This window comes from Haemaphysalis longicornis, unplaced genomic scaffold, assembly GCF_048455015.1.
Source record: "Haemaphysalis longicornis isolate Haplotype H1 unplaced genomic scaffold, Haemaphysalis longicornis Haplotype H1 scaffold_10, whole genome shotgun sequence".
Taxonomy (NCBI): Eukaryota; Metazoa; Arthropoda; class Arachnida; order Ixodida; family Ixodidae; genus Haemaphysalis; species Haemaphysalis longicornis.
The window spans coordinates 116,834,051-116,906,139 of NW_027526204.1; the positions used below are offsets into that span (position 1 = coordinate 116,834,051).

The 72,089-nt window shown below is 44.4% G+C and overlaps 2 protein-coding genes across 2 annotated transcripts in view; both read right to left on the reverse strand.

Annotated features, from left to right (window-relative positions):
- Positions 1–12,261: 12,261 nt before the first annotated feature.
- Positions 12,262–55,687, reverse strand: LOC144157921 (uncharacterized). The gene is made up of 9 exons (XM_077688636.1): positions 55,444–55,687; positions 33,592–34,026; positions 22,748–22,858; positions 20,563–20,769; positions 19,152–19,601; positions 17,149–17,445; positions 15,345–15,668; positions 13,863–14,195; positions 12,262–13,458 (listed from the first exon to the last, which is right to left on the reverse strand). Exons 1-9 carry the CDS (start codon positions 55,544–55,546, stop codon positions 13,451–13,453), a joined length of 2,268 nt encoding a protein of 755 aa, XP_077544762.1. The 5' UTR covers positions 55,547–55,687; the 3' UTR covers positions 12,262–13,450.
- Positions 55,688–71,593: 15,906 nt separating this feature from the next.
- Positions 71,594–72,089, reverse strand: part of LOC144159174 (uncharacterized) — a 6,854-nt gene continuing 6,358 nt past the window's right edge. Inside the window, exon 2 of the mRNA XM_077690500.1 lies at positions 71,594–72,089. This exon is cut by the window's right edge and continues 2,493 nt beyond it. The gene's annotated coding sequence lies outside the window, so the exon portion shown is untranslated.

Consider the following 72,089-nt stretch of genomic DNA (forward strand, 5'->3'; position numbering starts at 1 on the left):
ATAAACGTGCGACGTTTTCGCTTACCCTTCGTCTTTACCTGATGCAGGTTCGTTATATTGGTTTAGACCAAGTGTCACTGTAATTTATTCTATACGCCGCTCTCTCCGCTGCCGCCGACATGTGGGATATTTGCCGTTTCTTCTTCTTATTCTTACTGTGTTCGCAACCAAGTGGCGAACAAAGTAAGAATAAAGAAGTGTTGCTGTAAATGTAAATTTGGCGATTCTGAAGATGCCTGCGGCGGCTTTTCTAAAGTGTTTCTTGCCGTTCCGTGCGATACTCGGAATGCGCGAAAATTTTTCATCTTGGCAAATGTTTCGCCATCACTAAACCAGGGAAGGGGGATGCCTTTTTTGAAGTTTGGAATTCCGCAGCTTCCTATTCCTCGCGACTGAGAGATGCGGAAGCACCGAAGGAAACGGATGATGGCGACCTATACCAAATGTTGCTTTCTATTCAACAGCAGTTGAATAAGCCCAAAAACCTGCCGGAAAAGGTCGACAAGTTTGAAGAATCGATCTCAATGATGTCTGCCAAATACGATGACGTGTGAAGTGACCTATCACGTTCATATCTTAGATATATGTTGCAAGCTGCGATTCTGGCTGCCGTAATTCAAGCGTTGTACATACGTCGATCTAAGTAATTCCCTCATTTCCTTGGCGTTGCACGGAAGCCATGCTTACCTCACTTTCGAAGATGACAGTGCTAACGACCATTCACGCAACGCTTAGCAGCTCCTTCATTAAAGAAAATGACCGTCTAGCTTATCGAATAGCAAGCGTTACTGGCTTCTTGGCTAAGACCCACCACAGAAATGTGTACTGGAGCCCATATTGGCGCCTTCTTCCGTAATTACGTGATTTGCTGACACTGCAAGAAAGCAGCAGGTTGCTTGATACTTGTGTTTATGACCAGCCGCAAGATCATGTTAATTAGCGAACATCCCATGCACAGAATCATAATTGTGAAGTAGATGAGAACTTGCAGGTTGTTGCGCAGGCGCCGTGTGACCCGGAGGATCCGGATCGTGCGGGACTGTGCGATGCATAGAACCCCCAGCCTGCAACATTTATTACAGCCTTAAACCTGCGCTTTCGTCTTTAAGCGGGGAACATTCATGAGAGGTGTATATTACTATAGTTATAATATTATTTTCTACCGTCAAGTTGTACAAGTAAAGAATTACGTGAACTCGATTTCGACGTGCACATGTAATCAATAAATTTGTGTTGTTGCAAACATTAGTATATAGTCGTATCAACATCTCCCTCGCATTTACTTTTCTAGCAACTCCTGTATCCACGTACGTTCACCCCGGGTTGGACTACGCCTCATCGATTTGTAACCAGGACATATCCACTCAAACACAACTTATATCTTTGCAAAGGAGTTTCGCTTGCTTCACTTCACCTACTGGCCATGCTAACGCCATCGTAACAGACACAGAAACCCTGCTAGGCCGGCATCCTGCGTAGTTACAGGCCAAAAACACTCTCGCATCACTTTTGCTACTCATATTTATTACGATAGTTCTGATCTCCGCCATCCTCCTATTTAGTCAACGGACTGTACACCCTGCCATCACATTAAACTGTTAACCTTTACTAAAAATTACAAAACGGACCAATTCACTAACAATGTAATTTTTAGAAAACGCCGAATCACTGCAACTGATCGCCTATAGTACCGAGCCTAATTAGATACATTTTAAAACTGCACTGTTAAATCTGAATTTAAATGAGGAGGAAAACTGTGTTCAGCTGAAGGATTACGTTTTGGCTGTCTTTTCAAGCACCTGCGCCGTGCCTGCAATGCTTTCCTATGTTCATTTACTTGTATTCATGCAGACCTCATTATGCGTAATGTTACATCGCAATGATATCAATAGCTGTTATTCTTGCGCAAACGTATTACTTCTTGTCTGCCTATTCTGCAATTTCCCATACCCTCTATAATACACTGCGTACGACCTGACGGAGCTCCAGAAAATCAAATGTGCAGGGGCATCGCCGTTACAATGCACGTGTACTGCAACCACTATTTCCTAATAAGCAAACTAGACGATTAATGACGCACAACCAATGATTAAACTGAAAGCCTTGTCTGCGCTGCAGTGCTGCTCAACTAGAATATTCAGAGCCCTCATCTTGCAACTCTAATTGTTTGCGGGTCTTGTTCCCGCTTTTTCACTTCGATCGCTATTATTCTTCACTCGGCTGAGTTGTAGGTAAGCAGTCCCATGGGTTCCCAAATTACGTGCTCTCTACAGAGGTTATCTGTATGCGATGAACTAATATAGCAGCTCATGAGGTCAGTGTCCGATCGCGTAAAAATGGCGGGTAGGACTGGGAACAAAATTGTGCAAGCCAGCTAGCAGTTGCAGTTGTGCCAAACTGTAGGTTGAAAATGCAGCGTGGCGAATGAAAATTATCTAGTTCAACCTCGCCCTCATTGAATTAAAAATGTGAACTGTTTAGAATGCGTTTTCTTTCTAAAATAGGAGTAGTACGCCCGGAGTGACGCGGATCTCACAAATATTTGCGAATTTACTGCTGTCCTGGCCTGTCCGTATTAAGTTTGTTCAATAATTATATTAAGTGCAATGCACTACTTAAGCGACCCTGAACCTGCGTCCACCGGCGATGTCCGCGCACGTGGAGATGGGCGCGCGCAGCCTGGCCGCTGACATAGCACATACCCACGTGGGGGATTGGCCAGGAATCTCCTCGTCTTCCTTGGCAACGGGGGGAGATGGGCGCGCGCTGCCTGGCCGCTGACATGGCACATACCCACGTGGGGGATTGGCCAAGAATCGGGCGTGAGAAGGGCTAATGCACCTGCTTAAAGGAGTACTGACACGAAATTTCAAAGCTGAGATCCGCTCTAGCAATCAAGTACAACGACAACACAAATAGGTGTCTGTGAATAAATGCATCTTTCTTTCTTTGTAGTTGTGTGTGTGTGTGAGATCTCTCTTTCGCGAACATTACCGAACCGCGCAAATTCAACTCGTGCATTCGCACTTTCACATTCTTCCCCTCGGGGAAATGCGGGGAATTTTGTTATTGAGAGCAAGCGAGAATCCACAGAAATGTGATTGCTTGTCTGCAGAACCCTTTCAGGCCAGGGCAGTCACCCTGGAAACTGAATTTGTAAGGCGCACAGCCATTGGCAGAGCAACAGAGAATCGATCGCTGGCTCGAAAGGGAAACGCACAGTCAACATGTATGCGAATTTGATCACGCGAGTCAATTTCTTATAGTACTGCCAGTGGTATCGACTGAGAGCGAGCGATGAAAAGGGCGATATTACACGCGCCGTTGAAATTAGGTGGGGTGAGACGGCCATTCGTTTCGTAGCTCACGAGTGATTGTCCTTGATCTGTGGCCGCTTGGCCACTTTGGGTCTTCATTTCATGGTTTTTCTCTGTGCAAGAACCCCTGAAGGCGTCTCGTGGCGTGAAACTCAAATATCTGCACTGTACGTGGAGCCAGGCTTACTAGTGGAAAAAAACGGTCGCTGTTTTCCAGCAAATAAAAAACGTTAATAGCACGCCTGTGACAGTGCTCACGGCTCATGCTTACACTTCAAGGTGAGTCAATAGCTGTGCATCAAAGAATGAAACAGCTAGGGGCAGGGAGGCAACAGCGACTGCGTCGACCCTAAAAGCCCACAAAAGCGGAGATGTGTAGCTGCTGAAGTAAGATGGCTATTTTGAGGACTATAATTTTTGTTGGGTTACATGCACGCGAAAATTTTGTTCCATGGTTATCTGTCATTCGATTCAGCCACACAGCCGAAATTCAGTTGAACAATCACTTTGACAGGGAGTATAAATAGGCAAACACATCCCTAACTACTCCAAGTGCTGGCATCGGTCATACATTTCCACATTATTCAGCGGAAATGGAACCTCGGGCCTATTTGGGGCAGAAACATGATCACAAAATTGAGAGTACCAGCGTTATATTAAGTACAGGTTGGCATAGAGTTGAGACAAGATTTAAAAAAAAGCACAGCGCGTTGGACACGGTGTCAAGGAGAGGTGATTGAAAAGTAAACACTAAAACGAAGGAGCTCGAAATCTGGCATGTGCTGCGCCAAGCAAAAAATAAAGTCCCAAAAGGCGTCGCGAGAGCAGAGAAAACGTGCGCAGATTGAATTTGGTTGACAAAATCTTCATAGCATTCATGCGGCTAACAAGAGGGGGTGGGAAAAAATTTGAGGGGGCTGAGGAAAGGGTGATACGTGACGAAGAAAAGCCTCCCAATACGAGAAAAGCCTGCGGATTTCTACGAAAAAAATATTGTTCTAAATCTTTATATACGTGTATGTCGCTACACACGCCGAAGCATTAGATCCGAACAGCTAAAGAGGAGGAGGAATGAACATTTATTTTTTGAAATTTAGAGCAGCTGGGTGGTCGCGTTAGTCTGGAAAGACATTCTTGCCCAACCACAAAAGCAGTACTTTCTATCTGTCAAGAGAAACTGGCGGCTTTTGAAGAAACCTTCTTTTAATGTGGTTGCAGCCAACTTCTTTTGCTCTAGATCGCCAGAATCGATACGGTTTTAATACAAGTTTTCCTGGGTTGAGTTACAACTCCATCAGTTTGACGACTTGGTTTACTTTGTTGGCGCACGGAGTTTCTCTATGGTAGACCCTTAGCACATTTTTTTTAAAGTTTACAGTGAATTAAAATAAATTCAACCTATATTTTGTCTTCGAAGGCACTTTCATCTTCTTGTCGACAGATTGTTTTTTCCGGGCACCATATCGCGGGGTTGGCGCCCAGTATATATTGTGCCAAATCCTGCGTGTATTTTTGTTTTAATCTCCACGAATATCCACTTGATCAGCACAAACACATAAGACGCTGAAACGAAGTGAATTGTGGTTCTAAACTTTACTCTTTCTTTTGCGTGACCTCATTTGTCCCTCTAGCCGTTGCTTCAAATCCCCCTTCGCATTTGGAAAAAAAGTAGAGAAATGTGGACACATAAACAGAAACTTTCAGGGAGACAAGTTTGTCCCTTCACCTAACATTAATTTAAAAAACGTGAACGCAAAACTGACTAACATACGAAACAAATGTTGGTTCTGAGTATACTAACTGGAGCTTTACACTTGTGCATCAAAAGGCAGGAGGGCGAAATGCAAGCGCAGCTTTGCTCCCTTTTGAATTATGTCTATATTCATGCCAGCAGAAAGATGTCTTTGCAAATGTATCCCCTTCGGTGCCACTTAAAATGCCTCTATTTTTCTCACCCGTCTATTTTTGTACCCGTACGGTAGGGCTTTTAAGGGCTAAGTGCTTTGCCCCTAGGTGTTCACTTAGGTGTATGCGCGGCATTCTGTAGGAGACGGTTTATTCCATCGTTTCGGGGATGGCCCTTAGCACTGGAGGAGTAGTGGAACATGCGCCGAAATGGCGGGAAATAGTAGCGGGGGAGGGGGGTGCAAGAAAGGGGGGGGGGAGTAATGGGCGAGCTTGGGGGATGGCGGGGAGGAGTACCTGGAGGGGACAGCAAGGGGGAGGGTAAGTAACGGGCGAGCTGGGGGGGAGCGCGAAAAAGAGGTGGTGCCATCGGCTCCTCCGTGAAGTAGTCGGTGAAGGACGTTATAAGTTGTGATTTGTCTGTATACGTTTTTCGTATTCTGTATTTAGAAAAAGATCACTTTAAGATAACCTCCTTTTGGAGAGCGGAGCAGGCGTAAAAAGGACTACACGCTCTGATGCCGCGTAGGGTCTTGTCATGAACTACACGCGGCAAGCAGCAGAAAAATTTTGAACTCCTTGATCGCCTCAGCACGTGGTTGAACTATATTTCAAAATTCGGCGGTTTCTTAGGTGACGTTGTTTATCACGTTTTTTTAACTAATTTTCTGTTATCAAAAGTATATAGCATTCTTCCGAGCACGACTAAGGGTGTCCTTGTTGCCAGGGCATATTTTTTGGTTCGAGCTATTGCGATTGTTCCAGCGCGCGATAATTTGGCGCCGCATGCTGGGGAGTAAATTGCAGAATGTTTTCGTGCTGTAAGTTTCAGAAACGTCAGCCTTGTCTGTGAGAGCTCTGCGTTGCTACTCGACCCAGATTCGACGACATATTGGAAGAGTGTATGAAAGGGACTATAGGAGAGAAGGAGGAGCGAGTGGTTGATAATATGCAGCTTTGGTTTTCTTGGACATGAGTGATGTTGTTTGGAGAATAACGGACAGTCGGCGTGTTGGCGGTGTAATATGGTGGCAAATGCGACAGCTTAACAAAGCCGCAACAAGAAGGAATGAAACAGGACGACCGCTGCTCCGTAGAAAAGGGAAGAACGGAGTGCCGACCCCCTGCCTCACATTTCGGTCGACGCCATTGCCGTCATGGTCGTCATCGTTGTCGTCATCCTCATCAGCATAACCATCCTCGGCATGCTTGATCGTAGAAGTTAGCTTGTCAAACCATTAAATTTGAAATCGCGATGTAACTTTTTTTTTGCTACGCGGCTGATCACAGCGCGGTAACTGTAAAAATGTCTATTTCTGGCAAAAACACGCTCCGGCTAGCTTCAGATAATCGGAACAACCATTGCCTCAGGTTTAGTGACAGACAAATCCTTAATTTACCTTGAAGTTCTAGTGTACGATGTTGACAAAAATGATGCAGTAAACACCACTTAAATTTGAAGCTTTCTGGAGCTAGTTTACTTATATGCCCTCCAAAGCGCTGTCAGGGGACCGTGTCGACTGTGGCGTGACAGATTGCTGATCGAAACTGAGACGCGCACACCCTGTCGCGCACTGATCGCGCAGACATGCTTTGGCAGTGTGCTCCGTTAAACGGTCATCTTCAGAAAATAGAAAAAAAATGCAACGATTATTTACAAAAGCCACGTTCAGGTCGTCCCTCTTTGAGATGAAGGTCTAAGTTTGTCCTGTCTTACAGTGAGCAGACTCTGAGGAAGGGTTGTCCAAGGAGATGTGATACCTGCCAAAGTCCGCTACCCAAGCCTGCCAGGTGTAAGTGTCCCGGGAGGACTTAGTGGCGTTGCGATGGGGAGGACTTGGGACAGGTCTAGTACTGTGGGATGGCGCTGGTATGAACCTGCAGGCCTTGCAGAGTTGTCTATTTTGCACGTTCTTCATTTGGCGCTATAAGGCGGTCGTAAGGTGATGGAGGGGAGGGGGGGACGAGACTGTTCTTGCTGTAGAATCGTGCTGTGCTTCCTCATGAAAGAGTCAGAAGATCCTGGCACTTCTCTACTGGCCACCGAGACTGTCTGCAGATGTTCTGTTCCTTCGTCGTTGGGTTTACTCCTGTCACATGCTAGTAAATAGAGCAGGGGGTCTCGCGAATCTTAGGACAGCAGGCCATTGAGGTTTTATTGTAGGCGAGAACACTGTCCAAGGAACAATAGTTTTCTGGAGTTTATTGTAAGTTGTGAATTGGCTAAAAAAGAGTATTCGCTTTGTGAATACTCGGCCTGCACAGTTCGTGTATTAGGGGAATTTTCGTGCGCACAGAAGCCCATAGAGCGGTCCCCGAGTCAGGGTAAAGGGAGTATTCTGTGACTGTTGCTCGTATTGAGTGGTGGCTTGTTGAAGGCCATTTGAGCTCCTATTCTTTGGATGTTTACCAGATAAACGTTGGACACGTGAGGATAAATAGAAAGGCTTACCAGGATAAGCCGGTCTTTGTTTATTTATATCTACTGGTTGCGTTCGCGTCAGCCATTCCGCTTGCTGACACAACAAAGCAGATGTGGCATTTTCAACTCGTGCTAAACGTATAGCGAACATCGTCTGCAGTATTCCCTGCGAATCGGCCGCCGTGCATTCTAAAATACGCTAGCAGGACCAGCAGAACGGGAAAAGACGAGTTCTGCAATGATTGAAGCCGACAACCACAATCCTTAAAATACACAAGCAAGCTCCTCAGAATCTTGTGCCAAGGATTTCCGGTTTGGTCGTTGGGACATGGACGCTTTCACGGTGACAGCTTGGATTGCACAACGGCCCTTGAGAATCAACCTGACGCGTAAATGATGACGACATTTTGAGGTTTGCCCCGTCGCCTCTAGCTATGTTGCTGCTGCGTGGTTGTGCCATCGGTGGCGTATGCACTTTGACGGCATGGACGATGTCCAACTGAAAAAGTAAAGGTCAGTTAGAAACAAAACGTAGCACCTACGTGATGCATTTTTCGCAATTGTTAGAACTCCCATACATTGTCCATTACGGCGCATCGGATGTTGAGTTTAGTCGCGTTTAAATAATGCGAAGACGGCGGTCGTGCGCGCCTCTGAAAAGGTGCGCATTAGATATTTTGCAGCACCTTCTTTTTCATGACTCAATTACGCGGAAGATAAACTTTTTTCAGCTACTTTGTCCTCTTGTTGCCCCCTCGCACTCCAGCGAAATGAAGACTGTTTGGCGCGGTCGTTAATAATCAGAACCCTCCCATGCACGACGAGACTTTGACATTCTGCCGGACATGCGATCCGCCAAAGCTGTCGAAAGTTTGCTTAATCGTTCCTAATGACGAAGGCTGGAATTGCGCGACCACCCATGCCGTCATTATTCCACGCGCTCAAGAAGCTGGCAGCTCGTAATTTATCATGACAGCAGAGCATGCGTACTCTTTTTTGGGTGAGTGAAATTGATCTTACTGTTCTGTTGTTTATGCCGAAACAATGAGCCATGAAAATGCGGACGATAAACGCAACAATAAACTAGTATAAACTAGCTCTGCCGTAAAGACAGTACATCTTAACATTCACTCAAAAGTCAGATGGAATTTGAGTGCTTGATTTGTTTAGCAAATTTATAATAAAATAAGGTTTGCTTGCAATCAAGTTGTAATTTTATAAAACACAGCAATTTAATCGTGTAAAGAATCAAGTCAAGGGCCGCCGAAAAGCGATTTCGTAATTAGTTCAGTCCGACACACGTGAAAGAAGGGTTCACGATTAAGCTTATAATTTTGTGAAGCGCGTTTTGATAGAAATCATTGCTGTCGGTCACCGTAACATCATTGCATGTGTAACCATATTATTCTTGTTGTTTTACGGACATTGAGCAGCTGTGTATCCAGGTACTTCATATTTGATCCCAGTTAAACAGCAGAAAGTAACAAGGAAATAAAGCAATCAGTAAAAAAAGATGGTTGGCCTTGTTTTTCCTCTGTCGTTTTGTCTTTTTCTACCTTCCCTTGAGAAATTGTTTCACCGATAGTGTAATAAAAAGTTAAAAATATGCTAAATAGATTGAGAAGCCTTATCCTGCAAAATTCAAACATTCCAAAAAAAATGCTCAAAACGAAGTTTCTCGTCATTTCATAAATAAGAACCCAAGTTGCGTAGAAAAACAAATAATCTGCTCCTGAACCAAAGCAGTCATTGAGCAATAAGACGATCACTATCAGAATGAGCACAAACATTTGTAAGAGCCCAACCCCTCTTCATTTCCGCAGGCGGGCTGGTGGGGTAGTCTTGGTCCAGTGTAGTGCGTCCCTATGGCTGTTGCTGACCATCTAGGCCCGTATCACCAGGTTAAGATGGGAGCCGGCTTCAGTGCTGCCGCCCACTTTGAAGGGAAGGGCTGGAGATTTGGAGGGACGACAAGTGCGTTGCAGCGTTCCCATACAATGTTAGATTACTTCGTTCGGGCAAAATTTGATTTCTGGTGAATGAGAGGTTGGGGATATGAATATTCCAAGGGGTGTTGTGAGGGAAGATGCGTGTTTGAAGTTTGAGGAGAAAGATTTGGTCAGCCTTTGTTACTGAGGTTTACTCTGAGGCGGCGAGGTAGTCTCTAGTTTGTGAGAATATTGTTGCAGATGAAAAGGGGGTTAGATAACGATGACCCAGTGTATCACTTTTTTGGGTAGCGTAGTGCGACGCTTCAGTGCCGGCCAACTCACAGTCACCGACGGAGTTAGCACTGCTTCGGGGGGTGAGTGAAGTGTGCTATAATGCGCAGGACGGGCAGAGGAAGTACATCCTGTTACCCGCCTCGGTGGCTCAGTGGCTAAGGCGTTGTGCTGCTGAGCACGAAGTTGCGGGTTCCATTCCCGGGCGCTGCGGCTGCTTTTCTGATGGAGGCGAAAAGCAAAAACGCCCGTGTGGTCGAGATTTCGGGGCACGTTAAAGATCCCCAGGTGGTCAAAATTAATCCGGAGCCCCCCCACCCCGGTGCGCCTCAACTCCTGCGGGGCGTCGGCGCGTTAAACGCTACAATCAATCATTCAAGTACACACTGTTGTTAATGTCGACCGGCTTCCTCCGAATCCGTGATTATTGCAAAGTAGTCCTGACGAGTGCCGGCAACTGCGAATGCATGGCCATTTCTTCAGTTTCAGTTTGTGTGGCGGTCCGCGTGGAGGAAGTGGCTGTGAGGCTTTATTGACTTCCTACAGCGCGGCGGCATGGGTCGAGCTGGCGAGGTCGCACGGGCAAACAGAACCTCAGACACCCCATTGGGGGTGGGTTGTCATCGCCGCCAAAAAGACTGCCAGAAACTCGCTGCAGATTCACAAATTACCGTCCTCCTGCCACTTCGCAAGCCCACTTCCAACTCCCACATACCCACTCGGGGAATCGACACGTGGCAATGACCGGTGCGAATTCCTAATGTTGGCGAGATCAACTGTAATTACCAACCCACACATGCTTTTGAAGGTCATACTAACGAGTTTCAATTGTTCTCCGAACTGTTTCACTTTGGAGGCGGCACAGGTCACATTCCCTCTCTATTACCAGCGCAGAGAATTCCCCTCACGGTGCCGGAACTATATGTATCGCTCGGAACTGAACAAAGGGAGATATATCCTTATTTCATAGTCGCGATCTTTTTTCATTGGAGTAATCCGCGGTATAATAGCATGGGTGTTGTAAGTTCAGGAATAAAGCCCGATCTTTGCAGGATTCTGCACTACCGAAACCATGAATAAACACCCATATCCAACAACAATATGCGCCGTTCTACGCTGTGCGAATTGATGACGAAAGCGCTGTCACAAAATTTTGAACGAAGGAACGCAATAATTTACTGTGAAAAACATAATTACGAAACGTAACTGAAACCCCCTATAATGTATTAGTCGCTCTAGCGGCCAATCGCCAAGTTACCGTACAATTTGTGCGGAAGGAATTGATAAAGCAAGATTTAAAGCCGTTTTTAATCACTATACTTCTCCCGGAGGTGCCCTTGTATTGACCGCAGACGGGATTTCGTGAACCAGCTATTTATAAGAAGTAAATAAAGCTTGGCGTAATAGTAGGGACAGTTAAGATGCCAGTTGTCATGTAATTGTTGCTGAAATGCTCGGATAAAGCAAACCCGCCGCGGTGGCTCAGTGGCTAAGGCGTTGCGCTGCTGAGCACGAGGTCGCGGATTCGATTCCCGGCCGCGGCGGCCGCTTTTCTGATGGAGGCGAAAAGCAAAAACGCCCGTCTGTACGAGATTTCGGCGCACGTTAAAGATCCCCAGGTGGTCAAAATTAATCCGGAGTCCTCCACTACGGCGCGCCTCATCGCCTGCGTTGCGTCGGCGCGTTAAACCCCCACAATCAAATCAAAATCAAATCGGATAAAGCAAGAGTTACAGCCATTTTCTGCTTAACATTCGCAGTAAATATGACACGGGAGAAACGTATTTCTTTTCGTGCATATCAATAATGCACGAAACCCTTGCGATATAACGCTTCACGTTAAAAACAATTACCCCACCTTCCCGCGAGGGGAACCCTGTGGAGATGCGACGCATCTTGGGGGTTCACTTGGTGTTTCAGTTGGGTTGATTCTCTAATTGCGTGAAACGTGTGAGGAACGCGTATGATGTATTCTTTATTTCTTTGGCCGGTGCTGGAACGACCGCGGCTATGACGCAACGTGGTGCGGCTATGACGCGACACAATCCAACCAAACCCACTTTAATCCAATCCAATCCAAATTCAATCCAAGCCAAGCCAAGCCAAGCCAAGCCAAGCCAACCCAATCGAATCCAATCCAATGCCCCTCGCGAGAGAGTGTTCGCTATCGGAGAGGAGAGGGGGTGAGCGGCGGAGAGCGCAGCTCGCGTGGCGAGGAGAATGGGGGAAGGGTGTGGACGGACAACAACAACGCCGTATGGAGAGACAAGGCGAGTGAATGAGATGCAGTCGCATCTAAAACCTTCCACGTATAACCAGCTGCAGATGTAGCTCCTGTCTATGGCACCAGACATCAAAACTGCTTATCAAATTACATTATTTATTGCGTATAAAATACAACACACACTACCTTCTTGCCTGAATATTAACTGTTATTGTGCTCAGGCTTCAACTGTCGTCCTTCAGGTAGGTCAGAGGAATAGGAAGGCACATTCAGCTCGAAAAAAGCTGTGGCTAAGATGAGTGGTACAATTAGCGTCAAATGCAGGAACTAGGCCTTACTAATGTCGAACATTTGGCGCGAGTCAGGGAAAGAGTTTGCGCGTATTATGCCGGTAAACTAGTTAAATATAACTTTTTTTATTCCAGGAATTGTGTCCTAAATAGCTCGATTTACTCTACCTTCAGGATGAAACATTAAAAACAAAGGAGGTCATTTTCTGTCAGCTTTAACTACCGTTTATGCTGCCCTATGCGGTTGGTCTGGCGATATAATCATTCCCAAGTAAACATAAAAACGCGGATGTATGACCGCATGGTTAATGTTGGAAATATAAACATAATACTGGGCTCTCACGCTGAGCCCGAACATAAATCAATAGAAAATCTCAAGTAACTGCAACGTACGCGTAACCTTAGAAACCAATATGCGTTAACTATGATGGATGAGTGTACATGAGGCGACCAATCATTGAATCCTGTTCTCGAATCCGCATTCTAAATCTCCCTGTCACTTTCTCTGGTAAGTTCTTCTGGGGTTGATTCGGTTTTCTATCAGAAATTCAAACAGTTAAAACCACATAAATATGTATAAATCACATCTAGTTACAATAAGCGGTTTTGGCTTCTTGCTGGGCTTCACTCAAACAAAGCAAAACAAAAATACCCAACCGCAAAAAGAGATGCAGTTTTTCGATTTCAGTAAACCATCTAAGATAAAAACGACTCCTCAAAAGTTTAAGATATATCAAACCGCTTTCCCTGAGACGCATAGGGACCTCCTTTCCCTTTTTTACAAAGTGTTTGAAGGTCAGGTTATGTTGTGCGTATGTCTTTCCACGGGGGGTTGTTTCCAGAGTTCGTCAGCTCTCATTGTGTGGGCATCTCGACGCATCCGTGGCGAGGTACGTTTTGTGTTCCGCTCGCTTGTCGCCGTCTGAAACTCTTTGCTGATGAGATTCCTGCCTGCTGCACTTGAACCACAGTACAACGCATGTCGACACCAGGCACAGGGAAGCCAACACCACGACGCCTGCGAGGATCGCCGCCGTGGATGTCCAGGACATCCCGACGCCGTATGCTGGTCATAAATCTGCGCATAAGATAAGGAGAAAACAGAACAAAAGTAAAAATTATATGTCGCGAAGCGACAACCGTAGCTGTAAATATTTCGTCGCCTAGACCCTTCCTTTGTTTCTTTTCGTACTGTTCCTTTCCTCACCCTTTCTTTCGTAGTGCCGGTGGTGATATATGTAGGCTGTATAACCTGGACATATGTAACCGAGACATATATGTACTATCATATTTTAAACTGTCACAACATTCCCTTCAACGTTTTTGCGCGGATTGTGCAATTTGTATTTGGGATTGTAAGAAATAATAAACCATTTTTTAATCGCCTTCTAGTTTGATATGCCCGGTATCAACTGTATTCCTCACAGCAATTTATGACATTTGGAAGGCTTGTTACTCCGCTATGCACGATGTCCTTCTCACCGTTGCTTCCTCTCAGCGTTTGTGCTGGAGCCAATGTCCTGACGTAGGTGGTGAACAGGGCCGTTTCCGGTTCCATCCGGGCAACAACAAGGTATTCGGTGGCCGGCTTGAGGCCCGTAAGGAAGTGCGGCTCGCTGGATTCGGCTGTGGTCCAGAATCCTCGCTCAGACCGGTTTCCGGCTCCCACTTCGAACAGCTCAACACGGAGGCGTGATTCCGGAGCCACTCTAGCGTCGCCCCTGGAATGTGCACTCCGTGTGGAGGTGCACCTGAGGGAAAATGAGCTGTCCGTGTAGTTGCCCACTCTGCAGTTCAGCCTGAGGGCGGAGTGACCTGTACTCAAGGTAACAAAAAAAAAGTAGGGATGGGGGGCGGGGCAAGTCGAGTTATTTGTGAAAAATGCTATACGGATGAGAGAATATGTCGAAAGCATTAGGTACAACTAATTCTTATTACCCTCGCTGCCACAGTAATCCAGAACGCTTAGGCTGCACTATTTATCCTACAATCAGTGACAAAACGTGCGTCCATAAAGATAGGTGCGCTGTAGTGAGTGCTATAGGATAAAGCTTGAAGCTTTATTTTCCGCTTCACAATTCGGTAAGCGTTACTGTGGTCACAAAATATATGCTTGAAAGATGTAAATCTTTAATGACGTAATACGTATTCAAATTTTCCGTACCATTGCCACGCATGCGTGCACACAGACAAATGCACTAAAAACAGACATACAGGCGCCATCATAAGTAATCGGAACAAGGAGTAGTGAATATCGCAAAGTATTTGTCTTACTGGATTTACGAGCACCATTACCGGTTTACAGGAAGATTTTCTATTAGGGAGGACTTCCTTGAGCGCAGACTATTGAAGCTAGGCAGTTTCTGAAAGAATAAATTCCTGTAAGTTTGCGATAGCATCTTCTAATTAATTTTGACGGCCCCTGTACACAGGCATACATGCTCACCCGCACGTCATGTGCGGAGGCGGACACGTACATGCCTGCACACGCATGCGCACACCCAGAGGAGGAGAAAGTAATTGCAATAAAACGAACATTAGCGTCGAGAATGTCCCGGGCCAGGTTCACCAACACCAACTACACACTCACACTCACACATCCACATACACACCAGTGCACGCACGCAGACACTACCTTCCGCGAGCGCTCACAGGCATCGAGTCCGCGTGGCTACTCTCAAAGACAGTAAATAAAAAAATTAAACAAAGTAAGGTAAAGCCAAACGGTAAATAACGTATCGTATGTAAATAAGTATTGTAAATAAAGGAATATTACATTATTTTCTAGCACGCAGGCTCAGCATCGTAGGTTATTATGGCTTATTTAGCACTAATTCGTGACCAGTGCTAAACCCTTCAGGAAGTACTCTGAGTGGATCATTTATTAAGCCGACCATAAAAAGCGACTGCAGCTCACAATGTGACTGCTATTCGCTGGTCCAAAGACTTGAAACGAGCCCTTACGCCTAAGCGTGAATCTGTATCGGCACGGCTCCCGCTGCGTGCCGACGTCGTTCTTGGCCCAGCAGTACAGCGTGGCGTGGAAGAGGAAGGTGTCGACCAGAACCTCCAGCCGGCTCGAGCTGACCTCTTGCGCGTGGTCGTCCTCCGCACTCTCGCCACTGCCCGCCCTCCACGAGCGTCGCCTGTGGCCGGCATCGTCCTCGGCAACCCACAAGTAGCGCAGCCCGTCATCCGGATCCGCTTTCACGTCACAGCTCACATTCACGGTCTCGTTGGTACGTGCCTCTAACATCCGCACCTGAGTTGCCCGGCACCTTGGCCTGTCTGCAAGGAAATGCGGCGTGTCATCAGGTAAAAGCACTTGCAGTGGATATGGCCTTATCCCTGCTTGGAACCGTAGCAACGCGACAGCTTTACAGTGGGGATGAAATTCCTAAGGGTGGAGCCACGAACTACAGTTAAATTTCTTTTTTTTTTACATGTCCTCGCTACCCCTACTGTGCCAGTAACAGCAAACTCTGCCGTGCTTGAAACCGTATCAACGAGAAAAACTTATAGTGAGGAAGAAATCGCTTAGCATTGAGCAACGAGTTACTGAAAAATTATTTTTTACGCGTCATCGGTACCCCTAGTGTGTCATTACAACAACCCCAAACATTTATATCGTATCTGGGCATGTTGAACTTACTCAACTGGTCACAACCATCTCCTTACAAAGCTAGTGCACCAAACACTTCTGACGAAAGCGGCCAGTGTGCCAGGAACAGTCTTCAAGTATTACAGAAAATTATAGCATTCGGCCTAAAATAAGGTCTCCATAAAGTAGTAAAATGGCGGGTCATTCACCCCCCCCCCCCACCCCTTCTGAGCGCACCCTTTGTGGCTCCCGAACGACTCCTTAAGGATCGCCGAAGGCAGGCAAGTCCCAGTATGAGAGTTAAATATTTTTTTGTGTTTCTACTTCGTGTTCTCTATTATACTTGTCACACAAATTTACTTGCAACACCGAAATATCATGTGTGCTTGAGATACGTAAGGCGTGTACGGAGTGGATTGCATGCATTTTTCTGTATTAGATTTCTTAGTCATGCCAATCTTTTCCATTGTCACATCGTGGCTCAGTTGTTGGGAAAACCGGGGGAAAGGGGGCACTTCGTTTGCTGTTATCGACATTCTCCATGAACAACTGCTTGTATGATGTTTGACACGGGGGCTTAATATGATGTTTACTTTCGTAACATCTCCCTTGTAATATTTTTTTGGTTGTCGAAATCAGCGAACAAACAAATATTTTTATCTCAGGGTGTCTTCCAAGCTTCTATCACGGTGCTTGTGCTATTCCTATCGGCGTAATCAGACGTCACGTGCTCAAGTGAACGCTTATGTTCTGTGAACAATCTTTGTTTGAACAAATCTTCACCTACCATTGCTCCCATTCGCCATACCCTCATGTCATGCCCGTTGACCGCCTGATAGAAAAATAAATTATTCCATAATTCTACTGCATTATTTCACTCCAATATTCGTACTAGTCGTTGCCATGTTCTACTTCGATTACTTCAGTTAACCTCCAGAAAACCAAGTGGGGTTAGGCTGTCCATGTTGTGTGGACAACTGGAATACGGTCAAGTAGAGGGAAGGCGGTTACACTACAAAAGGATGAGGTAACAAATTGCATAGCAAACAATGCGCCAGCAGAGGACAGGATGAGAGAGGCTAGATGTCCGTAGGGGAGGCCTTCGACCTAAGTCAAGATAAATGTGGTTTCGATGATGACGACATTGACCAGGACGACCAAACTCACGCCTGATCCTGAGTTCAAAGGGTGCGCTCTCTGCCACCTCGCCATCGGCGCTTGTTGACCTGCACGTGTAGCGGCCCGCGTTGCTGAGCGCCACGTTCTGTATCACCAGGAACCGGGAGGAGAAGAGCAGCCCTGGTGTTTTGTCCCCCGTCTTCAGTTCTCGCCCGTCTTGGCGCCAGCTGATCTCAGTGACCGGGGAGGCAGCCAGGACGGAGCACTCCATGTACACGTCGTCGCCTTCGTTGATGTTACTCCCGTTGAGACGGCTGCCTAGGAGAACGTTCACTTCCATCCTCTCTGCGTGACAGTACGTGAAAACAGTGAAAAGGCCAGCTAGCTAAAATGCCTTTCCAAAAAAGCCAATTTCTTCATAGAAAGATGGTTAAAAGGCGAAGCTTTCACCCAGGCAACCAGAGTTAAAATCAAGGTAGAGTCCATTATCCCGGCAACCATGAAATATACCACGAGGAATTTCTCACGCCAGTCGCCTCTAATTCGCTAAGCACGCCGCCAGGAGATTTTATGGGACAAAAACTTCCTAAAAAACTCGTTATGAATGCTCCTGTGGCGCTGCGTTACCGCACTTGATGTTAAAAGAGAAGGCTTAGGTTCTACTCTGGCATGGCCGAAGATTTTTTTTTTTTTTTCGAAGTTACCTTGCATGGTGATTTTGTGAATGATTTCTAATCCGGGTTAATTGCATGTCAGAACATCGACGCAAAATACTTCAAGCATAGGTTGGATTGGGATAAATATAGATTGTATTCTGTGCCGTTGGGCTGGGTTAGGCTAGGATTGTTGCTGTTGGGCTGTATTTGGGTAGGTTATGATAGGTTAGCTTGGGTTACGTACGGTTAGATTTTGTTAGGTGACGTTGTGAAATAATATTCAGCGAATTTAGGCCCGCCAGCTTTTATAAAAAATGCCGTGAGAATTTCTGGGAGGTAATTCTCACGGTTGCCGTGATATTGGACGCAGCCTAAAATCAAAGTACGAAATCCATGCTACTTTGACCGTGTCAGAACATCGCAATCGAATAGGCGTCGGCTTCATAACGTGATGGACCGGCGTTTGATTCCAACCACGGGAAGCGTTTTTATCTTAGGTTCTTGATGAACTTTCGCTTATCATCATCACAGTTTTGTGAAACCTATTGGGTAAAGTTGGCTTTCCTGCAGTGCGCTTTGGCGCGACATGGAACGCCATCAGTGAGGTATAGAGAGCTTCGCTTTAAAACGTCGGACACAAACGATAAACCATAATCACAACGCTTACTTACTGCAGCTTCGAAAAAAAAAAAACGTACCGTGCAGACTCAACTCATACTGTTGTATAAGAGCGATATAGTCTGTATCAAGCGCGTACTGTATTTATAGCAGCCCTAAAATACCTTGCAAAGGCTATGCAGAATATTTTAGTGAAATCAATACGAAGATTCTGCGACACATATATCTTTAAGACATTTCGGCTTCTTTCCGAACGAAACAGTGTACGTTTTGAACTCAATGAAGCTTTATATCTCATCAGAGCGGTACTCACCTACGGGGCAGAAAATTGGAGGCTCACTAATAGGGTTCAATTTAAATTGAGGGCGACTCAGTGCGCAATGGAACTGAAGATTATAGGTGTAACATTAAGGGACAAGAAGAGAGCAGCGTGGATCAGGGAGCGAAGGCGTGTTAAGGACATATTAGTAGAAATTAAGAAAAGAAATGGGCGTGGGCATGGCATGTAATGCGAAGGCAAGATAACCGTTGGTCATTGAGGGTAACAGAGTGGATCCCCAGAGAAGGCAAGCGTTGCAGTAGGCGGCAGAAAGTTAGATGGGCAGATGATATCAAGAAGTTTGCGGGGATAAATTGATCGCAGTTAGCACAGGACCGGGGGAATTGGAGAATAATGGGAGAGGCCTTTTCCCTGCAGTGGGCGTAGATAAACTGATGATGATAATGACGATGATGATGATGCCAGATTTACAGCTTTAAACGCAGTAGGAAACTTACGCGACAAGTCCATCTTCAGGAACTGACTGACAACTCCCCGGCTCTCGGGCAGCTTGCCGTTGGTTGCGCGGCATTCCAGCACCTTTCCCTCACGGATTGTGACCGGCAGAGAAAGCATGCTTGCGGTGACGTTTTCCTGAAAGGCAGTCTGGCTCAACGTCGGGTCCAGTGGTTGCCCGTCGAGAAACCACGTGATGTTGGCGGGTGGTCGACTTCCGCTCGCCTCGCACTCATAGTTTCGAGGCGCGTTGGAAGATGTTGATGTGTCCGCAGTTGCAGACGCCGCGTCTCTTTCAGCATCCCCGTCAATGGAGGATCCGCTTGATGCGAGTTGGTTGTTATCTGTGCGCTTGGAGCTACGTTCGATGTATGCGCCGGCAACTGGGGAGAATTTCGAAACCTCTGGCAGCTCTTGGTTCCAGCTCCAAATTGTGACAGATGCTGGTGGGACTGCAGAAAAGAACGGGAGGGATAGAGAAGGAGCTTAATTTTGGCGAAAAATATCACGTGCGCTTTCGTTCGAATCGCATACCTGAGCATCGGAAGCGAAAGACTGTCACTTGAAGATGCCGCTTACGCCATTCACAAGTAAATCTATAACTGGTAAGAAGATAAAGCTACAGAATAAAACCGGCGTTCGAGGCAGCTGTACGACTAAGTGTTTTAGGCAGTTTGGCTTTGATTTTCATAAAAGAGAACCCGCAAACTTGCAAACTTAAGCATTAAATAATACATGATGAAGAAGTTAGTCTCAAGAGTCTACCGGAGGCTGTTTCGGCAGCCAATATGTTTTTGGTAATGGATGGATGTTAAGCGCCAATTACGCGTTAAGACGTTGTGCAGGACGATGTGGTGTTTCATCGCTTCCAAAAGAGAGCAACAGCGGCAATAATTCATTTAGCTTCACTCATCTCTGGGTGAGTTTTCTCCCCGCTTTTATACCCACGAGTGTTGTGTAGGGATATGTATTCTGCATCAGAGGGCTTGGGGTAGTGTTCTTACTTCCGTAAAAAATTGTTTTTCTGCACTATAATCAGGTGACCATGCAAGGTGCAGGCAGTGTGTGAGGGTGTGCATTCGCACAATTGTAAAAGTACAATGAAGGCTTTGCGCGTCGCGTCGAGGTTTAAGGCAAGCAGATCATTTGAGTTGGAGCTTCCTTCTCCGGAGCACCATTGGTGACTCATTGAGTAAGGCAGACCAAATAAAACAGATAAAACTACTTAACTCTCGAAGCAAACTGTGACAAACCCTATTTACAGGACGCTCACGTAGTTGCTACAACGTAACTTGGTTAAAGCTTCCAGAAGGTGCATAGGTTACCATAGTCATGCTGCGAGGATATTCTTTGCTCAGCTCACAAACTTTTACTTTGGTTAGCGCCCACCCGGTGTTCTTCGCACGTACTTACGAAACACGTCAAGAAGCAGGGAAGTAGCTGCCGGAAGGGAAACGTTGCTGGTGGCCACACAGGTCAGGTTTGAACGGAGGTCCTTGCGAAACAGTGGGCCCAGTGTGACGAGGTTCGTCCGGCCACCTTGGGCGGTGGAAACTGTTTCATGGGATGTCCTCAGGGGCACACCGTCGTGGAACCACGTCAGCGTAACGTCGTGGTCACCTGGAAATGTTTAATTCTGGTCTTTTACTGTTGGGAAGTATCCTGCAATATATGTGTTTTACTGCTTGAGCCGCCAAGAAAAATTAAGTTGATGTCGATATTACGGCTACTTACCCCCAAAACAACAAATTTCTTGTCCATCTATCATTCCGGTCGACCATCTGTACTGATTGTTCAAATCTTTTTGAAACAAAAATCCCATTTAACGCATGTACTCTCCTCTGGCTTTAATGTAATAACAACGAAACATGACCAACTATTATTTATGCCATTTGTGGTAAATATTCCAAAAGACGTGCTTATTTAGTCTTCACGCGGGGTACGGGCAGGTTAGGAATACTGAAATACCTTTTTTTGCTGATTGTCATACGAAATTCTCATAAGTAAAAATTACTGGGCTAACTTCACGTGCTTCAGGCCAAGATATTCCAGCCGTTGTGAAAACGTGGTGAGCGACGGCCATCTAAGGAGCGAAATGTCTGCAAAATTTAACAAGTTGTGTATAGGAACCCCGTCGAAGTTCTTTAAACATTAATATACGTTTCCTGAATTGTCTACCTGGTGTAAAAACTTATTGAACAGTTTTATACCACGACTTATTTATGTAACTTCCTATTAGTTAAATGGAAAAAAATATCAACCCATTTACCTACAGCGTTTATGCAAGTTTTGTTTGAGCAAAAAAATCAAGTACGTAACCCTGCTGCTCAAAAAGAATTTTTCAAAATACGTTTGCGCGAGGAGCTTGAGGGGAACTTTGTACATACCAAATATTTTCTCTGGTACATTTGTGTGAGTTACCTTGGGATCAAAAGTTATTCACGTAAGTTCGCGGTTGAATAGGGAGTTATGAAAACACGAGCAAGCCGGGCATTATTCATTTGTTCTTATGTGGAGTGAAATTTACAAAAACCCATAACAGTGTTTTATACGTTTTGTGATTTAGCCTTGGCCACAAACTCGTATCACAAAACCAAACTTGCTTACGTGTTTTCCGGAAATTTACCAAAATGCATTGAAGCAGAACATTAATTTTCCGACGCCAGGAAGAAGGTATGTGAACATCTCGTACTTATCAGGTAAATATATTGTATTGTTATGGCAAAATCCAACGAAATATAACTGGCCTAACCAATGTAAATCGATACTTGAGAATTTACTTGAGACTATTCCTACCCTTCCGGGTGATATTAAAAAAAAAACACGTCCCTTTTAGTGATCCTGCCGGGCAGCAAACTTTTACGTCATTCGCTCCTGCTGTTGATGCTCGTCACTGATGAACTCATCCTTGACGATTAATCAATAAGGCATTCAGCGAAACGTTGATTTTAATAATGTAGATAAGAGCCAGATGTACCTTAATTCGGTGAGAATTTTTAGTGTCAAATATTTTTTCATGCTTTTAAATAAATATATACCGAATCAGAAAATACTCCTTTTTTTACCTTCAGTGATGAAATGATCCACACCTAAATGTGCGTCACCCTAATGCTGTTATGCGCGTTTAGAGACTGAGATATACAAGACGCTCGCGCTGCTGGAAACCGTTATGAAAGTGGGGACAACATACTAAGCTAAAATTTCACATTTTACGGCACACATTCAGAAAAGTATTATACGCTTTCCTTCTTTATCTTTGGCATAGAAGGATAGTAAAAAGGAGATGAATCAGCAGAAAAGTTTCCACCTACAGCGTCACCCGCACGCCGCTCGCGAGAACCAAAATCTGCGCTTTCTGCTGTTGAAGCTGCGGTCTTTTAGCTGCATTTGATTCCCGGGAATACACTGTGGATGCCCAACTCCTTATTCCATGAGGAATCTCATTTAGATATGCAACCGTACCGACTCGGCGTTTCTTACTACTGCAGTTCAAGTAGAAAATGTTTCTTCCATAAGGAAGTTTTCGTTAACGGTCATGAAATTACTCAAAACACGGTTTGATTTTCTATTTTCCTGCATCAAGAAACAATGTACTCACATGTTTGAATGTCGCAGCTCAGCTGCACTCTATCTCCTTCGGCGAAAGGACCGGCGACGTCTTTCAATGTGTTCTCAACGGAGTCTTTAATGACGGGAGGACATGGACGAGCTGTCGAAGAAGAGAGGAGAGGGTTTTTTTGTCATAAAAACTCCGAACGTTGCGTATTTCAAGGGTTTATAATGGGACGAAGTGCCTTTCCTTTACAGTGACAAGTTTAGAAGAAAAAAAAAACGCAACCATCTCGGGCTCAAATTTCAAACAAAGCTACGTCCAAATACAATAATAATTCTAGTAAGGTGAATACCCGCCGCGGTGGCTCAGTGGCTAAGGCGTTGCGCTGCTGAGCACAAGGTCGCGGGTTCGATTCCCGGCCGCGGCGGCCGCTTTTCTGATGGAGGCGAAAAGCAAAAACGCCCGTGTGTACGAGATTTCGGCGCACGATAAAGATCCCCAGGTGGTCAAAATTAATCCGGAGCCCTCCACTACGGCGCGCCTCATCGCCTGCGTTGCGTCGGCGCGTTAAACCCCACAATCAATCAATAGTAAGGTGAATACGGAAGGTAAACAAAAGACATAACTTGGTAGCCCAACGGGCACAAGGTAGCTGTCCGCAAATTCACAAGCAATGAAGGACTATGGCATGAGTGACTGAATGATTGCTGAATGTGATTGTGACTCGGTTTTGGAGGCGCAAAACAGCAGAATGATGCAAAAAGCTGCCTGGAGACCAGCTTGGAAGCACAAATTAAAGAAAGAAGCTTTAGGTGACCCCACCTTCGAACCCTTTCCGGTTATATGCTTTCCGATTATATGCTGGTGCGAGTATGTGGCTCGAGTTACCTCCGCTAATTGAAAAGAAAATACTGACAGCCAATTGCCCTCGAGTAATACGCCCTAGGTACTCTACTGAGAGTTTCAGCTGTTTTTACGGGATTTTATTAGTACTTTCCGAGCTTCTGCAGATTGTATTGTGTATTTATTTTTTTATATTTATACCTTCAATCACAAATTGCTTGGAATTTTTTTTATTACTTTGTTTTTATCTACTCTTGACCGTCTTACTCGAGCCATTCCGCAATTACCTTTGTAAAAAGTAAACACTTTGCGTCAATGGTAAATACATCTTTTTATCATGTTTTGGCATATACGGATGCACATAATTGATAAACGATAAAAATAAGACGATGAACGATAAGAATAAGTCCATAAAATAATTTCAGACAAAAGTTAACCCATAATAAATCACCCGCTCCCAACGTGCAGCATTCATACGCGCTAAAACACTCTGAAGAAATAAATGTGCTTAGCAACACCTGTACAAACTTGACTCTAAGTAATTTAAGAGTTGCTTACGCCTTGAGTTCGATCGTATTTTCGCCTGCTTCTACTTTATTGTGTTTTTATTGCCAAGTGCAAGTGAGATACCATTATCAGAATATTATCATCAATGCACTCATCTCCGCTATTGAAATATTGTGAAAATTTGCTAAACCGTTCGGTAAATTAAATCCGCATTGTTGACTGTCATCATCTCTACGTTACCAACAAGACCTAATAATGAATCGCCCGCATGTTTCACGTTCCGTCTGTAAATCACAAGTACTCAATAGGTTTATTCACTTGAACAAAAAAGGCTAGAAATTGTAGAATAAGGTTGACTGCACTGACCTCCGGAAGAAAATCCCACAGTGCCAAGTATACGGTACGTGATGCTTTGATACTTTGTACACAACCTTCAAAACTATTACTTCGTTTTCATATTTTCCACATATTACCTAAGTTTTCTTTAATTTCAGTCTATATTTTCTTCAAAAGACTCTTTAACCTGCAGACACTATTTTTGAACGAAGTAGCTCATAAAATCTGAACGCTGTATTCCGTCTACCAAAAAACAGGAGCCGGCACGTTTCACGGCAACTCTAATCTCGAGTCCTTTGGGCGGTTTATCATAGTCTAAGATGTTAAATCGATGAGGATGTCTTCATTACGACGTTAGGGGCGTCGTGTTAAGCTGTATCCAGTTACTGCTTTTTTTGACTGGTATGTCATCGGAAATTTTATTTCAGAGAGTGTTTGCTGAACCGCACTTCAAGGAACATTTTTGGAAGGTAAGGATGGCTGAAGAGATTATTTTGTCTTTTCGTAATGTAGATTTCAATGATGTAACGTCAAGGCGTCTCACTATCTCGCCGGCTCGCGTGTTCCAGTAACGGGAACCAAATATACCTCGCGTATATCCAACAGGTTTCTGCTCTTTTGGTCTAGCGAGAAAGATTGTGAAATCAGTAAAGGGTACCAATCCTCACAAAAAAACCAATTGGGCATATTGATGAAGTTAACATGCAGCGATTGCAAGTACAATTGTTCGGTTATTTGCCAAATAAATCAATAAACCAGCTCCTATACTGAATAAAAATCAAGAGACAGTTTCTACGCCTTCCTATCACAAGTATTTTTCTGCATGACCGGAGCCGAGCTATCAAACTCCTTATCGTGTCCAACCTCGGTGACTTTCCAGTAGACGACTCGCATTGTTAATCACGGGCCTTCTTTCACAGAACTTAGACATGTCATGCGAATCGAACGCACGGTGCCAACACCAATTATGTCTTTTTTTCAGTCGTTCGAATAATAATTTATCGACTTTGATACTGGCGATAATGTGCTGCGTTCCCTACAAACTAAAATTTTTGTTGCATTCAGGGCACCCATTTTGTCCAAGTGTTGGCACAGGTTACATGTGAGATGGAATTGTAGTGTTCTTTGCATGTTCCCTTAAAGCCACTGTAAAAACTACTCCCTTAACCTCGCTGTTTTATTCCCAGAAGCATTTTGTTTATTAACCGATGGCCCTTTGGTTGCACCGTTTTTGAAAATTTAGGTTTTCGTCTTCAAATGATTACCAAGTCATAGTATCAGCCGTCTGAACTTGAGCGCAAGCATCACAAATTATTTTAGATAACAGGAAAAGCGGATGAAAGAGTGGTGACTGACAATCCACTCCTCGCACTGCCTTTTTGACATAGAGGTCGTTAAGTGCTATTAAACGTCACACAGATAACCAACCGCCAGTCTATTTGACCGTAGAAAGGGAGCGGTTCATTTTACCGCGCCGGTGGAATGCCAGGTTAGAGAAAACACACTAATTTAAGTTTAAATTGAGAACTAAAAGACTTAGAAATAACACACACGTTGTCTCAGTTTTTTAAGAGCCTCGGTGTACTCTTTGAAGAATAGATTTCTTTGACTAATGATATCGAAGCTGTAGTGAATACGCTTGCCAATATAGTGGGCATTTTATCTAGACTACACTTCTTCCTACCAGAGATCATAAAGCAGATAATTTACAATTATCATTTCTTGTCAAAACGCAGTTACTGTTAACTGGTGTGGGGAACAACGAAAAAAACTATTATAATGAAAGTGCACATGGTGCAAAGGAAAACAGTGAGGAAGATCAGAAATTGTTGCTGCGACAACCAGACAGAGCCAATTTTGGGCGTTTAAATTGGCATCCTGTACACGGATTTTCACCTCATAAGAAGCTCTCAGAGCGGTGTAAAATACAATGACGCATTTGGGACGCAGTTGTCCGAGCTTACACCAAAGAAAAAGCGTTCGCGCCTTACGTGTAAACGAGTGGTGAAAAATGCCATGAACGCGAACAACTATGGTCTTCAGATGCTGCCATATTATTTGCCTGTCCTACTGAAGACTGCGGTGACTTCTTTATTGCCGAAATGATATGTCATGCGCTCTATGCTTGCGGTGTCGCTCTGATATTTATTTAGTGCCGTAATGATGTGTTACCCGTTCTTGGTGTTTCCAGTTCCGCCCTAATTTTTTGTAGAGTACCGATATTGCAGCGGCATTTTTTCTGTGGAAATTTGTGTTTCATGTAACAGCATTATTGTGTTCACAGTGCCTACATTTTACTGTCTTCTTATGTAAATTTTCGTTTACATGTTTCCTTTTTTTATCTTGGTGAATGCGGCGCAACTTGCAGACTGATCCTTTCTGCTATACCACTTATGCTTTTTCATACATGCTGCTTGTTTTCAAACGCACTTGCCTGAATATCATGTAACGGGGATAGTCATTATCAAGCTTTAAAAGGGCTTTTCCTCTGTGGAGCCCTCAGTGTCTTTTCGATGCTAAAAAACAAATGATTTGTTTTGATTTGATTTTATTTGAATCACTGTATTTTTGGTATTCCCGAAACGACGCCATGGCTGACGTTCGGTAGCACTATATCTGAAAGATTATCAATATTTGTTAGCTTTTTTTAGAACATTTTATAGGACCGGAGTGAAACTTAACCTCTTATAAAGGCTCGTTCTTTCAAACAAAACCATAATCTGCGTTACCTTCAAGGGTCCTGCAACCCATGAAAAAAAAGGCGGTTTGATTGGTTAGTGCAAAAGGATAAAGTCAAAAATGAACAAGGATTGCAGCCGAAAAAGTGCCTAAGCCTTTCGCAAATGAGTTGCGCAATGAAAGGCTGGATCCGTAAAGCAATTTCCCGGCATCTTCTGAAGTGCTGCTCTTGAAGGAGGCAGTACCTCAAGATGTGTCGAATCTGCTCCTTAATGTGACCAGAGATTTCCATCGGAGGGTACTCTTTGAGCAGTCCCGTTGATTGCAAGCGCCATCGTTTCGACAGACTTCAGATCCCCGTACGTCGCTCGAGAGAAAAAGAAACCACCCCTAGAGAGAAGAGGGCAGTCCTTCCAAGAAGACAGCGCTCTAATCAAGTTGAGCATTGACCCAAGCAGATGGCGCGGGATGGGAGTTTCCTTAGCGTATAGTGGAATTCGTGCTCCCTTTGTATCCCTGCATCTTATCTACAATGGCGCAAGGGTACCTTCTCTTGTTTCTCTTTCGCTTTTGAGTAGGATGCGACGTTATAGCATTATACGCTAGCCGCGGATGCAGTGATTAGCTGGTATATCTTCAAGCTATACAATATACAACCCTAGCTGAACACCGTTAGCTCTTGTACGATTGCTTTGCACCGGAGCGTAAGAACGGTAAGTCAGTGGATTTACATGAAAGTATTCGCTCAGTAGATGCGTGTTAGTGGGCAGCATTGCAGGGGCATCTGTGTCTACTTGACATTCGTTCCTAGATGGGAATTCTGTTGGTCTGGTGCAACACATTGACTTATATTTAATGGCGGATGCCAGTTTTAAGTCAATGCTATGGCAGTATGAGCTACCAAGAAGGACATTACTTTATTTTTTATCATTTTCGCCCTACGTGGAGTTAAAAAGAAACAAAAATAGGAATCCAGAGGAAGGAAATAAAATTAAGAAACCACGATGTAGACAGAAGATTTCCGGACGTTACAAGACTGGCTGCGGCAAGATATCAATTGTCATGCCAAACTCAGACAAAGATATTTGGAGAAAAAATGCGGTAAATATGGGACTTCTGAAAATCTATTAGCAGTACCGAACACTTACTGAGAAAGGTTCCATGCTTGCTTTCAACGGTTTTGTTCACAAAATATCAGCAAATGCCCAATTTGTCTGCAAAGATCCTTTTCCCACATGAAATGCTATACTGTGACAGAGAATGCTGTACTGCAAAAAAAAATATTATAGTTTGCAATTTTTTTCCAAATTTAGGATAAGGCTGCCAATTGCATACATGGACCAATAAAACTTTCAAAATGTTCTGCAAAATCATGCTTAATGTTATGGTGGTGCAGGGGAGGGAGTGAGTCAGTGGTAAGTGAGTTTGTGAGTGGAAATTTCTGGCGTTCAACCAACTTTGTGGAGCTCGGTGTTTCCGCCTAGAGCATGAAGTTAACGCGCACAGAGTTGCTGCGCAAGATAAAACACAAACACTGCTGGGCGCAATTAGTGCAGTGTACTAGAACAGAAGCGTGTGTTATTCGGTGCCGATTACGGGGGTCCCTTTTGCGATGAAAATTTATGCTGATGAACTCCTGTTGCGAGCAGCGCCCCTGGCGGCGGCTGCTCACCAGTGTGTTTCGGAAGTTTTGTTTGATACATGAATGGGTATTTATTGCCCTAAATAGTCTTATTTTTTTATTTCATGTCACTAAGTTTTATAAAACCCGTCAAATAACTGTTTGGTTTGATTTAGAAACTTATATAGGCGGCGCTGGCTGCAACAGGAGTTCTTTGAGGTACGCCTGTGCTACATACAATTTTTTCATCGCAAAAGAGAGTTGTGCCCTCCTTGGTTTTTCCCCACTGCACGACATACCTCATCTTCTAGTACACTGTACAGTTGGCGCAGTAGGCAGTGACTGCGCAGTAAACGTGGGGGCCCACAGCGCCTCATTGTATCATTTTCTGGTGACCCGCACCCTTACTCTTTCCCGTCTAACCTCCTCCCCACATCCCTCCCCTTGGAACTAAAGAGTTATTGAATGATTCACTCCGTGGAACCGTGCGAGGATCTGGCATGACCTTGGCTGAGTTTGAAAGTTAGATTGGAGCTTCGAGGATCAAGCTTTTCTTTTGTGTTGGTAGCTGGAGTAATGCGTCTTTCGTACTATAAATACGCGACCGCCCACTGCAGATTGAAAGCTGGTGCCACACCTAGTTTTTCAAAGGCGCCGGAAAAACCATTTACAAGATCCGTGAAGCATGCGAATGCCGCTTTCATCTTCCTGTAATTAGATTTTGTTCCCAATCTAGCAATTAGGCCACCCTTTATAAGCATTGTTCATAAATCAGTTAAAATATATCAAATTGTTTGGAGATTTTAATTTTATGCTGGGTTTATTTCCCTCCGTACGTCGGGAAAATATTACACTGGCTGTTATAACACCGCTAAATAGGGTAAAAATGCTCAATGAGTAACTTACTCTAAAATGACTAATTACACTCAACTTTGGAACCTCGCTCGCCGGCCTCTTGGCATGCCCTTACTGAGTGCAAATTATATTTCTTTGAAGTATTTACTTATCTCTGGACTCGTCAAAACGTACCTATAGTCGTTTACATAACTAAAAAAATTCTTTCACTTTTAAGGCTTCTAATTATTTCCTGCAATAAAGGACTTCTCTATATATAATGCACGATGTATTGAATTTTCAGCGCAAATTTTGACTGTGTTGCATTTAGTTCTTTCAGAAAGGCGTCAGAAAATTGCGGGGCTTCATACATATTATCTCTAAAGGACAATAGTGCGGAATAAGTATTTTTTAAAGAGCTACCCAACCCCCATTTTAGAACTTTTGCCAAAGCATCAATTCTCGCTTGCCCTCTATTGTCTTCGAATTTAAAATAGGTGCAGCAGATAGTTCTCCCACTGTACTAACAAATATTGGCGTAATTTTTGTAAACACTTGCTATGTCTGTACTAAAGCCCGTATAACAGACCTGCGCTTAAGCCAACGCACTTCCTTCAACGCACCCACGTAATTCTACTTCCCAAACATGACTCAAAATCTCCCAGATGCCTTTCAGATGTGAACTCTGTTCCGCACTTTGTCTTGTCCGCGCAGCCGGGAGACGTTCACACGGTCCTCATGGTGTCTAACTGGGGCGAAAATTCCAATGGAGTAATGTTGAAGAACCGAATTAAGCCCTAACACAGGAACTGTCCATAACACTAAGAATGACATGTTACTCTCTTCTCCCAATTAAAAATCTTAAGCTCTTAAACATTAAGTTCTGGGGAAGCAATCAAAAATGCATTTACTTCATTGAACTACACAAATCTGTATTTTTTAAGAAAATAAAAAAAAAACATTCTGCGGTGTTTAAACTTTGTACACGCTTCATCAATAATTTCTCACACGTTCCCCGGCAATCTCGAAGCTCAGCCATGTATGGTTTTTTCCTCATCTTTTTCAATAACACCACTAAAAAGGCAAACACGCGCACCTATAATGTTTTCCTGAACAGGCTAATTTTCCTAAAATTGCAATTTTTTTTATGGCCCACCAAACTTGACTTGCGCAGTATTCCAACAAAATTTAAACTCGGTGCATCATTTTCCCAGCGCACCCAAAATCATGTGATCAGTGTTTTAGAGAGCTTGCAGTCAACTGAAAAGCTCCGGTGTGAACAACCTGATTTACACCAGCAAATCGTGTAGAATATACCTCCAGAACACCGCGAAAGTGCATCAAACCGGCATTGTGCATTTTGGGTTGCACTGATACTTCTTCACGCAGCTTCTTCCATTTTCGAAGAACAAGTTACCACCGGCCAGTGTAGTTAGGGCCAGGCGTAGCTACCGTACTGCGGGCGTAAAACGCTCCCTCGTACGGCAAATGGAAGCGGGCGCGATGTCGTAACAGGTCTAAAGTAATACAGCATTACGTGATGTCCGTGTCGCAGAGCTTGTGGTGCCTAAATTTTGTATAGGTTGCTGGAAGGCTACGGTTGCAGTATCACCACAAAAGCGCTAAAAGCTTACGGCGGAACAGATTACAGAAAAGCCGATTACACAAGCACATATCAGGAAACACGGTGAATAAAATACAACTGCAGCGAAACATGCCAGCATTATGTACTAACCCGTCTCACAATTGTAGCTTGGGGCTGAAATGCACATTTATATTCCTAAGCGTGCATAAACGCAGACCATTTTGCATTACCGCTTTAAAACTACTCGCAAAGCCGACCTTAGAAACACCCTTACTTCCGACAGAAGGGATGGCGCGACAGCTCGGAGGGAGCAAATGCGCGTTGAAAACGCGCGAGCTCAAACCGTGAAAAGTCTGGATGCCAGATCGTTCAGTGCAAACATTGCATTCCTACGCACGTGGCTGGCTATCAATTCGGAGCGAACAGAGCAAGGGAGCTAGATGGTTGGCCCTTTTGTACCGCAAACAAATACGCCTCACCGACCCCCACTTCCCCATAGCACCCTCTCATGGAAGGCACCCATTTCGGTGGCAAGTATATTCCCTCTCAAAATGCGCACCTACCCACCCCGTCTGCATGTGTCGGAAGCGGTGCGCGCGTGCCTAGCGACGCGTTAAAATCCGCCAGGTTTGCGGGACAGGGATCACGTCTTGCAGCGCTAGGTCGGCAATCGAAGTGGTCCGGCAACCGATGTTTGACTTCGAAGTTGAAGTCAACTCCCGAACCCCGTGTTCGTCTCGGAAAGGAAGCAAGGATTTTTATTTTGTTAAAGTTTGCATATTCCCTTCAAGAAAATTTCACGTGGTTTGCATGTCGGCAAATTTGTATTCTTTATTGCGCGTTCAGTTCAGGCGGTGTGCACGTGTTGACACTGGAGTGAACAAACGGGCAGTCGGGACAAAAGTAGCAATCGCTGCTGCTGTGACGTGCACGCTGTCATAGAGCTTTTGATACGGCACAGATTTGGCGGAGCTGTTTGCTTCAGAGAACATTTTTTTAGAATCAGTGGTACCACACCTAGGGCCGTGTTTTTTTTTTGTTATTTTTTTCACCGTAGACTTCACATAGCCGGGTTCGGAGGAGACGGCAGGTTCCTACAAACGTATCTATCCACAGGGTGATGCAAATTTCCAAAAGGTCCTACAAGTTTCCTAAAAGTTCGCGATGAAACCTGAGACTTAAAAACGAAGCAACAAAAACTGAAAGATTTATTCTTTTGATGCCGTGGGCATACTCTCTGTAGTCATAGGCTTTGAGCAGACCTGGCGTCCGATAAGGTTGGTGCATACCTTGCGGCAGAAAAACAATTTCCGGTAATCCTTATTAGGGATAGGCAAATGCAGTGGCCGTGAATATTATCGTTACCTCTAAAGTAAAAATTTAAGGGGGGGGCCGGGGGCAGGTGTAGGGCTTGGGGGCGTGCGCCAGCGACTGGCGAATGCACAATTTTCGCAGCGTACCGCAAGATCTAAAAACATCTTTACATCAAAATCCATTTTTGTATTCCCACACCACTTATATGTAAGATACGTGAGACAGATGGCACGTCGTATAGAATATCAGCTAATTCCAGACGCAGTCATGCAGCGAACTTCTTTGTGTGTGCGGTCTCGATGTCTCGATTTGGCAGTGACGACTACACTAACTTGCTACAATCTTCCTCACGGCTGTTGTTAGTGTGGCGAGCTAGGCCCGTGTCACGGTGCGTAAAGATGTTGTTCTGCAGGCCTGCATAAAGTTTATGCAATCCAATACGATCCATACATCGACAAAGTAAGCATGTCTTCTTCTTTTCCTCGAAAGAACAGTTGTGAGCATTTCCTTATTAACAAACGTCATATGCTGGAAAGGCAATTTTTTCAGAACTATTGCAATGTGGCCGAGCTGGAATTACAATTTGTAGTAGAATAAGGGTGACCGAAACGAACCAGAGCATTGACACACCTTGCCTGCCTAGTGAAAACAACTCCTGTTTACTAAAGCTTACCTGCTAGAGCAGCGACCATCCATGTATTCATGAAGCAACGTCCGCTTAATGCAGAAAAATCCTCCGTCATTGACCCTTATGGCAAGAGGGGAAATTCTGCTCCTCACAGGTCACCTCATCTGCTTCCACCAACAATGTATGTTTAAAGTGAAAAACTACCACATGACTCGTCCTTTGCTGCGTGAACGCGAAGACTCAGCTGGTGCACATCTGCCACCGGCACCTCGTCTGTTCTTCGCTTATCGTGCACTATATTTATTGCATATTTAAACCTTACTTTCTTGACGTCAGTAACAATTCGGCCTGTTACCTGGGTGCTGTGAAAACTGTAGACGTACACCTTTTAAGGCGCTTTCGCATTGTTTATACAACCATATAGAAATACAACCTTCATGCACCCTTCAAAAAGAAATCCCCATATGTCTATAATTGAAATTAGTAAAAGAGCAATCACGACACTGATATTTTTTTATGTTCATATTGATCGTGCGGCTTACCAGCCACGAAGAGTTCAGCATGAGCCTCTGTGAGAACCACAGCAGAGGAAGTGGCGTTGTCAAGGTAGGTGACGTTGCAGAAGTAATTTCCGGTGTCTTCCCGCTGCAGTTTGTTGAGACGCAGGGCCGGTGGGTCGCTGAGCAGTGAAAAGAACGCCCTCCCTGTCCAAGATTTTTGCTTCCAGTGGTCGCCATCCACGAGACTGAATTCGCCAATGGCGGTGGATGACGGTGTAGGAGCGACCAGGCCGTACACCTTCCTCGAATGGCTGTTCCCGTAGTGATGTAGGCCCCCATGACGCATCGTGGCTGAAGTGGGAACGTGGTACCAGACCGCTGACACCGGAACCCTCGACACCATGTCGATGGGGCACGGGAGCGAGGTCTGCTCGCCTTCTTCCACGGTCAACCGAAGGGGCGCAGAAATTTTCTCGTCTGCAAGATGAGAAAAACGCAATTGTTCTTCCAACAATACCTGGGAACAGTTGGACTGCGGATCCGTACAAACCGGCAATTTCTGCGTAGATTTTTGCTGCCATTACTCTATCCCTGAGGGTATGGTGCGGAGTTGTAGACGGCTTTTTATGTTTGCCTCTATCAAGTGTTTGAGAAACCTGGCCGCCTAGATGCACACCCGCTAGTGACATCTACTGTTTCGCTTGGAATCCTCTTTCTATTACCTTGAGCAACTACTGAACGGGCTTCGCTTTTCGGCCTCAGTGGCCTAGGGGTACAGTCATGGGGGTTTACTCTAGCGGCCCTATTTCAAGCCCCTGTGGCTATTTGTTTTTTGTAGGACTGACAATTTCTTTGCTGCAAATGGTTCTCTTTGGTCAATTCTATGCATTTCTTTAAGAAATAACCAAATTTTGGTATCTTTTAGGTCACTTTAGCCTACCAACTCGTTAATTAGTTGCTCATTTTCTCCAGTAGGATGCAAAAGTTAGGCGAATATGGTATGCGTGTAGGTGATAAGACTGCCATATACGTGCATCGAATCTCTTTTAAGAAACAGTCTGGTAGACCACGATCCTCTTCGAATGACTACGAAGGCCAAAATTTGTGCTCGTACCTTATAGAGTGGGTTCTATAATAGTTGCGAATGCGTACTGATATGTATTGTTTTCTGGGGAGCTGGGGTTATGCGAAAAGGCGCACTTTTCACCAAGTTACAATTGGTGTTTCATTCGTTGAAGGCACAGTGAACCGTATTAAGTGCACCGTAGAGAATCCAAGTAGATTTCGTTTACACGTTGTAATAAAGCAAGTATATACGATTGTACAAAAAAGTACATCAATTCTACCGGATTTCTGTCATTATGAATTGCTTCAAATCCTATCATTGGTGTTTCGCTTTCTCCTCTCTTCTTCTCAACTTTGGGATTGTATTGTTGGTTTAGTGTTTTCGCCCATCAAATACTAACGGAAACATTTTCTCAACCTCCCAATAAAGCTGGAAAAATCTGTAACTCGACCTGCTTGCCTTGAGTTTTTAGTTTTAACCTTCACGGAACAATACTTTTCCCGTGTTTACGCAGTAGAGTTTCACCCGGAAAGTTCTTCATGTTTTATGGGTAAACTCCCAGAACCCATTAAAACTGGGAATTCGGCCGTCGTGGTCCCTTTCTCCCCCTTTTTTTAACCGCCGTGCACGAGCAAGACGGGAATTCGTCCTCCGCGCATGAAGCTCGGACAATGTTCCCCGGGAGTTTAAAATGAACAGGGATTCCCACTTTCTCTGCGGCACCGAGGAGAGCAAAAGAGGAAATGCATGCCTGTACAACCTGCACGCAAGCGCCGAAAGTTTAACGAGAGACAGCGTCCCCGAAAACTAAGGTTAACAAAATGCTCCCTAGGGTTTCTGCTGCACTAAATCAAAAACTACAAGTTCACTCTAACACAAATAAAAGCGAAATCGTTTTTTAACCGTGCCCGTAGCAAGGGGACCAAATCCGAAATATTTATGTGCAGAGCAGACAAACTGCGCTCACAGCGAATGCTGTGGCAGAAAAATGACTCAACGCCACACGGCTGCTATTACCTCCCTTTCCTTTTATTTCAGCTTGCTGTCAAAATAGAACAAATAATTAAATATATTCACCAGGTCATGGAATTGCTGAGCGAGCCCGTAAGCAATCAAGCAGGCATTTGAAGGGCGATGCGTGGAGCCATTATTCATTCATGGACGCCCCCGCACGAAGGTATATTCCGTATTATAGTGCGGAGTGATTTTATTCTTATGGGCGAAGCCCATTAGGGGCTGGGGCTGTTGGCGTCTCCTGCCGTCGTCGTCGTCGTTGTAATTGTTGTTCGTCTCGTGTAGTGACGATACTAAAACACCTGGAAACTTTACGCCTCACGCTAGAACGGAACGCGTGCGTAACAAACGCCGGGACACTCGTGTACACCTCACGCTGGAACGCTACGCGCTTCAACGACAAGAGACTTTTACAGTAAAGCTGTATACCTGTACCACCAATGGTTTCATCTCCGTTGGCAAAAATGTCAAGGTGCCAAGAATACACTTATACACTGCATGCTTCGCCCCCAACCAGGTTTCACGTTAGTGAAGATAGCCCGGGGTTTTTTACTCGCTGTTGATCTCGTTTACCCATAATTTCTTCAACTTCTGTATTTTTATCGAAGCATTCGCCCGCACGTTTTGAATCTTGCCGCAAGTCAGTAGGATCCTGAGGCCGTTGTTTTTATACTGCCAGATAAACTTCCAGGTTAAAGGGCAGTGGCTTGTTCCTTTGACGTTTATGTTAGAGTTGAAGCAAATTATACCATCCGTGCAAAAACTTATCTGCGAGGCATGTGATGGCGAACGCCGCACGTTCTAACGCTGCGCATTCATTACGTATCGGAATTGCAACCGCCATCCAGAGTAACAAAAGAGTAGCTAAACAAAGGAGTATCGTAAGAGTATCGTTACAACGTAAGAGCTAAAACCGGCCGCCTGTGCCTGGAGGCAGCATGCACTACTTCACATTCGCACCCACTTCGAAGCGGGCAAAGAACGCATGCGCAATCCGTGCTTAAGCAAAATGCCTTCGGAACGCTCAAGGTACCTGGAGAACTTACACTCTCCATCACATACGCACGCACGCTATGAAGACATCCATGAAACCTATTCCTAACACACGCCTTACATTCCCGACAGCGTCCATGATTGCGTTGTAAAGAGTCTATAAAACCCGATCTTGAAACATCCGTCGTGTCGGAGGGGATAAGGGCTCGCAAGTGAAGAGCCCCCAGACGGGAAGAGCTCCCTAGGCGGCGCCGTGCAAGCGACGATGTGCAACAACGGGGTACGTTGAGAGCCAATGGACCCTACGAAATGTGGCCTCCTCTTGTGACGTCGTAAGTCCTCATTCAAGCTGCTCATTCAAACTAGCTTGCGCTTTGTGCGACTTTTTCGGCCTACACGAGGTTGAGCGTAGGTTTTTCGGCGCTGTTTTAGTCGCTTTTTGCAGCCGATTTTAACTTGCAGAAACAGTTGCGTTGCCACAAGTACTTCCGATATAAAAAGGGAATGTAAACTCGGTGTGTATGCAATCAGAGCGCTTTGGAAGCTACTATCACTTGTGGTATTGTGCATATATGCCAGCATGATTTTGCGAAAAAGAAAATCCTGATCCCATCTGAGGTAAAGCACACCTACACAACCAAGAAAAGTGGCCTTCTTTTGACTAAAAATTGATATTGTATAGCTTTTTTAAGAAAACGAAGTAAAACTAGTGCGGATAGACTAAACAGCTTCTTCGAAAAGGTGCAATATAACGAAATAAATCGCACACACACAGCATGTCGCACACTCCCAGCACGAGTGGTGCCAAACTCTTCGGGTATTTTACGTTTCTGAGGTGAGGTCAAATTTAGTAGATGCTCAACTGTGCAAGAAAAGTGCGTCTGTGTGTGCGTGTGTGTGCGTGTGCATGCGTGATATAGAAAGAGATGGAGAGAAAGAGTATAGTAATCGTCAGCCACTGTTTTCGTCTAGTGCTTTCTTACTTTTGTCTTCTTTTTGCAAGTTTTGACGAATTGGGAATGGTTGTTAAATACCTTAATCGTTTTTGGGGAGGTGTGTATTGGTTAGCATAAAATGGCTTGTAACAGTGCACAAAGCTAGAGATTTGAGCTTTTATATGGTCTTTTTTCTTCATTTATCAGTTATCAATTTCAAATTCCTGCGCTCAACATGACCCGTCCTATGAAGAAAAAAAAACATGCGCTCTTTTTCTACGCCTCTGTGATTTATTTATCGTTCAATCCTGACATGAACAACACGCTTCCAACTCAATTAATTTTTATTAGTCTGCTAGATTCATAGAGTAAGTGGCACACAGCAAACCTCAAAACCTATGTGCATCTAGCTAGTGCTCGCATTTCCACAAGCAGGTTCTCTTCATCAGGACCGCAAAGCTATCCCCGTCACGATTTAAGCTCAACCTCTCAAAAAAGAGATAAAGATGGCAAAGAGTTCGCAGGAAGTTACGGTTGTGAAAAGAAGGAGGTTTTCGGTTACTTCTTCGTAGTAAGACCGAATGCCAATCTTCAGCATCATGTCCAGCAAACGCTTGTCCCTGTTTTCCTTTCTTGTCCCCGTTTTTGTGCTCGAAGTGCCAATCCTCGCTGTCTATAATGTGAATATTTGCGAACAAAAGATTAGCGAGATACGGGAAGAAGAAATGGTAGAGAATAGTCAGCGACCGTCCATTCAGCAGTTAAAATGGGTGATCCGCGAACTCTTTGAAGGAGGCAAGCATTTTTGGGGGGTCTAATTGTCAGGCGTCACCAGGGAGAAAAAAAGGTGCAGATGACATCTACGTTTAGGTCTTAAGGCTTATGACGTGCTAGCGCTACTGCGGTGTGGAGGGAGCATTTTGGAAGAAAGTTGCTGCATTTATCATTTATATTTTCCCAGGGCTGAAGTTTAGTGACGAGAGCTAGTCTAGCCGCAATGGTTTTAATCACTGCGGCACAGGAAACTCGCCGGACATCTACGCTTGCGTGGCTTATATATGGGCCTGGAAAGCCGTGGGTGTGGGGTTCTGGTCAGCTCGAGAGAGAAAGGAGCAGTGTCAATGTTTAAAAGTGGTTATCGTGGTGGCCTGACAAAGTAAGGGGTTTTTATAAAACAGAGGGAGGAAGGGATGGAGGGTGGGAGAGAGGGGGAATGGAGGGAAATATTTTTGTTGAGTAAACTTTATTGACAGTTTGGGAAAAGGGGACAAAGAAATGGTAGACCCTCGGCGTTGAACGAGAATTACACGTCACCAGAACCAGCTAACGATGGTTTTCAGATGACGAGTTGGTCAGGACAGTCTGTCATGTGTCCATATAAGTTGGATATGTAATGTTTCAGTTGTTAATCTCCAAACATAGCATTGGATATGTTCAGGTTTCGCGGAAGAGAGCGGGTGTTTGCACGTACATAAGTGTTAATGTCACCAATTTCCTACCAAAGATCATTGCACATCTAGATTTGTGGATCTATGGGCCGTTCTGTATGCTGATCAGAATTTGCTATTCTTCAGCAGCGAGATCCCCGTGTGGCACGGAGAAGGATTCTGTTCCAAGGCGCAGGATGAGGAGAGGTTTTCGATAGTTTTCGGAGAGGCGAGAGTGATATACGTGTCCGCCGCACGGCAGCGCTGGCATCGAGGCACCCGACTTGGAGCACGGTATGCGACTTTAAGTGGGTCTAGGTCAGCTACGTCGCTCCCTTGCAGACTTCTGCTCGTGTGTTAATGTATTGTTACCTTTTATCCATGTGGATTGGAGAGTTTTTCTCAAGCATTTAGGTACTTAACCAAGAGACTAATGACCGATTGAGCACGTTTAATTATGTTTAAGCACCTATTCGATGGGGAAATTACAAAGAGGATTCAATTCTCGTGTGTGGGAACGCAATGAAATTTCAGTGATTGGCAGGGTACTCCAGTACGACAATTGTTGCCTTCGTACTTTTGAATGTCCCGCCGTTGGCGTAGGCTGTTGTTTTCATGGTTTTGGAACTTTTCTGGAAAGAAATTGATCCTGGCTTGTCGCCTGTCCTAGCATAGGTTTGGATCTGTGTTTTTCAGAAGAGGGAGGGCCCTTATGGAAAGTCGCTGGATATCCATCATGGCGTCCAGCCTTTCTTTTTTTGGAGGTGTGCCTATATTTTATAGGATGACCGGCATTCATCGCTTTCCCATACAGAGCTTGCGGTGGTGACACGACCGCGTGCGAAACTTTTTCAGTTATTTTAAAATTCGTGCAATTAGACGACATATACTCGGTTTGGTTTCTTATTGTGGCATATTTTAGTTCGTTTCTGGTTACAATGCAGGCTTTACTTGGCTTTTCTGAACCTGGCGTTCTTCTTCTGCCACCTTTCTAATCGAAACAACGCAATGTTGGCGCCGGAATTGTTTTAGGTCGTCGGAGAGGCACTTTGGTGGTGGCGCAACTTGAGGGCACGGCTGGCGACCGTGTCTGCTCGGCATGCAACTACACACGGCGTGTAAGGCAAGCTTCAGTGTGTAGGCTCCGCGCCTGTTCAAATAGCGCATCTTTTCGTTAGCGTCGGACGTAGTATCATTGTCCTCCTTTCCACAATCTAATCGCTGCGGATCGCCATTCCTGATTCCGCTTAGCCCACGAATATGGCTGCCACAGTTGTAGTTTCCCGTTAGCAAAGGTGACGCACTTCCGCGGACGCTTGATGAGCACGGCTGATAGCGGTCTGCTAACAGCCACGCCAAAATAAAAAATAAGCTTAATAACGCAACTGCGTTAAAAAATTGTCGTGGTTCAATCGGAGCCGGAAGGAAAGCCTTTGGAAGAGAGGCGCAATATTTGTCATTGTGGGCGACTCTTTTCTGTCTGAAGGCAGCATAACTCACACGTGCCAGCGCTGTGCTCTTGATTTCTACAGGCTGATGCTGTTTAAAAGTGTCCAATGGCAACATATCTGGCAATGCATGGCACGTAGAAATGCTTTTTAAATGCAGAGCATTTCAGTAACTCACGACGTCACCCGCGTTGACGTCCGTAGTCGTAGTCCGCACCCCTCCCCCTACACTATATAAAAAAAAATACTATCTGGCGCCTGGTTTCGATCCCTCGACCCTGCGTGCGGAACGCAATGTACATGGTGCTCTACCCACTGCGCCACAAAGCCGACACAGAATGGGAGGCTACGAACGCGCCTTATATCCTTGACTCATTGAAACTACGTCAAGAAGCTGCTGATACAACGCATTCACTACCACCAACTCCCCAAACACTAAACGTTAACGGAATACACTTTACGATAGTGAACGCAAAATGTGGCAGTGCAACGCGGGCACGTGCGGGGGGGAAAAGCACAAAGAGAACAGAACTCCCCCTGGCGCAGTTTCAGGCAGGGGGCGCGCGAGCACTGCGAATGCGGGAAATTTGAATTGCATGGGGTGGTAACAGTAAGCGGATAACGGCGGTACAGCCCATTATGGCGAATCCTTGCCCTGCACTTCCGACAGCTTTCACAGAGTGGAACGGCTTTAATTTTTTTACTTTGCTGCCCCCTGAGCGTGCTTCATCGCAGAAAGACTTATTAAAGACCATAATCTTCCTTGGTATACTTAAACGCAAAAATTTTGATCTGTCCGTCTGTCTGTCAGTCCGTCCGTCCGTCTGTCTGTCTGTGACTCACTTCAGCCACCCGGCCACAGTGAAGCAGAATCTGCGCAATAGTCTTATATACCCACAGTCAACTCCAAATGTCTAAGTCCGGTGGGAGTGTTCATACTTGTCAACATTGTTGAACAAGAACAGGACATTGCGCAAGTATAGGGCAGAAAATCAATACGTAAGAAATATTTGCAGTGTTCTTAATTTTTAAAAAATATGGATGCTTGGTTTTTGCGATAGCAAACGAAATACTACATAAACTGCAGAAAACCGTCGCTTGGTGTTGCCCGCGCTACTATAGCCCCTGGCGTCATCTAAGAAATCAAATGGCAGCGGCAACGAAAGCTTCCACTACATAGGTTTCACGTTCCGCTTGAAACGCTCGTGGAGTAGGGAAACGTGGTTCTATAATTGTTGTAGTAGGGTGCCTCTATTCACGCGCGTGTCCGCCGTACGGCAGTGCTGGCATCGAGGCACCCGACTTGGAGCAGTGAATTTAAATTGACTTGACCAAAGCTCTAGGGTGTTATCTCGGCAGGAACGAGACGTGAGAGGTTAAAACAAGAGAAGCCTTTACTTGGCAGGCGAACCCGTAAACTAGCGTCTTTCGGCGACATTTGCAACAAAAGGAGTTGAAACGTGGCCATTTTTTTGTCAGATAGTCGACTACAAAAATGGTTTGTTTATAGAAACTATGAACTGCCAGAAAGAAGGGGAGGATGAAAAATGAAGATCGCGATATATCAAAGCACCGGTCAATTATCCACCCAGAGAGAGGAGGAGAGATAAAAGACCGAAAGAGAGTAAGAAAAAGGCAGAAGCATTTACAAGACTAAGAAAGGCTGAAGCCGTATTACATCTGTATTCATTGGTGTATTGCTGAAGTTTCGGCGTGCATGGCAACTGGTAATTTCAAACTTCTCAGTCAATTTTCTCGACCTACGCATTTTTCTACTCCTTTACCCTTTCTCTCTAAAAATCTGCTTAAAAAATACCGACAACACCCGAAGGAAGATTGGCTCAAACGTAAAAGCATAATACCGGTATGATTGATTATATTTCCATTTTTTAGGTCATAAACCTCATGTCTTCTTGTTGTAAATATGAAGGATCGTACCTGTAAAGTCAAAATGACCTTTTTTGTGTCCAAGTTCTACTATTGCATTTATTGGGACGTTATTCTTACGATTTTTTGTATCTTCTGAGCGTTCTCCCTAAAGGAAGCAAGTGGAATGTTGTGGAGTAAAAATTAGACGCAAGGCGCTAGGACGACAAGAAGCACTAGATTGAACTATGTAGTCAAACAAAGGGAACAGCAAACGAGAACGTTGCACTTTATTCACGGTAAGTACCTATCTGGTATCACTTTATGCATGCTACGCCTTTCGCTGTTTTGCATACCAATTAAGGTGCTCACCTTCAGCCAATTTCGTTCTCCTGTCTACTGTAATTTTAACGCACACAGTGAGAACATTGCAGTGGTCTTCCTGGCCGTCACTGACTTGGTGAAAGCAATTAGGTCCACACGGCGTGCGGCACAAATCAGAGTTTCGGCTGCGTAGTAATCTATGTTCGGCTCAGTGCGTGAGACGAGGCCTTGAATACTGTGGATGAATGTCACGAGAACTTAGCCAATCATCGTCTCCTTTACGGAATTTGGAAGCTGATCTTAGCGTATAGATGTCGTCAGTGGTGATGGAGAAAGCTTTAATTAAGAATTGGCGTGAATGCAAGCATCCCGTGACATGGTTTTTTTCTTTGCGCCAACGACGACGGCGGCGTATTTTCGAATTACCCAGGCATCATGGGCTTTCGCAATAAAATAATGGTAGCCCTTTTATTGTAGATGATATCCCTGTTCTCTTAATATGTGTCCTTACACTGCTCGGTATTGTTGGAGCTGTCGTTCCGGAATTCACCTGGTATGTTGTAGGTTCGAAAGCACTGGGGATCGAGCGGATGAGTCTAATTAGAGGTGAGATACGGATACCGCCAGCGAATCATTTCTGCGTCTTACTTTAATTTTTACTGAAATTTATGCATCTTAATTTGCCGCCTATGTTTGCAGCGAAGGTCAACAGCACTTGTTACGATACCCACTGAACTAAACGAAACTAATATACAGTTTAAGTTCGAGCCAAAGGTAAACCAGAGCTTTTATTCATAATTGCGAGGCAGAAAAACCGCAGCGTTTGGCAAAATGAAAAAAGCAAATGGCTCAAGTAAGATTATCTTTCCCTGTTGGGTTGATTAGTATTTCATTTCTACGTTTTATTTGGGCGCTAAGCACTATTTGAAGGGCAAGCAAAGTATTCAGGGCATTCGCTTTCGCACTTGTTTCTCAATGAATCAAGTTTTTTGCGCCTCAACGAAATTTTAAAGCAAATCTTAAAGAACTGTCACTGAGTAGCGCGTTTCCCGAAACGCCTGAGCACGTTTTCTCAACCGGTCAGATGTATTACTGCTGCCAAAAAAGAAAAATAAATACTCGCAGCAGAAAACCTCACGCCCCTTACTACAGACAATGATGTAGCTCTTATTATGCTATTTACTTTTATTGAACCCCGATAACACACCAATTAGAAGTTGAGGCATTTAGCCATAGGTTGGGTGGCTATGTCGAAGTGCACCGCCACCCCTCCCCCCCCCCCCCCGTGATCGGTGCCTTGCTCAACTCGCCATTCTACGGCACGGTATGTGTGGGAACGGTTTATTCTACTAACTGCTAAAACAATGCTTTCTCCAGTGCAGTTTCTTTCAATCAGTTTATGAATGCAGCTTACCGTGAAAATTCCACTCCTTATGCGCCCAGACCTTTCTTTATTTCTTCGTTTTTTCTGGTGTTTCATTGCGTGTCTTCCTGTATATTTAGCTTTTGTATTCTCTTGCAGTTGGTTCATCAATCTCCATATACACTCCACTTCATCGTAATCTTCCCCATTTGTTGTAACAAGAATTGCCGCAAGCAAAGCTGATCTCTCGAGTTGACATTAAGGAGTTTTCTTTCTTTCTCTCTTTCTCTCTCTCTCTCTCTCTCTGTCACGAGTGAAAGAAAGGAATTCCGGAACTCCGGCATGTGTATCTGGGAATCTGGAATCAATGCTCAGTCCGTTTTGCAGACCGCACCGTTAGCATTATTTGGCGCAGAAGGACGTAACATATGCGCATTGCGCTTCCAGTACTCAACAAAGAAAAGACATAATCAAGGATTCGATCTCAAATTCATCGTGCTAAATTTTACCCAGCGATGTTAGCCTTCCACTTTTACCTTAAACATAACATACAACTGACAACGATATTTCTCACTGCCAGGGAAAAAAATAGCTCCTTAATGCTTATTAAATATCCTTCTCTCTCTACTCAAATCTAGTGCCCAGAACGTATATGTCCAAACGCAGCATAGCTTACAGTGTTTGAACTGGGTTCGAGTGTCTCATATTTATCGGTATTTAAACGCAGACAGATCGACCATGTAACACTCCTGAACATTACCATGACCTGCCGTCGTGGAACGATCCGGCCTACACCTCCTTGGCACAGAAAATATGAGCAATTACAGTCTGCCGAATCATCTCAAATGTATGGAGAATGAAGAACAAGAAGAAAACATCATCCAGGCGTGGACTAAACTAAAGTTGTCAAAGTTCTTCGTCCCCTCTTTTGGCTCAGCAGTATTTTTGCAGAAAGTCGGCTTAGGCATAATTTGATAATGGTTACAACCCTCATTCTAACTTTTGCTTTGCTTTTCTTTCTGTTTTCCCACACCGATGACCGTGAGAGACAGAGAAATTTATTGAATGGAAGGAAAACACAGAGAGGTCGGCCGGATTGTATAGTCCCTGACCTGCTACTCTGTGTGGTGTGGGGGAAGGAGAAAACAGCATAGATAGAGAGGGTGACAGGTAGCTGATAGCATAAGTACATACCAAATGCCTATGCCTTGTACAGTACATGTTCAATAGCTCGCCACAACTCGATTGGGCTACAACCTTGCTGCCAAACCACTGCTTTTTAGGAATGCCAGTCGCAGCTTAGAAGTGTATTAGTGCAACATCATGCCCATAATATTTGTCCTGATATTTCGGAAATCAGCTTTTCTTTTCTTTATTCCTCGTTTTAGTTCTTGCTCCCCCAAATCCGCTGGCGAACAAGTAAGCTTACCCTTGTGCGTTTTTTGAGATCTTTCTCTTTTTTTGCCAATGAAGTCTCCTCGCGTGACTTCAGCCTCGGGACCATCAACCGCCATGCGAATCGACTCAAAGGGGGCATTGGCTTAGCTGAGCTTTCCCCGCCAGGGGTAGGGCAGGCGTTCTATGTTTGGAAACCGTAATGCTCTCGCGTGGCGAGCTTGAAGTGCTCAACGGTCACGCAAGTGCGCCATCTCCCTGATTGCGCTCGGTTCCGCTTACCCGAAACTGGTTGTATCAGCACATTGCCTCCTGCTATCTTTCCATGGTCGAGACGATATTTTCTGGGGCAGTTGGGTACTCTGCTCAACGAGGAAAATAGTGTTTGAATAAATTAGTTCCCTCTCTATCCACGTTCTCCTATCTATGGTCATTTGATTTACGCGTCCCCTGAAACATTTATTGAAAGCAAAGAATTTGTACGGCACGATCACAATAAAATGCACGTTTTGTATTTTCCGCATTTTTGGGAATAGCCAATAAAGGAAGTTGTGACTAATCCGTGCAACCGATAACTTTGAGCTTCCGCACTGCACACCCATTCTCGCGAAAAACAAAAGATGTATTCCTGCCCTACGTGAGGGCCACTAAAACGAGAAGCTTAAAAATTGACCAATGTTTCCGCATGTCCAAAACTACAATAAGGAAAACACGAGATTGAAATTCCTGAGAAGTATTTTTGTTTGGCAGTGACGGAAAGACTTTCGCGGAGAGCGTAAAGAAAGGGGGAACTTCAGCGGTTCTCCAAACAATTTGCACAGTTTAATCTTAATCAACAGAGCAAGCATTACTATACATTAAAGATGAAATAATTTAAAACATTAAAAACAGGCAGTTCACAATTGGACTGTTTTTAGACCTTAAAGGAGTACTGACATGAAATTTCAAAGCTGTGATAACTATGTAAAACGCTTCCGTTTTATCAGGAGATATCTCCCAGCAAGTTTCAACAGCAACAGTTCAGCGAAACATATTTAAAATCCATTTTAATCTTCGCCCGCACGAGAAAGCCCAAAGCGGGCCGACATGACATCATGTGCTACTTGCCCCAAACTGCCGACGTCGGGGCTCCCGTGACAAAGCCGACGCGCTGGCTGTGGTTGGCGCGCGCTGCTCGGGCGTGTGTTCACGTCATGGTTTTGGGACTGACATCATGCTGCCCGGGCCTGTGGGGACGGCAAAGACCTCGGCCGGTCTAGGCGCGCGCGTGCGCTCGCTCGCGCGCGCTTCCAGAGAGGCAGCGATGCGGCAAGAATGGTGACGTCATGTGATACATCCTGTTATGGCGGCCGCTCGGCGTTTTTCAGTCGAAACCGAAACTGGCACGAATAAACGACGCCGTAAACGAATGTTTACGCTGCGCTCGACCGTCTAATCTGTCATTCTATGATTAGTGGGCTGGTAGGCACGCATAGCAGCGAAAAGAACGTAACACAAAAATTTCGTGTCAGTACTCCTTTAAAAAGCATTTGATTCGATTGATCATATTATTTTGCTAAATAAATAGGAGAGATAGGGAATACGTGGCTTGGCAAGTAACCTTTTAAAAAGCTATTTGACTTAGAGGAAGCATTTGTTCAACTAAACTCCATTGCATCACACATATTAGAGCTGAACCAAGGCGTCCCTCAAGGCTCCAAGTTAGGTCCGCTACTGTTTATAGTTTATGTAAATGACATCATAAATGTAGAAGGTCCGCAAAAACTTGTAATGTATGCGGATGACACTAACGTATTCTTCACATCTCATAATACAATTAAACTTCACTCAATGGTAACTGTTTACTTGGAACAATTATCAAATTGGTTATTAGATACCCAATTGCAACTTAATGCTACAGAGAGAACTTACATGATATTTAGGCCGTACAATAAAAATGTCGAGAAAGAAATCCCGATTATATTCAACAGAACCAAGGTAAACCGAGTGACAGAAAAGAAGTGTTTAGGGGTTTGGTTTCAAGAACAACTTTCGTTGAATACGCATATTGCTCACCTGTCCACCGAACTCTCTAAAAGTATAGGTCTCATATATAAATCGGCCGTTTGATACCGCTATGGTTGAAACAAAACTTATACAATGCTCTCATTTATTCGAAACTAGGCTATGGGATTTTGGTGTGGGGAACCACAACTAAATCTAATTATAACAGGCTCATTGTAATACAAAAAAAATTATGCGCATATATTTATATTATCATGGCTGTTGCACAAATTTAAGGACAGGTCCTTTATTTACTGAATATTCAATACTTCAAGCTGACCAAGTCTATCACCTGAAGGATCTCCACACCATTTATAAGCGAAAGACCCACAATCAAGTTAACAAGAAATCTTCTGGCTACCATCTCAGGCATACAATACGGCACACTTTAACAGTATCAACGAACTATGGGGAGCAATCTTTCCTGTACCAGTCAACCTAAATAATAAATAAATTGTGAGAAAAATTAAACTTCGGCGCCAGTGAATCCGCGTTTAAAAAACAGGTCAAAGAAATGTTACCTAAGCAAAACGCTTGCAATACCGATATATAATTAAGTGTTTGAAGTATATGTCTCTATGTTCCCCGAAAGGTAGAAATTAAAAACAATTACAAACGAAAAAATACAATAATACGTAGTTGTGACGTAGTAGTGTAATTGCTGAAAGGTAATGCGTACGAATTACTGCGTGTGCGTACACTGTGATCCTTGTGTGAATTTTAGACCTATGCATTGTATAATACATAGGAAATGAAGTAATTTCCTTGCTTTGGGCTATTTTTCTATCACGATTATGCTAATATGTTTAAATTTGTGAACAGCACTGTTATTACGTACACTGTGAATCGGGTGCGAGACAACCTGGAACTCCGAAAAAAGGCATTTTACAGTATTCGCTGTCCTCACATAGACATGTGTGTGGGAGATTTTTTATGGTATCTTCTGCAAGCATCTAAATGAAGTGTACGGTCTCCTGGTAAAGATGAGCCGACGTAACCAACCCGGTGACAAGAAAGCTCGTCTCTATATAATAAACCAGCACATTTTTTATAGGACAATCATTACTTCTTGCGTTGCTATTGCGCTTTAAAAAAGTAGATGCACGCATTTGACTTGTTCTCAATTCCCTCAGCATTTCTCTTCGAAATGAAAAACGGTACGAGAAAGTGACGATTTGCTGACAGAAAAAAAAACCCTCTTCGAAACACCCTCATCAAGAGATCTTGAGAATGGGTAAGATCAGTTGGGAAAGATTGTTACTATTATATTTGTTACCTTTTCCCCCATGATCGCTCAAGTGCCGATGGCCTAGCGAGAAAAATCCGGAGTCATGACGAGGTCACACTCAGAAATATGAACGCCCCTCATGAAACTTCACTGATATAAACAACGTTTCGGTAATATTCAACTACATGTATTTTTTGTGGGATGTAATGTGCTTTATTATCCTGATAAGTTTTGCAATAATAAACTTACAACGTTATATTCATTTCATGAGGTTGACGTTGCCTGATGAGACCATTCGCTAATAATGGTTTCTTTTCGTTTCATAGCATTTGTTTCGCGTGCGAGGTCTTTGCAATATATTCTTCAACGAAACCAGAAGTTTGCCTCTGTAAGCGACAGTACCACATGTTTTCGAGGAGGTTTAGACAAGATGGGCTGTTTTTAAGACGAAAGACTTATGTGGCTCATCGAGCCCGAAAAGGGATCTCGTCAGCGTCGTCGGCTCCAGCACCAATTTTGTCAATGTGCCCGCTGCTGTAGGAACAAAAATGCAAATTTGGTATCGTGTGGCATTTAAACGAGGATTTCTTGAACAGCAGCCTAGTTCATTACCACTGGGATAACTCAACACCTTGATGAGAAATAAAAAGAATTAGCCTAGCGTGAGCCGAGTTGCAGGTGAACGTAACCGTACGTGAGAAGGACAGGCGCAAGCAAATGAACTGCGGTGAAGCTGCCCCGCTAATTGAAGCTACTGTACCTCTCTGGGTCAGTCGCGTCACGAGACACACACCCGCCGCGGTGGCTCACTGGTTAAGGCTTTTCGCTTCAGAGCACGCGGTCGCGGGTTTGATTCCCGGCCGCTGCAGCCGCTTTTCTGATGGAGTCGAAAAGCAAAAACGCCCGTGTGTACGAGATTTCGGCGCACGTTAAAGATCCCCAGGTGGTCAAAATTAATACGCAGCCCTCCCCTACGGAGCGCCTCATCGCCTGCGTTTCGTCGGCGCGTTAAACCCTACAATCAATCAATTAATCAATCAAGAGACACAGAAGCGAGAGAGAAAGAAACACCAACATGGTGTAACAACAATAAAGTCTCTTGTTATCATCGGGACAATCACCTTCAATGTAGGCTATTGTCATAAGATTTTTTTTATTAATAGCGGCCGCGTCAGCGCCGAGAATTATTTCAGAAAGGATTCCATCTTCTGCTGGTAATAAGCACCTACCCCTACGACAACTTACAACAACCAAAACGTCTCCAATGTTTTCTCAATTCGTTCTTTATAAGATGAAGCAAAATTCGTGTTTTAAACTCAAAGCCAAATCATGAAGGGGTTAACATATAGGCGCACGAAGACGACGACACACAAGGAAGAGAAGACAGGACAAGAACTTTAGCGCTTTGTCCTGTCTTATCTTCCTTGTGTGTCGTCGTCTTCCTGCGCTGCTCAACCTTTCATGATGCACCCCCAACTAGCCCTCCAAGCCATCCTAGTCAAAACAAAAACAACAAACTCGTTCATTCTAAGCCAAGGATACGCTGTTACTGGAAGTACTGAATTATTTAAATAATACCGGCAAGGTAAGTTCGTAATGTATGCCCAGAATATTGCATCACGCCAGAAAAAAAAAATTCCCGCTAACCTTTCTCTCATACAGTTCGAGGGCGGGAAGTGCACTGTTTTTAAACATCGCCTAGGGTCTGGTAACTTTGCTTTATTGAAAACTCAAGAAACAGCGCAGAAAAAAATAGGAAGGAACGTAAAACAAAGACGGCGTTAATTATGAATGCTTTGCAATTCAGTGCAAAGATTACCCTGCAGGCACCGTAGTCGATAGCAATTGGTCCTAATTGCTGGGGAAGGAATAAAATGCAACGACATTTTTTTATATTTTCAACTAACACGTTTCCACGTTGATTATACCAGTAAAATAGCACACGATTCAATGTTTATTGCGGTATGCAAACGTGCAGTAATTCTCTTGAAACAAATTGGGTTCTGAAACCCGTTCTACACCCTTTTTTTCCCCGAACCTGCCCGGTCGATCTTTTAAGCCCTACACCGAGTTTTGAATGAGCTGGGACTTCTTTAATTTCTAAAGGCATTACTGTAACATTTGGCGAAAAGACAACGTAAGCGCCACCACTTCCATCCCCGTCTACGTCATGCCGCGTGTGCATATTCGTAGAAACGGGAAGCAGGAGGATTATTACCATTTTCTCCCAATTATTAAGCTATTCCTCACGATAGTAAGGAGTGCGTTGAAACGACACCATTGCGCATGCCTTTAATAATCCCACCCTGCCCCCAAAATCCCGTGTAAGGCCCTTTCGCTGCAATCTAGCTCGAAATAATGAGACCGCCGGAATTCTTACGCTTTAGAAACGACCGGATTTTCCTGCGTCTGGTGTCGCAAATGCGAGCAGCGTTGGTTGACGCGTGGGTAGCTATGTCCCCACTTTGAATTCTTGCGTCCCATTTTGCACGAAGTTTGTCGATAAAGGTCGTGCGTCGTCGGAAAAGAACTATACGTTGGTGTTTCAAGCCACAGTCATGCTTTTGAGCAAGCCGAATGAAATTTCGAAGTTGCTAGCCACATTGGCGTTGCTAGGCAACGTCGATGCACCCTCAGTGTGAAGTCATTCAGTCGAATTTACAGAGAGGAAAAATACCCCGTGAGCAAGAACACGAGTTGCAGGCGAGTGGCCCGCAGGACGGAGTGGTGGAATCCCGTCGTCGCCTTCTGTGTATAACCAATCGTGGCTCACCCTCCCCCCTCCTTCCAGGGAAACTACCTCCCGCATTAACCTTAGTGCAACGACCTTTAATTTTAAGCGTGAAAGCATATGCCCGAACACTCAAGATTCGCGTCGCTAGTCTACCAAGATCAGCTAGCAACGTTGGCGCAGCTGCAATCTGATGCCACGACGCCGCTATCCAGGCGAAATAATTACTAAACTAAGCTGAAAATAATTACATAGGCTACTGAAAATAAGGTGAACACTAAATAAGCAATAGGCAAAGCAGTAAATAAAAATTAACGCCGCTCCACTAAACGTGAAAGCTGTCGGAAGTGCAGAGAAGTGATTCGCCATAATGGGCTGTACCGCCGTTATCCGCTCACTCCTACCACCCAATGCAAATCAAATTTCGCGCTTTCGCAGTGCTCGCGTGCCCCCGGCCTGAAACTGCGCCCCTGGAAATTATGTTCTTTTTGTGCTTACTTTTCCCCCCGCACGTGCCGGCGTTGCACTGCCCTTTTTTTTCGCTTACTATTGTAAAAACCAACCCAACGAGCGTTCCTAACTAAATGAACGGGTTGGCTGCCGGTTAATTACGTATATTTTGCCTCAAATGGTCCTGCAGTTCTCTCTGCCCTAAACAACGGGAAGATGTATGACAAGCGCCAGCGGTTGAGGAGTTTCGAACGGCTATGACTTTTAAACCGCTTGGTTTTGCAATCTTCTGCAGGGCGCCCTACGACAGTCCGCCAGGCTCTGCTTGGGTCCGTTATCTGGCTGCGGCGCCTGATTCCGGCATTCGCTTGACATCGAGCGTTACAGTGAGCTAGGACGACAAGGTGAGCGCCTAAAGTGCTCTGCCCTTAATAATTGAGGGCAGAAATGAAACAAAATAGTATCGTGCGGAGTACTGCTTTCCGCTAAGGAACATCCCCGCAATTTTTTGTTGCTACCTCCGTACTGAATTTTTTTCTTAATTTTGAACGTTGTAACAATTTGTTTTCCTTATCATGCCCGTTATTTTTGTCTACAATTTTTTCTGATGCCAATGCCTCGAGACCTTTGTAAGGTTTACATGATTTTTTAAGACCTGCCTTGAGGTTTGTCATCAAAGAAGATTGTGGCGCTATCGTGAGCAGCGACTGCAATTAAAAAAACAAAAACACACTGATAAATAAAAGAAAAACATCATATGAAAATAAAACGTAACAATACCGAGGCAACGTAACAACAGAAATGGCTGTGTGATTTTCGACGTAGCGAACAATATTTTTAATTGCGGTTTGTTCGTAGTTGTACGTGCTGCAGAGGTGAGTACCTTCAGTACACCAATTTTAGGAGTCGTCCATTTGCCAATTTGCGCTGCCCACTAACTGCCCAAAAGCAGTCCGAGAATTGTCCTTGCCACCTGAATTGATCAGCAAACATAAAGCGGACCGGCTCTCGGGAAGGTACGGGGCAGCCCGAAATAACACATCGAAAAGACAGTTCGTATCCAAATATGCAGCAGGGTTCGCGGCAACCTCGTCTCTGCTGATGGGAACTACCTCTTTATTATTCTCTTCTTTTGAAAAATTATGCAACCGCGATTGGCGCGCTAATCTGCCCCCGTCTTTGTTACCTATATTGTTACCTATTTGTTACCTATATTGTTACCTATTACCCATATGCGGTGATCACAAAAGCTAGAAATAAATATTAAGGTTCAAATGTGTTGCAGCCGTTAAAACCCATGAAACTGCTGCCTCGTTGTCTGTAACGGCTGTGCTTTTTTGCTGGCAACATTCGGGTGCATTGATGAGTAATACATACGATAATGAATTCTCCCGGGGCAGCCTGTCTAATAGTCTCTCGGCTGAAATGCACATTATTCACGACGAAGGAGATTACCCCCTAACCCTTTTTCAAACTGTAACAACTTGCTGAACTTGCTCGGAGGGCCATCATTTGGCCCCGGTATAGCGTCGGCTAGAGAAAGGCTTTAAAGATGCAAAAAAATAAAAGAATGTGGTAATGAAGTTCATATATCAATAAATTGGCACTACATTGAGACGGTGCACAGAACTTACATTTAGGCCGGGTTCAGACTGTTGTCGCAACTTTCGTAATATCTTTAAATGATGACGTCAGTTGACGTCTCAGGCAACCAAACTAAGTGAAACGCCGTTTTTTACGTCCATAGCGCACAATATGGCTGTTACGTCGGTAGTCTGAACATAGCCTTGTAAAACATGTGTTTCCTGCCTCGTCAGCTGCTTATAGTTACTGAAATCAATCCTGGTGCATTGATAAAAACTTGATGCGTGCGCCGGCATGCGCTCGGCTATTTTTCCTGTACAATATTGCTTCTCAGCGAATGTTTTTTTTAATAACAATCATTCCCGGTTGCACAATGAAACCTCTGAAACCTCTGACTCTGAAAAGTCAAACCTCTCCAGAATTATTCAAGAGGTGTTTAAATAAAGAACCTAAGATGTATATATGCCTATTTTTTAGAAAGATTATTCACGGAATTCGTTGCGGTGAGGTGGAAAAAGGGGAACTAAAAGCACTTTTATGCCTGAGAAAGAATTAAAGCAGCTGCAACTTTCGTTCGCTTAGCACTTCTATGATGGCCGCCTCGAATGCTCTAAATTGACTGTGAGCAGCCATTTTTTATCAAACATTTTTGTTTTGTTTCTTGTTATGGTCAGTGCAGAGGTTGTTTGATTTTTCAATGGATGCAACATAATTTTATTTTGTTTTCAAGGCATGTGCAATCTGCAGTAAAAATTATTTAGCGAGCTCCTAACAAAATGCTGTTTTCTTGTTTTAAAACGGGACCCCTACCACGGTATCCTGCTAAACAAAAAACTGAAGGACAAGATATGCCCACTGCCATAACCGAAGAACATTCACCTGTAAAAAACATTTTACTTTTTCAAACCAACAATAGTTCCGAAAGGTCCAAACACGAAAAATGCTAGCAACCTCACATTTTTGGGAAAAAATGTAATTTGAATGACTGGCAGCGCCTGAAAAGACAGAGATCTGCAGAGTGATGCCCTGCTCATCAGCTGAACAACAATTTTCCTCCTAATTAAAGCATTAGCTCGCGAAGAAGTCCCGTGCGGCTCACTTCAAAGCCATTCAAACGAACAGCACGTGTCGATACCTATGATAAAAAATTACTCACCTTTCATTTTCGAAGTCTTTGCAAGCGCCCCAAATTAATAGGCGTCATAATTTCCTGCTCAAACTCGGCCTTTCCAGACGAATTCTTTCTGGCTGCGTCTGCTAATAAAGCATTCCGCAGGGAGATATTCTCAAGAACGTTGGGCTGATTCAATCATCTGTGCAATTTCGAATAAAACATTTTTACTCGAACGTTTCATTTTTTTCCGGGTGGGATAAATACCATGTTCAAATTGAGAAATAAATACTAATAGAAGAAATTGTTCTCCTATAACACGAAACAAAAGGTAAAAATATATTTGACTTTCAAAAACGTGTTTTTTATATAATAATCGAAGCTGATAATTTTTGATGCCATCCTTACATCGTCAGAAACAGTAGCGAACAGCCAGTCGTCATTTTGATGTATGCACATAAATTTAAACTTTTAGTTTACAATTCCGTATGACACTAGGCGGATACATAATTTTTAAATACTGCTTCAGTGATTCAGGCAAGCTGTCTTGAAAGATTGTATAAAACGTCCGAAATAATAACTTAAAAAGTCAAACTGGTTAAAGAACGAAGCTCAATTCAATGTTTTGCTCCCGCTTTGGAATAATTGTAGTTGAATACAACTCTTGCATACGCTACTTAAAAACTATCCTCAACGATTTGCATTCCCCGCGCGTGATTTATTTTGTTCCTCGTACACGGTGACTTTTAAACTGAGAGGCACCCCTCCAAAATTTTATCTATAATAAACACAAGAAACAGACAATTATTTGCCTACTGTCATAGGGAAAGGCTGACAGCAACACTTGAAACAAAAAAAAAAAACAGGCACTTTTCTTCTCGAAACAAAACAGCAGGAGAATTATCAGCAGACTTACTATCATGGGTACTTGCGACGGCTGTTCCGGTGCTTAGAACGTAAACCATCGTGAAAAAAATGAGCCACCAGTAGCACTTTCCAGCAATCCAGGAGAGATGCATAATGACCTATAATAAACTGCGGTTCGTAAAAGCAGTCAAATGCGTCGGCGTATTCCGAATGACGCGGTTACTGATGAAACCTCACAGCAGGCACCAATTTCCTTCGGCCGCGGCACTGCTCACCTCACCGGTATCCGCGCGCGCTAGAGTCGCGCAGAGAACTGAGCGACGACAGGGATTGGTTTTACCACGGCGCGCACCCTCTTCTCCTCCCTCTCTCCCAGAGGATTGCGCCCAGCGCCAGCGCCTCCCTGCGGGCCCCGCCTTGGTGCTCAGAGGGATATCGCTCCATGACGCAAATTTGGAGGAGATAAAATAGTATTGCGCTTCCATTCTCGTTCATATTATGCTCTACGAATGAACTTCGCTTGTAGGATTGCGCCTGGGTGCAACAGATTGATTGATTGATTGATTGATTGATTGATTGATTGATTGATTGATTGATTGATTGATTGATTGATTGATTGATTGATTGATTGATTGATTGATTGATTGATTGATTGATTGATTGATTGATTGATTGTGGGGTCAACGCGGCGAAGCTAGACATGGGCTATGAGGCGCGCCGTAGTGATGGCTGCTGGGCGAGTTGGTAGTTCATTTTAAAAGATGCTACAGCGCGAAAAAAACAAAGACACGGAAAGACGCTCGTCCCGTCGTCTTTCTGCGTCCGTGTTGTTTTTTTCGCGCTGTAGCATCTTTGTAGTGATACACGGGCGTTTTTGCTTTTCGCCTACATCAAAAAGCAGCCGCAGCGACCGGTGATCGAGCCCGCGCCCTTGGGCTCAGTCACCAAGGCGAGTAATTTATTTTATTTAAAGCAGAAGCAATTTACATTTTCTCCTGGGGCTGGTTTTCATTTCTTTTTGCTCTGCTTTGTTTTTAAGAATTCTTTCGATTTGATGTAAGCACTTCACGAGCGCGCTAGTGACTGTTTGTGATTGTCTATAGTTCAACTGTCTTCCAAATTTCACCTTATTTTAAACACATATTGACGTATATTTTTAAAGCTGCCACGATGAATCTTGATGCATACCTATGATACCTTCATCGATCTATATTTCCATGTAGCATTTTGAGTGGGCTGACTGGAAATATTTTCCAATTCGGAGCACACTGGGTAATGTTTGGAAAAATGGATTCAAAGAATGTTTCTTGATACGTTGCTGGCTTATCCGGACTCAACACTACGAGCGCAATTTTAATGCCGTGCGTCAGCGGCCAATCGCGTTTTAGGGCAGTACCACGGCTTTCTTCGAACGACTTCATGTTCTTCAAGGTGGCTCTGAATCTTCTGCACAGAAGCGCTCTTTCTTCTGTGTTTACGCTTCTCATATTTACAGCTTCTACAACCAGAAATATAACCCATAAGTCTGTGCGTAAAGCGCCAGGAACACTACGCAAGCAGTGACCGCAATAACAGGAATCCGGTAATATGAAAATAGCGCTGTGAGGCAAATACGTACCAATGAGCGCAACTGGGAAAGCCATGGATATACTTCATTTTTCTACATAATTGCGACATTTTATACTTTTCTATTTCCTGCAAGTAGCCTCCCTCCCAAAATGATAGCACGCCGGGAAATTACAAAAGGTGGGGTGACGGGGCCAAAGAGAGCTAGGTGTAACGCCGGGTGAACCGTGGAAGAAGTAGGTGTGGGTGAGCCCAAATCGATAACTAGTAATCGGCCCGTTTAGGCAGATCTAAGCTTAGGCCCTGTCTTGTCCTTAGCACACAAAGATCCGGTCTACTTTTTTCTCGGTAATGGACACAGTGGTACACTCCAGACTACGGTACGTGAAATCTGTAAATAGATTTCATTGATTTTGAGGTTTAACGCACCGACACTAAACAGGCGTTAAAGCGCGTTAGGGGAGGGCTACGAATTAATTTTGACCACCCGTGGATCTTTAACGTGCGCCGAAATCTTGAACACACGGATGTTCTCGCTTTACGCCTCCACTACGGCGCGCCTCATCGCCTGCGTTGCGTCGGCGCGTTAAACCCTCTAATCAATCAATTTTTAGCTTAGGAATCGGTTGCACAACGCTAGCCACCACTAGCCAGTTGACGTCTCATTAGGGCAATTCCTTGGGGAGACCCACCTCGCGTGCTTTGAATGCGAGAGCATAACGGTACTGACTTGACTGCGCCAAACCGGAAAGGTTTCCCGAAGAACACAGTGCATTAAGATACTCCAGGGACTAAGTGCGCAGTCGTAGTAACTTCCATGTTGTGACTGTTTTTCACTCTCCCGCTGTTGCCCACTTAATGCAAAGTGTTGGCCTTTTACGCCAACCATTGCCCATTATCGAACCGCCACCAATACGACGCTAATCAACTGTTAGTTAAATCTTTCAAAGCGTGGGTTTTGCTTGTAATTTGTCATCACCTCAATGAAGGCTAAGATTCCCTGAATTTCGACGCGATTACTAGCTCAACAAAACACGATAGGCACAAACAATTTTACTTTGTTCGCCAACAAAAAGAGTTTACCCTACATTCCCACATCACCTGAATTAAGACTACAAATTTCCGAAACTTCGACGTGTTTATTAGAGAAACAAAAAGACAATGCGGACAATAACGACCAAACTGAACTAACGCTGGCACAACCAGCCTAACTATCATCCCTGACCAAAGTGAAATGTCGCACTGCCTTATGCTCTATCTCTGCGTTAGGATTTAAGGCCACGATAAATGAGCACACGACGGCGGAAATAAGCTCAGTGCCCCTGCACTGTTACCTTTTGAGATTCTTTAACGCCCTAATAATATCTGCCCGATTCTCAGGCCAGGAATTAAAATGAAATGAAAAGAAAAGAAAATCAAAGAAATGAAAAAGAATTTCATTTTCACGAAAGAAATGAAAGTAAAGAAGCAAGAGGAGCCCTAACTCACACGTGTTTTATTGCCCCGTTCCGTATGAGGGAACTCCGGTTTTTCCGAGCTTCAAAAGAGGCATAATTAATCAGCCGCTAATATGGCCAGCTCGGCGTAATTACGAGCGAAATTCGGTCACAAAGCCGCTATTTTTTCAATGAGTCAGCATTCTCTACCGAGTATCCCACAGCGCCAAGCGTGTAACGCCCTCGATCTGCACAGATATGCAGACTCGGACAATTTAACGCATTTATTCATTATAATAGTGAAAATGAATATAATTGGTCTCGGGTAATTGAAGAAAACTTACAAGTACAGAAGTAAAATTACAAAAAATTCTAACGCCTGATTCTTGAAGAAAGATGGTTGAAACGCGAAACTTTCTCCTATTCAAGTGAAGTAAAGCTTAGCGTTGTCGCAGATTTGGACTTTGGCTGATTGGCTTGTCGAATTCACATTTATATCGGAGAGCGCTAGGTATTTCATCACTATCACGTGCACTCTGTGTAAACCGAATTTGCAAAGTTGGCTTTGCTGCAGTGCGCTTTGTTTAAAGTTGGCTTTATAAAGTGCATTTGTATGAGGGAAGAGCTTTGCGTCTCTTCATCATAACTACCATGTGCCCTATTTTAAAACGCTTTGAGTAAAGTTGGCGTTCGCTCAATGCGTTCTGGCGTAACTACATCGCCATCACTGGGGCATAGAAAGCTTGTTGAATGACAGAAATTAACTAACAACACTCATAACTTCAATCTTTCACTTCGTCCTCACATGACAAGCACAAAATATAAAGAACCCGCAAAGCGTACACTGAAACACACACACAAACAAAATCATTTGCGAAAAATTACCAATAATGTAACACCTCGCACCTGAACAAAAATTCATAATTGACAAACTTACGTTTATTATCATCAATATTTCACTTCGACCTCACATGACGAGCACAAAATATAACGAACCCACAAAGAGTACACTGAAACGCACAAAAAAAAACATTTGCGAAAAATCACCAATTATCTAACCCCTTGCATCTGAACAAAAATTCATAATTGACAAACATACGTTTATATATCATACAAGTGTTAGTGTACATTATTGTTAAAGAAAACAATGTAAAATAAATCCGGCGCAGAAATGTTTAGCACAGCAAACAATTCCCAAATTTTCTGCTGATTATTTGACTGAGGCATGACCAGTCACAGGTCCTCGTTAGTAAGAAATACGCCGAAAAAGCACGGTTTCTGCCTAAACCCGAAAAAAAACGTGCTATAGCATGTGTAATTAGTGTGGATAAGGTAAGGCAAGGAATATGATAAAGCCCACAAAGTTCAAACAGTAACAAAAACTTTTATGTTCTTGGACTATAGGCGCAAACTAAGTGCTAACACATTGAGAGACGAGGATTCAAAGCGGAAGCTGCAACGGTACCGGCTGGTAGTGGTGAAACAGGAGCACAGCGCATGCGCATAAAAGGCATTAATAACCCTGTCGGGATCGCGCTTGCCGACGCAGGATTGGGACATCTCTCTCTCTCTCTCTCTCTCTCTATATATATATATATATATATAGACGTTTCAGGGAGTCCTCTCCCTGAAACGTCAGTAAACTTATTTTTATTTTCTAAGTCTTTCTCGTTTGTCTCTGTCTCTACTAACCTTATATATATATATATATATATATATATATATATATATATATATATATATATATATATATATATATATATCTGTGCTCTTTATTTTAATTTATTTTTCCTCCCTCTCTAAATAACATTCAGCGACTACTTTTGGTGGTAAGTCATACGAAAGCGGGGTGTTTTTAAGCTAAAAGTACCGTCGCAAGAAACACATTAAATACACCACTTCCGCCTCTAAATGCACCCGTCCCAAAAGCATAAAAAATTCGCAACACCACCACCTAAACTTGCGTACAATAGCTCAGAAAACTCAGGTCGTCCTCAGGGTTTGTAGGTATCAGATTTTCACGCACATTTTGTTTTTTTAATAATATTATTTACTATTTCTACCACTCAGGGCCAGGCATTACAGAGGGGGAGTGGGTTAGAAAGCAAAAGAAGTTTAGCACACTGCATTGAGCATCATAAAAAAAAAAAACGTTAGATTGCTTCTGGCTGTTTCATGCCGCAAATAAAAGGTTTGGGGGCACAACGAAAACAAAGAAATTTATTATTCCCATATGTTTTTATACGTACAAGCAGAGTGCCTCACAAGCAGTCGTTCCTTGTCCGCATCTTCGTATTTTTGCGTACGAGCACATTAAACAGATTTAGCGAGGCCATTATAACAATGGCCCTCGGTGGCTCCGTCCTTTCATTACTTGTCCATACCGCCATTCAAAAAGCGTCCCTTTCTGTTTCCTCTGCCGCTTTATCTAAAATAATGGCTCAACAACTTTGGTGACAGCAAAGGTAGCCATTTCGTTACAATTGAGCACTATATTGCATCGTCCTGTTTTTTTTTCGGGTCTCGTAATATATACAATATGAGAACCGAAATGCCACAATGATACCAATGGTAACAAAAAGCCTGAGCAGGGATAGTGGGTTGGACATCTAAGAGCTCGAATTCGAGTTCTTAGGTGGACACGTGCAGGTTTGCACACGTGGCTGGCGTGACGTTTCATGGCGTCAAAACAGTGAGTTTAAGCTACGGTTTTCCCAAATGAAGTTTAGTTGGAAGTGGCGCCTTGTCTGTGTGCGCCTGTTTCTTCTGGTCCCTGTTGACTAGCGCCTCAAATTATTCAGTATACCAACCGTGTTCTGTCTTGTTTATTCCGCTTTCTATAGATCCCGTTTATATTTCTTTACACGCTATTATCTAGTAGATATCACGGACTGACCTTAATTTTTAAGGGTTTGCGGATGCTCTAAATTTTATAGAAGAAAAGCATCTCTTTGTGTTCTCTCGTATACTGACATACATTCCGCTTGGCCTTGGAATAAAGTCCATTAAGCTCTTTCGTTTCTGCTTCATGGCAAAACCAATTTTTTTGTTGCGGAATGGTTCTCTGCTTCTGTAAACAAGATTATCTCTGGATATCGATCAGCAGCCCAAAATGTTTTGTATCAGGTGCATTTTGAGGGGAGCCTGCTGAATCAAACTTTGAAGGACTGGAAGTATATAAATCACACAAGAGTTTTGCCTATGAACGGTACAGAACTCCCATTTTACGAAGCTTGCCACGCGCTTTGCTGATGCAAGATGTACTCGCAGATTTCACTTTTTACGAATCCAAATGCACTCAGCTGGTTTTAATAAATAATTGAACAAAAAATAAGGAAGCACAGAATAAATAAATAAATAAATAAATAAATAAATAAATAAATAAATACGATCGATATAAATGCTTTTGATTTCAAATGAAAACCGTTATGACTGGTGTGAGCTTCTGAAGCCGCTCGAAGGGTACTTATACAGCGCTGCACTCGGTTCACTCACTCACTAAATCACTCCCTCAGTTAATCACTCACTCACTCGCTCGCTCGCTCACTTACTGATTACTTTCATAGACAATTTTATTTGGTCTATACCGTCAGTGATGTTGCATAGCTGAGGCACGCCATTCCCAAAACAAGAAAACAAAACGACACAGCCTGATTTCGCTTGAGTTAGCAATATGCTCTAGCTGTTAGGACGGCAATGGTAGCATATCAGCAAGGAATGCGTGGGCCAGATTGAGTACGGGAGTTCTTCGCGTAACATAACCAGGAACGGAAGTGATGCAGAACCCGGCAGTATCATTAGTCCCACCGGACAAATAAGCTTCGCTAGCAAGAAAGTTTCCCTTACAGTCTCGGCAATTGCCCATATGTGTGCACAGCTGGCGTTGGTTCTTTGGTTCAGTGGGCACCTGGCCTGTCCTTCCTTACCGGCGTCCCCTAAAACGATGTACCCTCGTGTGCCTGCTCCCCTAATAAGCATCTCGCCGCTGCGATCCTGGGACAGCTGCAACAGAACGGCCTAGGGATATGAAAGTGCCCATCCCTTTTACCGAGTGCACTTTCATCTCTTCATCATCTAATTAGATATCTGAGACGCCCCACATGACAAATGCGCAAAGCGCCGCGTTAATTATATCTAGGCCGACGTTCCCACAGAGGCGTACCAAAAGCAATTTGGCAGCGACATCTTGTTCTTACACGGCGATGAGTGCATGGCGGCATAGCTGGTGTACGTCCCCGAAGCGGTAGTGAATTGGATGCCTTCTGCAGTACGACTCCTCGCAGAGACGTGGAGGGTGAGGGCCCCTTTACGTGTCTCATGGTAAGACATGACAAGAGCGTGCGCTCTTATGGCGGTATCTTCATTTGCTATCGACATATATTTGGGTTTCTGTCAGAGCAAGATATACCTCATTGGACTGAGCAAGAATACAAACGCGTACGACGCAAAGGCTTCGCCACGAAAGAGTAGCATTAGTGGGAAGATAATTCGGCAGCCTCTTTACCAGACACTGTCCCCGGCCGGAAGTTTGATATTACCCTGTGAAAACTTGTGTAGTAGTGTGGCTGGATGGCCGACAGACTGCTAAGCTACGCGTCCTTCCAGGGTGTATAGTTCCCGATACACGTGCGAAACGCCTTTGATTATATATATATATATATATATATATATATATATAGTACAAGTAAAGAGTCGGAATGATGTAACTTTACTCTGATGAAGGCAAGTCCCGTTGCCGCTACGTAAGTAAACCTTGTTTGTTATTGTTCTTGCTGTGTATCCGACTCTTTACTTATACTACATATATATGTATCTATATATCTATATATATATATATATATATATATAATATATATAAATATATATATATATATATATATATATATATATATATATATATATATATATATATATATATATATATATATATATATACAGGAACAAAGTTTTCCTGGACGCCGGTAGAATATACACAAAAATGGTTTCGACCACGGTAAAAAAAGAGAACAGATTTAATAACGTTTCGGCCGAGGGACCGGCCTTCGTCAGATACTATATACAGTCGAATCCACTTGTAACGATACCGCTTATAACAATATCTCGGATATAACGATGGACAACGATTGCACCGTCCAATTTTGTATGCTTTCTATGGTAAAATAACCCGCTTATTACGATGCTCCCGAGCCGCGATATCGGATATAGCGATTGAATCCGCTTACCGCGTGCGCCGAAAATGCGAGCTGCCGCCGGCGCTGGCGCCGGCACTCGGCGCCGACAGCACGCGACGCGCCTTGCATTCCGTCCACCCCTCAGAAAACGAGTCGACTGGGCCAAGCGAGAGGAGGAGCAGCTTTTCTTCCCGACTCCCCTCCCCGTACCGCTGCTTTGGCCTCGTCCGCGCGTCCGGCCGAACCAACGTTCGGCTGGTTCGGCCAGTTCGGCTCGCAGTGCTCGCAGCTCGGAAGTTTCCCTCGCCTTTTCTGCGCGCCGAACTGAGTGCTTTTTTTTCTCCGCATCTGCCTCCGTTCAACCTTTCACCAGCTTCACTGCGGAGTCGGACTGAACGTTCGGACGCCATGGCCGATTCGCCTGCGGCGCTGCGGCGAGCATCTAATTGCCTGGAGCAATTAGATGCTCTCGAAAAAGATGTGCGTCAGCTTCGCGTGAAGCAGTCAAAGCTGACTGACTATGGCTTTTCTGCAAACGAGTAGTTGCACTACCTCACTTGCATGCTAATAAAATGTTTTGATCTCTCTTGTGGCTTTTTTTCTCAACCCGCTTATAACGATTATCGGTTATAACGATGGGATTTTCTTGGCACTTGGATATCGTTATAAGTGGACTAGACTGTATATATATATAGGCAGTAGAAGCAACTTCTCGAGGAGCCAGAAGAAATAGCTGAGAAAATGGTAGAGGCACGATTAAAAACAAAAAGAGTGGTTTACTGACGTTTTGACTGGAGGACCAGTCTTCATCTTTAGTACCTCAAGATGAAGACTGGTCGTCCCGTCGAAACGTCGGTAAACCACTGTTTTTGTTTTTAATCGTGCGTCTACCATTATATATATATATATATATATATATATATATATATATATATATATATATATGTGTGTGTGTGTGTGTGTGTGTGTGTGTGTGTGTGTGTGTGTGTGTGTGTGTGTGTGTGTGTGTGTGTGTGTGTAAAGAATGGGCCGGATCACAACAGAACCCGCTCACGGTCGGTCGTATGAGGACGCGGGTGCCGACGTCGCCCTCGTAGCGGTGCTTGCGTCGTCGGGGTTGACAACGCAGGTTGCGACGCCGGAAAGAATCTCAGCCGAAGCAGTTGAACGCTTGATTCCGCCTCGCGCCCTGTCACGTGCCGTTCAGCACGCCGAAGCCCGGTAGACGATAGTCCGTGCTGGCGACGATGCCCCGGGCCTTGCGGCGACGCTCGTAACCGTGGCGGAGACTGGCGACGGCCTTGCCTCGCTGTGGCACGTAGACCAGACGTCTTACGCGGGTTCTCACAGTGGCGTGCCCCGTTCGATCCGCCTTCTCTCCTGTCTCAGTCTCGCTCGCTCTCTGCCCGTGCCTCGCTCACACCTCTTCTTCCTCTAACTCATCAGCACCCGCTGGGTCTTGAGCTTCGTCTTTCTAGCGTACAAAGTGGCACCATTCCCCTTCCCGGGTATATTCCATCACATTACCCCCGGCTTACCAAAGTTGTTTGGGGAACAACTATTCTATAGTCCAAAGCCGCGTCCCAAACAGTCCAAGACGTACCCAGACACAGACAAAAACACGCACAGTCCCCACAAAGAAATTGGGTTGAAGCAAAGATGTAGGTCGCTAAGGCAGGACAAAAGTAATTAGTCAGTTGCGACTCAAGTAATCGGCTACTACATTGTCGCTGCCTTTGATATAATCGACAGAGAAGCAATATTCTTGCAAAGCTAAGCTCCAGCGCAAAACTCGGTTGTTTACATGCTTTGATGATTGCAAATATTGCAAGGGCTGGTGATAACATTGTATATCAAATGGTTTTCCGTACAGGTAAATGTGGAATTTGTGTACAGCCCAAATGAGAGCTAAACACTCCTGCTCAATGGTGGAATAGCGCGTCTCTCGTTGTAAAAGATATATATATATATATCTGTGTTTGGGCATGGAGAGCATGATGTAAATGTAAGATAGGTGCCATATAAAGGGGCATTTAAGAAAGGTGAATGTATTCCCAGATTACAAAGAAGAAATATTTTAAGAAAAGTAGTTACTGCATTAAGCTTGTTTTGACGATTCAGATTTTTTCGCAAAGTAAAAAAATGCCTTTCATGAGTATTTTTTGTTTCCTCTTATGCTTCTCTGCCATTCCGTGACTGCGGCTGGGGTTACACAGTGGAATATCGTGGGGCGGTGTTTATTGAATTCATGGCTCATTCAGTGTGTGTGAGGGTTTAACCCCAGCGCTGAACCATGTTCGTTTCGTACGACATAGGCGCGCAAACGAGATAACAAGTAAATTCGTTCGTATAGGAGTGCAGCTACGAATTTACGTGCAGGCCATATGGTAACATTGACTGACTGAAATAAATTGCACCATGTTTCTATCGCTCTAAGTTAACGATGCTCATGCTAAGCTTCACGGAACTTGGTACATTGCTCATCTATTTCGAAGCAACCCTACCTCTCGTAGACTCACAGTAGCCGTCACTTTGCACTGTACAACCGCGTGACGCCACTTAACTTCGCTTTGATGAAGCAGAACTGTACGTAGGCAATCCTAGTTAGACCAAATTTGTAACGATCCTTTTATCGGTGTAGACGTTTAAAGATTTCCCAAACTCTCTAACGCTTAAATTTGTCAGAGTATAGGATTATTCTACACTTTTTATTTACTGATGCTGTTGGCCAGTGAGGTCGGTACAGGGTGTGGTTACAAAATTCTTGAATAAACTTAGGAGCATAAAACACTTTCATAACCTACCACGCCTGAATTTGCGCACATACTAACCTGCGGCAAAGTATCAAGGAGTGTTGCAGCTTGTAGCCTTTATGTACTTTAACTGAATCAAATTAGCTATTTTCCTAATGTTCTGAATTCTACGATAGGGTAACAGGCTCAAACCTTGCCACACGTTCAATAAAGGGAGACAAGTATTATTACGAACTATAAAGCAGCTCCCAGGTCCAGCGCCACTGCTGTGATGCTCAAATAACTGCTCAATTTACGGCAGGCACCACAGTATTCAAGTTGTGGTGTTTACGGCTCCTGTCCTTAAGTATTTGGTCCCACGCACTGAAACCAAGGCATGGTATTCTGGCGCTACCATCTAACATAAAAAACAAATTTCCGCAAATAAGATCGCTTGCAAGGGACTACTAGGAACACAACCTCCCTCGGCTTACAAGACTTTCTTTTTCTAAAAAATAAATTATTGTTGTATGACAAACGAGGCTGCCGACAGCTTCATCTCGTTTCAACTTCGCTTTAGGCGGGTACCAACGTACGCGAAACTTTGAGTAATGGGCACGTTCGAAACACGACGCGTAAGCTTGAAGTAGTGCCGCTGTGCACAACAAACTCAATCGGGAACTTACAAGCTAAAGCTTATGGGCTCCACGGAGCCTATACCCCTGAGCAAAACCACTTTGGGTTGTTGTTAAAAACGGAAGTCCGCCCAGCCTCCGGCAGGAGAGACAACCTTTCGAGGGGTTGTGTTGACAAAATGGGGGCGCGTTTCAATCAAGAATATAAAAGAAACAAGAATAGAATTATGGTCGCAGACATTTTCTATCATTGTTGCTCGTGGTGTCCATGCGTGACTTTTTTCTCCGCACAAAAGGAAGGAAGCATATGCTTTCGTATGTGAATAATAAATCTGGTGGCTCGCAAATGAAGTGCCCAGAAAATCAATGTCACAAACAATTGCCAAGAAAGCTTTTTGCGATAGAAGCAATGTTCAAATGTGGCCACGGTGCAAACAAAACACGTACGCATAGTTTGAACTGCTGGCAGAACATCCCAGTAACTGTTTACCACTTTGAATTCGCTGCTACTTCATTAAAGCTTTAAATTATATTTACGGTATAACCACTACATCTGCATCTCTCGTTAAGCGCAGCTTCGATTTACAGCTTAAATAGAACAATAAAAAGAATACAGGAAATGAAAAGCCGCCATTTGTATGTGGCCCAATATTGTACCCAGCGTATTCTCGAGACTGCAAAGACGTTCGATACAGGCGGGAGCCTTTTTTTTCAGATAGTCAGATTATTATTTTGCAAATACGTGGCGAAACCCCGGGTAGCACGGCAGCATCGAGGCGGGTGTCCAGAGAGATTCAAGGAACGAAAAAAGCAGCCTTGCATCACAGGCGCACAGGACGATATTCGTATAAATCGGTATCCTTTTCCTAATTTATTACTGTAGCCCAACTTATTATTTTGGGTGGTTTTACGGGCCAAAGCTACGCCTGGGCTATCAAGCCGACCGCAGTGGAGAGGGGTACCCAGGCTTCGCGCCACGTGTCAGTCACAAGGCGCAGAACAAAAACCACAACGCTGGACAGGGAACTCCCAAACACAAAGCTTTATTGACCTGCGAGTTCAGTACGCTGGGCACGTGGGGGGATCGCCGAACAAAGCCGTCTGGCTACGGCACTGTTGAGAGCTGGATTGACAAGATGCGGACTGGCAACAAGGGCACACTAAGGTATACTCTGTTCAGTACGCGGACTGGAACCCAAGCGAAAGAGCCTGTCCTATCCGTGAGGCCTCTTGGGTGATTCCAAGGATTTTCGTCGAAGCAGTCAGGGATTAGCCTAGAGATAGCGCACCTCAGTTGAGCTGCGGCCACGCGTGGAAGGCTCTGTCTATATATTGAGCCCGTGATGTGTCGCCGTACACAGCCGACTCGCGCTCCACATTTATCTCCTTTTGACGTTGGTGTGTAACACACTGCACTCTCGATCTCACATACGGGACAAACTACGGCTGCATTTTAACGTCGCTGAACAAACACTGGCACACCGAACACTTCGCTAGAACTGCCGTTGTATATATATATGCAGAATAATATAGTAAGGAAAATGAGGGGCTCGTTGAGGAAATACAGAAAGATAGGTCAGCAGTCTACGACGCCAAAGGAGGCATAGGGGTGTGGTTAGGCTCTTTTCTTTTTTACTACGGTTAATGAAGTGAACATTTTTTTTAATATACTGAATAAAGAAAGAAAAACACGCGCCCAGAGTGGGGACCGAACCCACGCCTTTCGATTACATGTCGAATGCCTTACCAATTCGGCTATCTGGGCGACTGTGTTCTCCTTCACTTTCTGGGCTATTTATATTTACTAGAAGTGTATCTGAAACTTGAGGGTGGTAGCCAGCGCCACTCTGACTACACAGGGAGAAGGGGACCTTCTTTTCAACCCCCGGGGCGTGACTCAAACGTCTACAGCCTGTCATGAGCGGGTAACTGGCGGGAAGCCCTCTTATGCTACCTAGGCATCAACGCTGCCAGAACCGAGACCCTCGCTAGGGCTTGTATCGGTATACATGTATCGGTATACATTTAGATCATTCATCAATGCGTTTACTTAGTGCGCGACAAATTGTCGCTTGGTTTCGCTTTTTCATTTGCCATTTGGACCTATGAAAGTTTGATGATCGATTGCACGCATTTTCATGGAAGGTTGGACGCACTTTTAGCTTTCGCGCTCCTCTCACCTTTCTTTACGAATTGATGGTAAATTTTCTCGAGCCTGGAGGTTAACAATCAATTCAGAACTGTCTGAGGCTTGTATATGCGCCTGTTCTATGCTTTAGATCTTCCCAAGGCTGCATAGGCGCCAAGTAATATTGACCTCTATGAACCGCGCCGTTACTCCCAGTATTTTGTACATATGTATTGCGTCTTCAGCATAACTGATATAAAACGGACATATATAGTGCTAGGGTTTTTAGCAGCACGACAAACATCTCCAACGCAACAAGCAATGTAAACAAAAATCTGTTAACAAAAAAAAGGAAGCGGGAAAAGCGATGGAAATGCGACGTTCCAGCAAATAAGCTGGTAGTAGTTATCGCCACGCTTTTGCCTTCAAAGACCGTAAGCAGACTGAAGCAGCCCAAGGAATTCATATTTAGCAATCTCGTTCAAATTCCCGTGATTAATCCCGGGCATTTTATTGTTTTCACTTATCCGAGCACACAGTTTTGTGCGGGCAACTTGAGGAGTTACTCTAAAACTACGATCCAACCCAGTAGTGGTACATATCCCTTACTCCGTATATTGGCTATAGGAACAGCGAGACTCCTTGTTCTACGCTGAGCAGGCGCAAATTCCCTTCGTGCTACGTCTTTTCTGGCGCAGATCCCTGCCGTGAGCCTAAATCTTTATTTGGCGGCAATCGCTTGGGGCATGAAACCGTGTTGGCGCGGCTGAAAGCAATAGCCACAATTTATCCGTTAGCTGAGCCATCTTCCAACCGAGTTGCTATTCCGCAATCTACGTCCCTGCCATCGCCAGCCGGTCTATCTTACTTTGAGGTTCTCTCCCACTTCGCAATCTGGAAAAGAAAGACCTGCGACTAGAGCTGTCTCCTCGCAGGTTCCCATTTTTCGTGCCGTAGCACAGAAGTGCGCATGTAAACTGTTTTGCATGGACAACCGGTTCCCACCACGTCTCTTGCAGAATCACAAGTGGATCTGCCGAACTATGTTTCGCTTTGTGCAGCATAGCAGGTGCAACAGGATCGAGCTTCAAAGCGAAGGTACAGAGTGATAATGCCATCACTTCAAGGACACTCAATCTAACGTCAACCTTAGTTTTGTAGATGTGATGTTATTCCATGTTCGCGTGATGACAATTATTTTTCTAGTGGCGCTTCAAATTACGAATTCGAACGGGTGTTGAGTGTATGCTAAAAGCCCTACAGTAAAGCCCACTTTAAGAAGCTCTGATCATTATGACCCGAATGCACGCTTGCCGATGTATGGTTAGGCCGCGGGTGATTCGTTTGCCCGAAGAGAAGGCGGTTATACGGGCACACGCTCACGAGCGGAATTGTGAGCGTTCTCGTGAACGTCGTACGGACCCCGAAGTTCGTCAGGTGGAAGTGGAGGCCTTAGTTGTCGTGCAAGGCGTGTTCAACCTGTTAAGTTGGAAGTGAACGGATATTTCTTTGTTCACACAACTTACAATACAATAACCTGTTAGCAGACAGTTATATGTTCCCCTTAGCTAGCCCTAACAGCGGAGCTGTTCGAGCCGTCTTCTGTCCGTGCCGATCGTTAACAGGAAATTCCGCTCGGCGAACTGAAGACGGGGAAATGCTAGGCAAAGAACTGCGAGCGAAAGTGGCGACGAGGCACGGACTCCCACGAGCAGGTGTTGCGAGTGCGCGCCTAAAGCGAAGGATGTGATTAAGGAGGTCCCGGGGATCGAATCCAGGATCTTTACGCCGTCCAACCGGCAACCTACCCACGTGGCCACCACATCACCCCAAGGGTGCGCGGTTAGACGTGGCGGGAAACAATAACGTGTGCAGCCAATTGGCAAGAAAAAAGCGCGTCCCGTAGTCGTAATCGAACCTGGGTTTTTTGCGCTATCGTTATGAAGCAGACGTCAATCCGATTGCGCTATCATCGCATTTGGGGCGCACAGCATCTCATTTGGGTTCGCAGAGCAAGCGTTGGCTGTGGAATTTGGCCGTTTGGATTTTGAACTTAACGCGGGTGGATTGAGGAATTCGCTTTAACTCTGTTTGCAAAGAGAAAAGCCAAGTTAAAGGTAGTAAAGGCCACTAGCTCAACAGTTCGCTAGGTCTGCGCATCTCAATTGGGAAAGTGGCTGAATTTTTTTTTGTGCATTGGCGCAGATGACGATACAAAATGGTTTGGTAGAATGTGCTTTATCTGAGTCAACTTTTCGACCCACTTTTCAAAAAAATCTTGCATAGCCGCCAAGCTTTGGTAGACAGGTGTTTCTTCACCCGCTACCCGAGAGTACTTGCAGGCACACAGTCGCTTCGTGTAGAAACTGCACATTTGCCTGTAATTATTCAGGGACTGCGCACGTGCATTGTTAGCTCCGAAGCGGCCATAAAAATTGTAAGGGGTGGGTGTGTCGCCATATGAGTAAGCAAGGACGCCATCCAATGCAACTAATCATGCAGCCCGTCATGAGTGAATCATTGGGAATGCGTTTGAAAGTTCAAAAAATAATTTATTCAGATCGTTGCTGAAAGGCGCCTGCACAAAATTTAATGCACTCCGCAAAGCTTCATTTTGCACAAGGATTCAACGACTCACAGATTTTGTCAGCCGTTTCTGCATGTCACAAGGCAGACGATAGAATCTGCATAGCAGCAGTTTGACAAGCCCGTCAGCCCAATTCCGGCGCTGAGCAGCAGACGGCAATTTACCCACTGTACAGTATCTGCAGCATTCAACATACAACACAGCAAACCATGGTAATCCTAAAACAAGCCCTGCGCTACATTCTTCGTCAGCCACCAGCCGAATGGGCTATATTCACGTACTCGAAGGCGGCGTTGCAAACCTTACGGCGTGCCAGCTGCTTCAGCCTTCACGAGCATGTATCCAGTGACGTCACGTACCTGCACCATCTCGCCTACGTCGCCGGTCACCGAGTGACCCTACAATGGATACCTGCACATCGCGGCATTCTCGGCAACGAG

Coding starts and splice junctions, on each gene's coding strand:
- LOC144157921 (XM_077688636.1), bottom strand. CDS start 55,546: ATGCATCTCTCCTGGATTGCTGGAAAGTGCTACTGGTGGCTCATTTTT. Junction 34,027..55,443: donor CGTCGCAAGTACCCATGATA/GTAAGTCTGCTG, acceptor CTCATCTTGCAG/ACGAGAAAATTTCTGCGCCC. Junction 22,859..33,591: donor TGCTGAACTCTTCGTGGCTG/GTAAGCCGCACG, acceptor CTTCTTCGACAG/CTCGTCCATGTCCTCCCGTC.